The following is a 68,199-nucleotide window of genomic DNA, read 5'->3' as shown; positions in this document are numbered from 1 at the left end:
CTATGGCCTCCTGATTTGGACAGGTTGGTCGGAATTCTCCGAGGCAGTGGCACACGGCAAGCAGCAGCCTCTTGGTGCGTGCTAAAACCACGAGACGGTTGACGGTGGGGCAGTCAACAGTGGTCGCAGGCCTGAGCAGGCGTGGTGTGGCCTCTGAGACGTCAGTGCCTAGTGCAGCCCAGCGAAGCAGCTCTAGGTCATAAATTAGTTAGCTGTCAAAGTGTGATTAATTTGCATATCAGTTTGATATCGAGAATGGCGTAGAACTCAGTTTGCCCCATTACTGCCATCAACTGGCTACCCAGTAAATATGCTTACTCGTGCTTTCTTCGCCTTTCCACACTAAACATATCTAGAAGTATGTGGAGGTAACTGTTTCCACAATAATTTGCAAATGGCAGAAATGTAGAAAATATAAGGAATAACTAATCTGTGAAACTCGCATACAGTAAAAATGTAGATTGCCTACAGCATGGTAATTCTTTGGTACGTCACTTCAGGGGGGATATTGCATATCATCTACAGTGGCTTATTTGTGTGAGAATTACGGAACTGTGAAACTTATGATCATCGGTAATAATGTAACAACAATATTATTTACTAATATTTTGATAAGTGCTTTGCATTTGTGTATATGAAATGAAATGATCGCACTAAAATTATATATTTATTAATTTTAACACTAACCATAAATACATATTCTGTAAACTGACTCGATTCATATCATTTCAGTTAAAGAATCATTCAGATAATCTGTGGAACATGTAATTATGACGTTATTAGCTTGGTGACCCCTTGTAGGGTCGTTCAGCCACATGGTGTAAGTTTTTCTATTTGACGCCAATTCGATGCCTTGTGCATCGATGTAGATGAAATGAAATGATGAGGACACCCAGTCCCAAAGCGAAGAAAATCGACCCAGCGGAGAATCCAGCCAAGGCCCCGCGACCTATAGACAGCGGCGTTAACCAGTAGACCACGAGCTGTGGACAGTGATTATGTAAATTAGTAGTGAGCATACCATGGTGTCCTGATTATGTTCTTACGATAGTTCAGGGTCGGTTTGGTTACAAATGAGATTCGAAAGGAATATTTGAAATGAATTTGTTTTTATTTAGGGAAATTTGATCCATAAAATGTCGATAAGTACGGAAAATTGTTTATCAACAAGAGGACATGTGGTCTGCTCCCATCGTGTACATCTCGCGTAGGGACCATGGAAATAAGATAATATATATATAAGGCATAGAGGGATATGTGGTTAACCATTTTCTTCTCCCCCAATGCGTGAATGGAAAAGCATATAAAATCGCTGACATCAGTATGCAGTACTAGATTAGATTAGATTAGATTAGTACTTGTTCCATAGATCATGAATGCGACACTTCGTAATGATGTGGAACGTGTCAGGTTAATAAAAGGTGTCTATACAAGATATTACATTAGACAAAATATTACATGACACTCAATATATATTTTTTGTGGGTGTTGGGAAATTACCCGCTTACTATATCCAAAAATTCATCTAATGAGTAGAAGGAGTTGCCATCAAGAAATTATTTTAATTTCCTTTTAAATGCTATATGGCTATCTGTAAGACTTTTGTTGCTATTAGGTAAGTGACCTAAGACTTCTGTGGCAGCATAATTTACCCCCTTCTGAGCCAAAGTTAGATTTAACCTTGAGTAGTGAAGATCATCCTTTGTCCTAGTGTTGTAGCCATGTCCACTGCTATTACTTTTGAATTCGTTCGGATTGTTAATAACAAATTTCATAAGTGAATATATATACTTTGAGGCTACAGTGAAGATTTCTAGCTCTTTAAAGAAGTGTCTGCAGGACGATCTTGGATGAGCTCCAGCAATTATTCTGATTACACGCTTTTGTGCAATGAACACTCTTTTACTCAATGATGAGTTACCCCAGAATATGATGTCATACGAAAGCAGAGAATGAAAATAGGCGTGGTAAGCTAATTTACTCAGATGTATATCGCCAAAATTTGCAATGACCCTAATAGCATAAGTAGCTGAACTCAAACGTTTCAGCAGATCCTCACTGTGTTTTTTCCAGTTCAAATTTTGAACATTCTACCTTAGCTACCGATTTCTGATCGAAGTCTATATTTATTAATGGGATCATTCCATTTATTGTGTGGCACTGTATATACTGTGTTTTGTCAAAGTTTAATGAGAGTCCATTTGCAGAGAACCACTTAATGATTTTCTGAAAAACATCGTTTACAATTTCACTAGTTAATTCTTGTCTGTCGGGTGTGATAGCTATGCTTGTATCATCGGCAAAAAGTACCAGCTTTGCATCTTCGTGAATATAGAATGGCAAGTCACTAATATAAATGAAGAACAGCAGAGGACCCAAGACCGAACCTTGCGGCACCCTATTCTTGATTGTTCCCCAGTTTGAGAAATCACCAGTTTTTTGCATTCAGCTTTAGACTGCATTTAGCGGCTATACCAAGTTCTGTGCCAGAACAGGAAACGAGAGCACAATTGAGATGCCATTTTACACGAGTAAATTCGTTAATTAATTGTAAGTATAAGCGACTGCAGACTGAGGCCAATAATTTGTGAAGTTTACACTGACTCGGAACAGTGGCACCAGTCCTCAAAAGTCGTGTTCGAAGACATTCTGAGAGAATGTACATTGTCAAATTTTAAAGCTGCAAAACCCAGTGCATGGACGTTCGTGGTGCGGTCGCAGTGAGTGGTGAAGACAGGCTCGCTTAATGCGTGCGTGGGACTGACAAGTGGCCGGAAATGATGCAAGCCGCCAGCAGGGCAGCGAGCCGACCCATGGCCTCCCGCCACTGGCGGGGACAGCGGCTGCTCCGTCGGGGACCAAGCGAGGTTTTTCATACATAGACCACACACAGGAATAAATGAGCGACTCAAAATGACATAAAAGTAATCTTCTTTTTCACTCACTCGTAATTAACAATTGTTGCTGCTGTCAGTTTCTCAAAGACGTAGTTTATATAATGTCCTGTTGTTAATGCCGTAGCTGACAAGGAAACGTGATCCATACTAAATAATTTTTAGTAGGGTACCAACGCCTGTCAAATACTGCTGGCCAATTACAAGGTAATACATTTTCTTGTTTCATTATACTGCCCTCGATAATGGTAAGACAGAGATTTCAGAAATAGATTTTAAATTGTAAGACATTTCCAGTGGCAGATGTGGACTCTGATCACAATTTGTTGGTTATTAACTGTAGATTAAAACTGAAAAAATTGTAAAAAAGGTAGAAAATTAAGGAGATGGAAGCTTGGAACCTGGATAAGTTGAAAGAACTGGAGGTTGTTGAGAGTTTCAGATGGAGCATTAGGGAACGATTGACTAAAACAGGGGAAAGGAATACAGTGGAAGACTAATGAGTAACTTTAAGAGTTGAAATACTGGAGGCAGCTGAGAATCGAACAGGTAAAACGAGAAGGCCTAATAAAAATTCTTGAGTGACACAGGAGGTATCGAAATTGTTGAAAGGATGTAATACAAAAATACAGCAAATGTAGCGGGTGAAAGGGAATAAACACATGTAGAAAATGAGATCGACAGGACATCCAAATGGTGAAGCAGGTATGGCTGGAGGACAAATGTTATGATATATGTCACTAGGGACAAGATAGATACTGTCTACAACAAAATCAAAGTCTTTTGGAAAAAAGAAAAGCAGTGGTATGGATATAAAGAGTTCAGATGGAAAACCATTTCTAAGGAAAGAACGGAAAGCCGAAAGCAGAAGAAGTGTGTAGAGGGTCTATACAAGGGAGCCGTGACAAAACACTTCCATCTGCAGTGCAACATTTATGAGACAGGCGAATACCCTCAACTACAAGAAAAATTTAATAATTTTAATTCCCAAGAAAGCTGGCGCTGACAGGTGTGAATATTAACGACCTATCTGTTTAATAAGTCGTGGTTGCAACATAGTAACAGGGGGAAGAATGGAAAAACTGGTAGAAGCCGACCTCGGGGAAGATGAGTTTGAATTCCGGAGAAATGTAAGAACACGAGAGACAATACTGACCCTACGACTTATCTGAGAAGATAGGTTATGGAAAGGCGAACCTACGTATACAGCATTTAGAGACAGCTTTTGATAATATTGACTGGAATATTCTCTTTAAAATTCTGCAGGTAACAGGGGTAAAATAGAGGGACCGTAACGCTATTTACTATTTGTACAGAATCCAGGTGGCAGTATGAGAGTCGAGGAGCATGAAAAAGAAGGAATGATTGAAAATGGAGTGGGACAGGGTTTTAACCTTCTCCTATATTATTCTATCTGTACATTGAGCAAGCACCAAAGGAAACCAGAGAAAAATTTGGAGAAGGAATTAAAGTTACGGGACAAGCAATAAAAGCTTTTAGGTTTGCTGATGATATTGTAATTCTGTCAGAAACAGCAAAGGATTTGGAAAAGCTGTTGAACGGAATGGATAGTGTCTTGGAAGGAGGATGTAAGATGAACATCAACAAAAGCAAATCGACGATAATGGGATGTGGTCGAATTAAATCAGGTAATGGTGAGGGGTCCACAGCTCGTGGTCTTGCGGTAGCTTTCTCGCTTCCCGCGCACGGGGTCCCGGATTCGATTCCCGGCGGGATCAGGGATTTTCCCTGCCTCGAGATGACTGGGTGTTGTTGTGTCATCTTCATCATATCATTCATCCTCATTACGGTCGGATGGAGACAATGGCAAACCACCTCCACTAGGACCTTGCCTAGTACGGCTGGTTTCTCGCATCGTCCACTACGCTCCTCGGAGTATGGGACCTCATCATCATCATCATCATCATATCATCATCGATGGTGAGGGAATTAGATTAGGAAATAAGACAAATGGTAGATGAATCTTGCTATTTGGGCAGTACAATAACGGATTATGGCCAAAACAGAGAGGATATAAAATGCAGACTGGCAATTGCAAGAAAAGCGTTTCTGAAGATGAGAAATTTTTTAACATCGAATATAGATTTAAGTATTAGGAAGTCTTTCCTAAAGTACTTGTATGGAGTATAGCCATGTAAGGAAGTGAAACATGGACGACAAATAGTTTAGACAAGAAGAGAATAGAAGCTTTTGAAATGCGTTGCTACAGAAGAATGCCGAAGACTGGATGTGTAGATCACATAACTAATGAGGAGGCACTTAATAGAATTGGAGAGAAGAGGAATTTATGGCACAACTTGACTAGAAGAAGGGACCGGTTGGTAGGGCACGTTCTCAGGTATCAAGGGATTACCTTTTTAGTACTGGAGGGAAGCGTGGAGGGTAAAAATCGTAGCCGGACACCAAGTAACGAATACAGTAAGGAGATTCAGAAGGATGTAGTTCAGTAGTTACTCGGAGATGAAAGCACAGGAGAAAGTAGCACGAAGAGCTGCATCAAACCAGTCTTTGGACTGAAGACCACAGCAACAATAACAACAAGAACAATACCAACACAATGATGAAAGGAAAAAAGTTTATCGCTTACAATTTTCCGACTGTTCATGCAGGAAAAGTACCGCATGAGGCATAACGTCACACTTTATTACTTCTTTACTACTGACTGTATTCGCGACATATTTATCAGGCAGTATGCATATATTTCACTGAATGTAAGTGCAAAATTATATCACTGTATGACACATAATTCAGGAGATATGACGTCATGAACAATGAGATGCGAGAGAAACGTCCGTATGACGTTTAAAATTATTCCTTTTTTGGTATTAATTTTTTTCCCAATAAATTTCTGAGACAGTATCCAAGCAAACCGCTGAATGTGCATACAAAATTATATCACTGTACGAAACAAAGTTTAGGAGATATGATACATAAACTGAAAGCACAGCGCCAGACCCTACGTGGTACGGGCATGAACGCACAGCTATAAATAAGTACTTTGAGAGCGCCGGGTTTCTCCGCTAGTAATTTCAATTAAAGGTTATAGTACACAGAGCAAATAAAATAGCCAATCTTTACGGACAGTGATCAGTCTAAACTAATGATTGGTTTATTGACAAAGACCACGAGGAAGAAGGAAGAAGAGAATATTCGTCATCTTACGATCACTGATAAGAAGAATCAGTCGCGGTGTCCACACGGTGATTGCTCCGACTTTTACAGAAGACGAAGGACGTCAAACGCAACTACCATGATTAAATGGGTCATTAATGGGTTCTGGAATACCTAATCAAAGGTATCGAGAGCCTGGAATCTAACTGAGTCCAAACCGTTTGCTAACTAAATGATAGATAACTCTTATTCTCAGCCGTCTCTGCTGCACAGCCTCACCACTATTGAAACTGAGGTACGGAGTAGTGTGAATGGCTGTCGACAAAATGGGACGTGGATACGGCCTCTCCTTCTGAAGTAGCCCAGCCTCCAACCAGAGTCGCTGGCCGCTGTGGTCGAGCTGTTGTAGGCGCTTCAGTCTGGAACCGCGCGACCGCTACGGCCGCAGGTTCGAATCCTGCCTCGGACATGGATGTGTGTGATGTCTTTACGTTAGTTATGTTTAAGTAGTTCTCGGTTCTAGAGGACTGATGACCTCAGATGTTAAGTCCCATAGTGCTCAGAGCCAACCAGAGTCACAAAAGGAGCTGCAGAACAGTGGGCTCTCCCTGAGTTGTCGAATCAGAGCGCACTCGCACGGCTATCTCCTCCCTGCACTCCCGTAAGTTCACTTCGCCAATGGCACGACTCCGTTAAATTCTGGCCAACAAAAATGTTCGTAACAAAACTGCCAAATTCTCTTCCTAGGAAAAGTTTTGTCATCCAGCCAGTGGCTTGTGTTTCCTCGAATACAGTTCCTAAACGATTAATGCAAAATTTCTGCTCTTCAAAGGTATTTTTATTTTAGCTAATCCGCAGGTATCCCGCACCCTTAAGTCTTAGAAAGTGGCCCCCCACTGTCTGGTGTTTTTAGGGGCAGCCAATGGAGTTGTTTCTCGCGTTTTATATGACATAAGAAGCCGTTCACTCAGCTCCTCGCCTCCACCAAGGGAGAAAATAAATTCTAAAACAAATTCAGCGATTTCTCTTTCCACGAAAAAGTCAGAGATCTTCTGCGAGTCACGTCCCACTCTACAACCTTCCAAGAAGGCTACCAGCCACATCAAACAAAATTCTGTTTAGAGATACCTGACCGAATAGCTTTAGCTTCTAAAAACTGGCAGTATTCTGCAAAGGGTCAAGTTTTCATCACGGTTCATTATGGTGGCATTTTAAGGTGGAGTCGATGGGCTCTCATGCTGAACTTTCCACCGTATTCAGAGAGAATTGGTGGTCGGGTGCTTTGCCTAAATAAAACAGACGGCGCTTCTTGCGTTGCTTGCGCCCCACCGACCCTTGCTGGCACTTCTCTTAGAAACGAAAGCAGACCTCCGGGGACTAGCCTGGTGCCACGGAAAGTTGACTGTCTGCACCTCACCGCGATCTAACCATGCAGCTACATAAAAATTCAACACGCAATAGCTACCCAGTGTTGAACGAATTTTTAAACGCGAATTGATAGCTCAATCATTACAGTCACTGAGACTGTTCATAATCAACATTGATTTTGTTAATCGTTACAAGAATGTTTCAGAAGCGAAAACTGAGTTAAAGGAATGAAATAAAAATGAGACGAGTCAGTCCTGAATGGACTCACGCGTTTCAAACTATCTGGAACAAAATGAGCATCTCCACGACAATGTGTGAGGCTTCATCAGTTTGATGAGAACTTCAGACTAAATATTCTTATTGCCATTACCAAGGGTACCAAATTTATTCAGTATTTCTAACTGTTTTTATCGGTTCTGTTCCGCACCAGCTTCATCAGCAGAAAAACCTTTTGTATATGGAGTTTAATTAAATTTATTTTCGGCCTTAGGACTTCATGACAGGCAGAATGCAAAAGGTTTTCTTGTACAACTGTGCAGCATTGTCCACAGGTACCAGGAAGGAAAGAAGGCTACAATTAACGTCCCTTCAATGACTTGGCTGGGAGAGAAAACTCTAGAGTAGGATTGAATTGGGTTGGGAAAGAAAATCAGCCATGTCGCTATTTAAGGAACTATCCCGTAATTTGCCTTGAGTGATCCACGGGAACCGCGGAACAACGTAAATCTGACTGGAGGGTGATCTGACACCTGCGCCTTCCGAGTGTGGTAAGTTAACCACTGCGTGACTTCGTTCAGTCGCCACTGACACAGTATTAATTTCGGAATTCCTAAGAGAGTATTGGCTTCACGAAATCTGAACGTGGAGCAGCCTCTGACTACAGGGTTAACAACGCACTACTAGAATCCGTCAGGACAAATATAGTATGTATCCGGGAGTGACAATGCAAGGGAATTTGGATTTCAGTCTCACGTGGTCTCCGTTGTAGAGAAAGCAAACGACAGATCTTCGTTGACTCTGTGTAACGTTGAGGCAAGGAGATGTGGCGCTTGAACGTGGAAGAGGAATAGACTTCTGGGAGAGTTACTGAGATGTGAAGCTATTTCGGACTGAACTTAAATAAAGATCATTTGACCCCAGTACAAGTAATTCTGCTTCCTACATTACGCGACCGTGTCTTGCCAACTGTGGGAGATGCTTGCCCTGGCAAGATAACATACGGGAATGGTTCCTTCAGGTCACACCCGCTTGAGATGGTATCCCGAGCCAGAAGCCACTTAAAGAACAAATTGTAACGGCGAAGCTATAGAGCCTCAATGGCTCGTGGTCGAGAGGAAAAGATGCTCAGTTACCCTCAGCCTGCGTCAATTGTCACCACCGCTAGAGGTTCGTGCAGAGCAGAGCTGCGGCACATCTGAGCAGCTTTTCCACAGGTGGTGAAGCAGCCACATCGTGCTTTCCTTGCTACATGGCCGGTCATCTGGTTACTCATTGGAGAGATTAACTTCAGAAGAGTGATGTGTCTTTTTTGTGTTTGTGTTTTTCGTAAAATGTATGTGCGTGTTTGCTCCAGTGTATTGTTCCATTTAATTTTAAAGTATCCTCTTCCCACAACTAGATGCTAACTTGAATATTATGAACATTTTCTGGTAGGCCAGTTTCAGGTAAGTTGTCACTGCAAAAGGCACAAATATCCTTTGTTTTACAAATGTTACATATTGTTTGTTTATTCCCTGCGGTAGGAAAGAGATATCTGTCCCTTGCTGGTCAAGGTAAAAAGGGACTTCACTGTCACGCAATGTACAGAACACGAGCCCTTCCTGCAAGTATGGACTAAACACACAATAAGTAACTCTTGAAAAACAAAGCAACTAAAATCATATTTATGCCTTCAGCAGTGACAACAAAGCCGAAATTGGCCTAACGGAAAGTTTTCATAATATTTAAGTTAGCACCTAGTTGTGGAAAAAGGATGCCTTAGAATTAAATGGAACAATATACTGGAGCAGACATAAATAAATAAAATAAAAATATAAAAAAACAATATCGCTCTTCTAAGGCTAGTCTCTCCAAGGAGTAATTTAGCAAGGGAGTAACCAGAGGACCGACTGTGTAGCAAGGAAAGCACGATGGGATGGTTCACCAACTGTGGAAAAGTTGCTGAGAGGTGCCGTGGCTCTGCACGAACTTCTAGCGGTAGTGACGACTGACGCAGGCTGAGAGCAATCGAGAATCTTTTCTCTCGACCACAAGCTGTTAGGGCTCTATAGCTTCGCCGTTCAAATTTGTTCTTTAAGTGGCTCCTGGCTCAGAATACCAACTCAAGGCGGTGTGACCTGAAGGAACGTTTCCCGACTGTTTCCTTGCCATGGTAAGCACCTCCCACAGTTAGCAAGACGCGGTCGCGTAATGTAGAAAGCAGCGGACGTGTATTGTCTATCCTCCTCTTGGCGCTTTAACGAGAAACCTGATGTCCCTATGGTCAACGGCCATAGTGGAAGCTCTTTTTCTCTAATCAAGATTTCCGAAGCAGCTTTCCTGCACAAATTTTCAACATTCCACCAGGAAGATTACTTTTGACTTAAATAAATGTGCCATTGCAGTCGCACTTAATGACACGAAAGTAATAGTGGGGAATAATTTAGTGGGGTTACTAGCTGTACTGGAAATTTACAGTTATTACGAACTGGACGATTAAAGTTTGGTCCTCCAAGGATAAGCCATTTTAATTAATTATTTCACGTGAACCGATTCGTTATACGCCGCCTATTCGTTCCTCCAAGGGCGCTGAGTATATACATTAAAAACGTAACGCGAATGTTTTTGAGATTGCTTACCGATGAGAGAATATAATATAAATACTACATATTTGCAACTTGCAACAATTCGACTTCAGGTACAAAATTCTACTTGAAAGAAGTGGGGCTTTTCTACCCTACAACAGACATGAAGCTAAAATTAGATTGGTAAATGCTTGAACAGAGGCTTATAAGTGGTCATTCTTTCCGAGCTCCTTGAGCGAAACAGGAAAAACTGATAATAAGACATATCTTCAGTAAATAAACGCCCATATTTTTTCTCAGAACATATTTACTCTTAAAAATATTGGTCTCAATACCAGTCAACATTTCTTTTACAAATACTGTTTTTCTGCATAATCTTCATCAAGGTCGAAGGTCTGTATGCCCTGTTGCTAAAAACTCAAATCCTGTGTTCGCAGCCATGTTTTCACTGCACGAATTGTCCCACGTATGGAATCCTCAAGTTGCCAAACAGATGGGAGTCCAAAGGTGTAAATCACGAATCTGGGAGCAGCGGCTGTGACAGGACATTCCGAGCGTGGCGAATGATGCAGCTCAGTTTCTGCACATCTTCAGTTTTTAAACTCTCATTACCTATCACCAAATAGCTGGGTCATTATGACACAAACTTTTATTGGTGTTAATCAAGGATTCTTTTCAAATGGTTCAAATGGCTTTGAGTACTATGGGACTTAACTTCTATGGTCATCAGTCCCCTAGAACTTAGAACTACTTAAACCTAACTAACCTAAGGACAGCACACAACACCCAGCCATCACGAGGCAGAGAAAATCCCTGACCCCGGCGGGAATCGAACCCGGAACCCGGGCGTGGGAAGCGAGAACGCTACCGCACGACCACGAGATGCGGGCGATTCTTTTCCCGCAACCAAGAATTCAATTGCAACAGGTTGCTTGCGTTGACGCCATTTCCATGGTTCACTACGGCTCTGCCATTTATTGGAATTGTTTGAAATTTTGTACGTGCAAAAGAAACATCAAATTTGAAGCACGCAAAGGACATTTTTCAATAAACATTAACAGCTGTAAGGAACTTGGGTCGTTATTTCCTGAACAAGATCGAACCCTTCAAACTGCATAGTTATTTTGTATGTCAGTAAATACACTCCTGGAAATTGAAATAAGAACACCGTGAATTCATTGTCCAAGGAAGGGGAAACTTTATTGACACATTCCTGGGGTCAGATACATCACATGATCACACTGACAGAACCACAGGCACATAGACACAGGCAACAGAGCATGCACAATGTCGGCACTAGTACAGTGTATATCCACCTTTCGCAGCAATGCAGGCTGCTATTCTCCCATGGAGACGATCGTAGAGATGCTGGTTGTAGTCCTGTGGAACGGCTTGCCATGCTATTTCCACCTGGCGCCTCAGTTGGACCAGCGTTCGTGCTGGACGTGCAGACCGCGTGAGACGACGCTTCAGCCAGTCCCAAACATGCTCAATGGGGGACAGATCCGGAGATCTTGCTGGCCAGGGTAGTTGGGGTAGTTGACTTACACCTTCTAGAGCACGTTGGATGGCACGCGATACATGCGGACGTGCATTGTCCTATTGGAACAGCAAGTTCCCTTGCCGGTCTAGGAATGGTAGAACGATGGGTTCGATGACGGTTTGGATGTACCGTGCACTATACAGTGTCCCCTCGACGATCACCAGAGGTGTACGGCCAGTGTAGGAGATCGCTCCCCACACCATGATGCCGGGTGTTGGCCCTGTGTGCCTCGGTCGTATGCAGTCCTGATTGTGGCGCTCACCTGCACGGCGCCAAACACGCATACGACCATCATTGGCACCAAGGCAGAAGCGACTCTCATCGCTGAAGACGACACGTCTCCATTCGTCCCTCCATTCACTCCTGTCGCGACACCACTGGAGGCGGGCTGCACGATGTTGGGGCGTGAGTGGAAGACGGCCTAACGGTGTGCGGGACCGTAGCCCAGCTTCATGGAGACGGTTGCGAATGGTCCTCGCCGATACCCCAGGAGCAACAGTGTCCCTAATTTGCTGGGAAGTGGCGCTGCGGTCCCCTACGGCACTGTGTAGGATCCTACGGTCTTGGCGTACATCCGTGCGTCTCTGCGGTCCGGTCCCAGGTCGACGGGGTCCGGTCCCAGGTCGACGGGCACGTGCACCTTCCGCCGACCACTGGCGACAACATCGATGTACTGTGGAGACCTCACGCCCCACGTGTTGAGCAATTCGGCGGTACGTCCACACGGCCTCCCGCATGCCCACTATACGCCCTCGCTCAAAGTCCGTCAACTGCACATACGGTTCACGTCCACGCTGTCGCGGCATGCTACCAGTGTTAAGTACTGCGATGGAGCTCCGTATGCCACCGCAAACTGGCTGACACTGACGGCGGCGGTGCACAAATGCTGCGCAGCTAGCGCCATTCGACGGCCAACACCGCGGTTCCTGGTGTGTCCGCTGTGCCGTGCGTGTGATCATTGCTTGTACAGCCCTCTCGCAGTGTCCGGAGCAAGTATGCTGGGTCTGACACACCGGTATCAATGTGTTCTTTTTTCCATTTCCAGGAGTGTATATTTGTTCACTGAGAGGTTAAGAAAAACGTTAAACACGGAAAGGTGTCTTCCCGCACAGCTGCATTACGCGTTTGCATTCCTCTCCGATTGTTCTGAGATACTTTCAAGTGTATCAGTTTATGTTGCTCAAATGGCTCTAATGAAGAATGTGTCTTTGCCAATAAATAATACTTTATTTCCACAGTGCTGGAAGCAAAGGACTCACGTACTCTTGCGCTGCATATAGACATTAGGTAGGCCTAAGTGGATGGCATATCCTTATCGAGTAATTTTAGTTATTTTAACTTGGTAGCATTTCAGTAATAATTTCATGAAATCTCGTTATTTGTCTTTTGCTTGCTACCTCGCAAGGTACTGACACTAATAATTCATTATATGTGTAAACAGTGAGTCCCTACTAAGTGGTGCTCAAGTCCGATAAGCCACAAAGACTGGACGGTACATTGGTAAACGCTGAGTGCAGTAAACGTATGACAACCATAACAATTAGTACAAGTAGAGATACGGGGGCGAGCTGCTTCATAAAGGAAATTGCGAGTGAAACTGTTCATAGAAGAGAAGCAAGGTCGTTGCATTATAGAATGTCTCAATCGCATACAAGTCGAAATCCCTAAACGTGGGGAAGTAATCAAAAAAACACAACCATACCACTATTACTCGCAGCTGTAGGCTACGTAGGCGTACACATACTCGTGTTTTGTCCACCAAAGAGACTGCCCGCTACAAAAGTCCAGTCTTTTGACCTCTTCTGGCGTTGGCGTTATTGGCCAACACATTCGTTGCCCTCTACTGGCATATCACTGTCCAATAGCCGTTTGAGTATTTCTCTTTCTGGGTCGCTACTCGGGTAGACAAAATATTATGAACGGGATGCCTTGCTCACTATCCGCGGCGTATAAAGTCAACTTGTGATCTCATTGAGTATTCACTTACCCACCCGCTTTGCTCGCACCCCTCAGCTGTACTATCGTATCTTCTTCTAGTGTTTTCCAGGCTAAAGGATGTGCAAAGTGCTGTTTACGAGGAAATGGTCTGTGCATGAAAATTTGGGACGAAATTTCAAAGCAGGCCTTCTAGCAGCAGCTGTAAAAAGGCTGATGATGATAATTTAGTAACTCGTGTCGACACAGTTAAATCTTCAAATCCATCACTTGCAGTGCTACCTCTCATAAGTGTACCACTTAAACAAGTCAGCTGCTCTCGGAATCTTTAAATACCAACTCTCCCACCACCAGTAACTCTAATTATATTCAGTAGTTAGCCTCACTATAAAAGGTTCAGCACATGAGAAAAGGGGAATTATACTAAACAGAAATCACACAAAGATTCCGACGGACACTTGTAAGTAGGCTGTTTAAGTTTTTTATTGGTAACGCCGCCACCACGTAGCGCTCTGTGTGAAAATCCCTGGCTGTGCCGTGTGCAGTCTGTGGCTGGTTGGCATTGTTGTAATACTCGCCATTGTAGTGTTGGGCAGCGGCAGCTGGATGCTAACAGCGCGTAGCGTTGTGCAGTTGGAGGTGAGCCGCCAGCAGTGGTGGACGTGGGGAGAGAGATGGCGGAGTTTTGAAATTTGTAAGAATTGGTGTCATGAACTGTTATATATATTATGACTATTAAGGTAAATACATTGTCTGTTCTGTATTAAAATCTTTCATTTGCTAACTATACCTATCAGTAGTTAGTGCCTTCAGTAGTTTGAATCTTTTATTTAGCTGGCAGTAGTGGCGCTCGCTGTATTGCAGTAGCTTGAGTAACGAAGATTTTTGTGAGGTAAGTGATTTGTGAAACGTATAGGTTAATGTTAATCAGGGCCATTCTTTCGTAGGGATTTTTGGAAGTCAGATTGCGTTGCGCCAAAAATATTGTGTTTCAGTTTAAGCACAGTCTTGTATAATTGTTCTAAGGGGACGTTTCACACTGAAGAAGGAATGACGTCACGTAGGACATTTTACACTCACAGATGGAGGAACTAACTAAAGTGATATGGCAATGTAAATTAAGAGTGATAAGGGTTGCTAATCACATCCTTTAATATCCGTTTTCATCCTTTTAGATTTTGACAAGTCAGGTCTCCTCTAGCCTCTGGATTTACATGGTCTAGTAAACGCTCCTTCTTTACACTATGACGAATAAGATTTAAACTAGCCTCTATTACATCCTCAGAGTTACATTTCTTCCTGATAGTAAAACCCAAAAACTACCACTTCTCCAGTCTTCGGCCGATCAGAGTTGTTTGCTCCCACCCATAAATGGAACTAAAGAAAGTTTACCACGGCACTTTAACACTGACATTGAGCGCTGCGTCTTTCCGTTCTCCGCCAGTCCTTGCTGAACTGCCCTCTCGTTCTCCGGACTGCTTCCAACCACTCATACCGCTGTCACCACCGCACAATTTCACTACCAGCCCCGACTGTGGACCAACACTCACTGTCTTCACTACTCTTTTTACTCCTGTACTTCGCTGCACCACTCTGACCCTCTGCCCTCTTATGACTGATTGTCTAGTAAACAACCTCAGCGATGAGCTGCCATTGGACACACTGTTCCCTGCTATCCCCACTGTCTCTTTTGCTCCTTCTAGGTGAATTTCCTGATACATCGGTGGTCTGGGAACTACAGCTATTACTTTCCACAGGAAAGCAACACTTTGCAGCCGCCGACACAATTCCCTGCCGTGTTTGCAAAACAGCCGCGGAATTCCCAGAGCCGCCACAGTCCTACAGTGACTCGAGGTGTACTGACAAACATTCCCAGCGCCCCCGTCACCGAGCCAGCGGCCAGTTACTGTCTCCCACGTCGAAAACCATCATCCTACCAGCCACTCTCCTCGCAGCCAACGCAGCAAGCTTCCCACCCGCCCCATTTCATTAAAGCATGGCCAATATCGAGTGTAACCTTACCGTCAGATTGTAACCCCACTAAATGAGCTATCATTCATTTGAATAAAAACTGTCAAAATAATCATCTGTTGCAAATTTTTGAAACAATTAGCTGATATAGGTGTACCAGCAGACACAAACATAGACTCTAAAATTACTGAACCATCTTTCCCCTAGCGGATCGTTACGAGGTGTTTCTGCCAGAGAGTCCCTAGGACTTCGCCCAGTTATCTATACATAGTTTCATCTCCGCAGAAGTTATTCCACTAATTTCTGATACACGGAAAATGGAATCTATGTATGCTCTTTCTTCCCAAAACAGCGAATAGTAGTCGCCGAATTTTATGTTTAATAGACTAGCTCATAAGCGACATTTCTGAGATGCTGGCGGCGGGGTTGCTAGAAACGTCAAGTATGTCCATCGAAACGAGCGAGGTAGTACAGTGGTAAAACAGTACGCTAGTACAAACCCCTGCTCAGTCATCCACATCTACGTTTTTACTTAAGCAAAATACTGTGATGGTTCCTTAAAAGGACAGGGGCAATTCCCTAAAACATAATTGTCGTTTTCTTTAAAATCGATCTGAATCTCTTAAAACCGCACTGTAATAGTTCTTGCGAAGAGTGACTTCTGAACACTAGCACTACAGTGAAACGTGGGTGCTGCAACAACATCTGACCACTATCACGCGCAGTGCGCTTTATCAGTGAAATTAAACTGCGTACAAGGCGATAACTAGGTCCAGTGCTACCCTGACGTTTGCTGTTTAAAATAACGTTGCGAGCAGTGGGCGTTGGCAACTTAATCCTGCTGTAAAGTCACTGACGGAATATCAACTTCCGGACACCTACAACCACGTCACATTGAAACTGACGTAGCTGCTTCCATTAGTCATTATGGACAAACGCACATGGGTTGTAGACGTGTTGTGCCTGTATTACCCGTTCATTTTACAATTGTAGTTTTAGCTGGACGCATTCTCGACTATTGACGCACGAAGGATATAACGGCGCTCAATGAAAACTTAAAACGGTTCGTATGAATTGCACTTGATATACGTGCAGCAAGTAAAACAAATAGAGGTTCTGTTAGCTCATTCTTCTACAGAAAGACAATTGAAATGAAAAATAATAACATAAAACTGTTATTTTACCGTCAAGCAATGGATCTGCGTGTGCGTTTAGGAGACAACGGCACGTTTTGCTTGTAATATATTCTTCTAAAGGAAAACGAAAGAAATGAAAAACAACTGTTGCTTTACGGTCAAATAACTGAAGCGAACGCATAATACGTCTGCTATTAACTTATTCTTCTACAGGCAATCTTGCGAAATCAAAATAAAACTATTGCTTTTGAATATAATAACTTGAGTGTCCAGCAGGTAAAAATACATTCGATGTTAATACATTATTCTACAGGAAAGCGTAAGAAATGAAAATGGAATAGAAATTTCGGTGTGTGACCTAATATCTACTGGGGCAAATTGACTTTTGAAACCTTATATACGGTGGTGTGTGTAGGTTAGGGTCCCAGGTGTCACCTCATGGAGCGATTCGCCCTAGTGGACCCTCGTTTGCAAGTAATGGACGAAAAAAAAGTTTCGGAATTCCGCACGATAATTTGTACCATTAAAGTAGAGAGTATGTACTGTCAGCTGAAGTAATGCAGTGGACAACGCGTCTGCTTACTGTGCAAGAGGTTGTGTTTTCAAATTTTGTCAGGCGAAGTAATATTTCTTTTAATTTTCAAATCTCTGTCAAAATGGTTTTGATCACTCTATTATTAAATTTTGTAGCGAGAAATACATTTTTGACCGCGTTGCAGAATCAATAGAAACAGATCATTCTACTTTTCTTCTTTAATCAATACATCATCATGGATAAATAAAAGTAATCGATAAATAAAAGTAATTAAAATCACCTGCACAAGGATTCCAAATGAGAAAAGGAAGACAGGGACGAAAAATGTGACATAGTGAAAAAAGTTAATACAGTGTTCTCATGAACCTTTTATCCATATGTAAGGTTGAACACCTAGCTCTCCTGTAAACAGTTCTGCCTCATCTGCTGACTCAGTACAGTTGTTGCAGATGTCCGAAGCAGCTGTCTCCATTGTGTCTGAATCTGCCTCATACAATATATCCTCAGAACCACGTAACAAAATATAACTGTCACTGTTTGATTGAAGGTGAATAATTACGCTCTCAATAGCTTCGACCATCAGTGCGTCTCTGTGCCAATATTCGTCCTTAATAGTTCTCACTTTGTCATACACATTCCTCAAATCGCCTTTCATAATGCTTTGCATTGGAGCCGTACGGATAGTCATTCGTTTAGTTGGTAAATGGTAACGCTGGTGACATTGTTCGTGAAACTTTCCGTTTCATTAAATTTCAGATAAGTTCGATAGGGTTCAGATCACAATTGTAGGGTAGAAGGAGTAACACTGTAAGTCCTTTCCCAGATTCTTTTAGTACCCTATCCACTGTATATTGTGGCTCAGATTTGTAACCCTTCACAGCTTCCAAGAGTTCGCTGCGTGTTAACGCCGCACCGAAAGGAATTTTATGCTCAGTCGGCTATGAGAGTATATCCGCTTTAGGAGAAGATGTGTTAGTCGCTTTATTTTCATGAACACAGTGGTAGGGTGCATTATCTAATACCGCAATACTTCCATCTGGAATATTTGTTATTAAGGCGCTCTTGCAACCATTTTATATAATTTTCACTGTTTATTTCATTATGATAATCTTCCGATGTTGATCTCGAATCAGAGATGAGCTCTGTCTGCAACCACAGTGAATCCCCTTTCTCTTCCCGCATGAACCACTATTGCTCTTTGTCCAGAACTTTTCACTTTTTTACACCTGATACGTCACTATGTTGCCGGTATTTACTGACAGTATAGTGTGTATGCATCATGTTTCACCACTATACCTGACGGTTTTCTCCGCACCTTTCTCGTTTCTCTCAAAGCTCTAAGAAAGCAAGTCCACCATGCTACAATGTCCTTCCTCTCAATCAGAAATATTCGTCTAGTTTTAAGTTTTTAAAATGAAACCGCATATCCTTCGAAGTTTTCCAGAAAGAGGTTCGTTTCCCCGTGAAATAAATGTCTGCATCCTTTTCCACCCAACTGTACGGCTTTAGAAGAGTGGGTATTTCCCTTTTAACGTCGTAATATTTCAAGAATTTTCTTTTCAGTAAAAACTTATTAAAAGGCGTCGAGAAGTTTTGTTCTCTTCCTCAGTCTCTTCTTCCTTGGCGTCAGAATTTTCTGATCACTCCGTCTGGGTTCCTCATCATCGTTCACAATATTACGCACTGTCCTTACACTCTTTCCTACAACTGCTGTCGCTCTCTACGGAGCTCTTCCTAACGGCATTAGCGAGTCCTCCAGGTAACTCCACAACCAGAAATAATATGGAGTGAGATCAGGTGATCGTGCTGGCCAAGGATTTGGAAACGATCGGCTGATAATTTGATCGTTTCCAAATGTGTTTCAGAGAAGCTAGTGAACACGAGCGATGTGCGGTGGGCCCCATATTGCACGAAAACTATTGAGTTCAGTGCGTTCTCTCCTGTAGGGCGAGTATGACATGCTGGCAAAGCATATCACATATACGCTGGCCAATTACATTGCACGTCTTTGGTCCTCGGCCGCCAATCTGTTAAAAAAAGAATGGGTCAATGACGAACGCAGCTGTGAAGCCAGACCATACGGTGACACGTTCATCATACAGAGGAACTTCATGCACAGTGACTAGAGGTGAAGATCCACACACTCGAAAATTATGTGTGTTCACCTCACCCGCCAGAAAAAAATGAGCTCCGTTTGTTCATAGGATGGCCCACGGCCAGCCCTTGTCAACTCCAATCCTTGCGAGAAAGTGGAGAGCGAAGTCAATACGTCGTTGTGTGTCCTGTGGTGCAAGCTGCTGTGCAATATGGATCTCGTGCAGATACCATTTGAGAATGGTTCAAAGCACCTTCTGTAGAGTGGATCACGGGGTGTTCAACTGACGTCACACAGCACGTGCACTGCCTGACGATGGGGAATTGCTCGCAGTGTTGTCTGCCATAGCACTAGCGATTTCATCAACCACGTGGGTGCAAGCGGTCGTCGGCCTCCTCCCAGAGCGACGCCCAGTTCTCCAGTTGATTCGAACTTCTTCATCATGCTCTGCACAGCAGGTGGAGAAAGAGGACACTTCCGTAATCCTTCTGCCACCGATATTCTCGAAGTGCAGCTGCAGCATTACTGTTGTTTCGATGATAACAGAGCTTCATCAACAATTCCCTGCTCATTTCGTCCAACCTCATGTTCACACGTCAACAGGTGCACTGCGACTGGTCAGGTGTGTGTGTCAGTATGACTGATCACGGCACCTGGTGGCCATAGTTGGAACTGGAGGGTGGCGCTGTGACATATGGAAATCATGCACCCCATACTCTGGAAATTAATGCTACCAAGTTTGATACTCGTCCGGTAATTAGTTTCCGTGTGATAACGTGTTAAATAGGAAAAGTTTAAATACAACCACCTGGTATATTATGTTCCAGCATATGAATTACCTCTAGAAGAACGGACTATTGACACACAGTGAACAAGGATTTGGAAAACATCGTTCCTGTGAAACACAACAAACTCTTTACACACGAAGTGTCAAGTGCTTTTGACCAGGGATTTCAGATTGATTCCGTATTTCTAGATTTCCGGAAGGATTTTGACACTGTACCGCACAAGCGGCTTGTAATGAAATTGCGTGCTCATGGAATATCTTCTGAGTTACGTGTCTGGATTCGTGATTTCCTGTCAGAGACGTCATATTTCATATTAATTGACGGAAAATCATCGAGTAAAACAGAAGAGATTTCTGGCGTTCCCCAAGGTAGCGTCACAAGCCCTCTGTTGTTCCTTGTCCATATAAACGATTTAGGAGACAATTTGAGCAGCCGTCTTTGTCTGCAGATGATGCTGTCATGTATCGTCTAGTAAACTCACCACAAAATCAAAACAAATTGCAAAATGATTTAGAAAAGATATCTGAATGGTGCGAAAATTGGCAACTGATCCTAAATAATGAAAATTGTGAGGTCATCCATATGAGCGCTGAAAGGAATCCGTTAAACTTCGGTTACACGATAAATCATTCTAATCTAAAGGCCGCAAATTCAACGAAATACCTGGGAACTACAATTACGAACAATTTAAAAGGCAAAGAACACATAGAAAACGTTGTGGGGAAGGTGAACCAAAGACTGCGTATTATTCGCAGAACACTTGGAGGATGCACGAGATCTACGAGTACACTACGCTTGTTATGGAGTACTGCTCCGAGGTGCGGGATCCTTGCCAGATAGGATAAACGGAGTACATCGAGCAGATTCAAAGGAGAGCAGCACGTTTTATATTATCGCGAAATATGGGAGAGAGTGTCACGGACGTGATATAGGATTTGGGATGGACACTATTAAAAGAAAGACATCTATCTTTGCGGCGAAATCATCTCACGAAATTTCAGTCACCAACTTTGTCCTCCGAATGCGAAAATATTTTGTTGACGCCAACGTACATAGGGAGAAATGATTATCATAATAAAATAAGGGAAATCGGATCTCGCACGGAAAGGTACAGGTGTTCGTTTTTTCCGCGAGCTGTTGGAGAGGGGGATAACAGAAAGTTATTGTGAAGGTGGTCCGACGAACCCTCTGCAAAGCACTTAAGTGTGATTTGCAGAGTATCCGTGAAGATACTTTACTTACTTCATACCTGATCTCATTATGAAATGATTTCTTCTTCCTAGTGCGTACTTTCCAAAATTCGGTACCGGTATTAACTGCACTAGCAACAACTTCAGATTTAAGGAGAATAGTGCCCCAATTTCGCAAAGATATTTTAAGTGTTTTGATGAGCTCTCAAGGTGTCTTACCTCAACATCAGTGGTAGTATTTTGAGCTTTTAGTAATTATTTGATTCATTAGTCAACTTGTAACAACAACTTTAGCCAAAGTGATACCCTGTTTAAACATTTGAAAGATCTCCCATAATCCTTAAAAACTCGCACCACAGAACATGTTTCAGTTGACAATTTAACTTACTGAGAGCCTGAACAACAATGGCAATCTTATCCAAGTGAGCAGCAATTGGTATTACAGCATCAACCCCAGCACTCCGACGAGAATATAAAAACTTCCAGTACACTGTTTCAAAATTTACCATCGTTATGGTCTGCAACTGACCAGGTTGTAAAGAAGTTGAATCAGCTCAAATAAAGTATCTATTTTATGACACCACAGCTGCGTGTGCTACACATACGGCTATGAGAAGAATGTAGAGAAAATTTTGCAAGCGGATTCCATTGCAGGAAATGTGTCTGGCCCTCTCATATTACTTCCGTTACCATAATCTTGTCCGCGGCATTCACTGATTGTTTCACAAGTAGTGATCGAATTGAATGTACAATAGCAACTCCTGTTTTATGATTACAGTCTATGAATTCCAAAGCCGTTCGTTTATTTGTTGTTTATCAATATCCTTATTGAAGAAAATATAATGCAGGATGAATGCTGCCTGATCAACGTGATTTTAATCGAGAGTTGCATCAACAAGAATTGAACAGTTCTTCTCATTTTCTCTCTGTTCCAAGACGGCACTCCTAACGTGATAAGCACAACTAGAAATACATTAATTCTGTGTGTCAGTCGACAGACAATGCACTTGTGAACGTTTTCCAGCTTCTTGTCCGCCAGTGACCTTGCATATGTGTTCTACAAGAACTGGATCCTAGTAACTTGAGAGCTCTAACCGTCCGAGGAAATTTCCACTATTTGGATCTCCAATTTTCTGAGATTAACCTCCGAAGGCTAAGCTTCTTTGGTCAAGAAATAATATTACGTCAAGTAACATGAGAGTTCCCAAGTACATTGGCTAATCTACGAACGAACAAAAGAAGAACATTACCTGAATACTTTTGGCTATTAGCACTGTCAATGCACTTGTTTCATGTAATTTCACTTCTTCACTTTCACAATGTTTCCAGAACAACTATAAACACATAGACATACTTCATTTTCTGTTTATTCTTGAATGCAAAATATTTTCTGTCTGTTTGGCGTAAAATTACCTTGAGATTGAATCAGAAGTGCTTATCCTTGAATGTTGTTGACAATCCTACCAAATAATAACGACGTTTCACAGCTGTTGCAGTGTACGTTTGTAGGGGAAATGTTTTGGTAGGTTTTCCAAGAACATTTAAAGAAAGCGCTGTTTAGCGTCCATCACAATGTGTTTTCTAGTGTACGATATATAATAAATAATTATGCATTCAAGATTAAACTTGAAAGAGAACTGTATGTAGTTGGTCTACAAGAATCATACAAGTTAAGAACTGAAAAGGAAAGTGAGAGGTAGATTGGCTTTGCTGGCGCTGGTGTAATGTTATTTTATTTATAATATGATAGAAAATTTATTTTACAATAACAGTCTGATATTTGCCTGCTGAGCATATAGGAGGATCCGAACTCTTGAGGAACATGGGCACCCATGAGGCTTGGGCACTGGGGATTTTGACCCCGTCCCCCCTCCCCCTCTCGTCGGGTCTGAGTGGTCGAAGATTGGGACAAACCAGTGGATGTAATGTGCTGTGAGTACCTCTTCAGAGGAGGAAAACTGCCACCGCCAGAGTCAACTGCCGTGAACAACGTGTTGATGCCAGGGGTTGTCGTCGATTATTACGGATTGCAACAACGTGTAGATGAGCCACAGCGCGGTAAGTCACTCTCCAGTTCAGTGTTGGATGACAACAACCAGCGAGCAGCCATACCATCCGGAATCAATTACTCGTTATGAGATATCTAAGACATCGCTCGCCTCGTTTCACCTGCTCATTGTACATCACTGGTCACATAGGCATGCAGCGTGGAATAAGGAACACCAACATTTGACGCTCGAAGCATGGAGGAAGGTCGTCTGGAGCGATGAGTCACGTTACATGAAGGAACATGCTTACTGAATGAAGTGTGAAACGATGCATCCAAGTCGCCAACAGAGCAACGTAGAGGCAGATGGTGGATGTATTTTCGTGTAGTATATTGGGCTGTGCACGACAGTGCGCGGTACCAAAAAGCCGCTCGCTAAAATACGATTTTTCAGGGAGTCTTATTTCAGATTCTATTGATAACAATCATAAGGGGTAAAGTGTTCTGTTAGTCCTTGGCCTAGCGAACATTTGTATCCCTATCGGAAGAACAGGCAACGTGTACCTATCCTACAGTACAGGGTCAAAATTTAAACATTGCACACTTCGTCCAGCCTAGGCAAATTGAAAAAATCTGTTGGTTATGTTGAACTAGGTGTGATCTAGGATGGACCTTAGGCGGCTTATAAAAGTATCATTTGTTCATGGGCGGTTCCTGATAGAACCCCAATAAACCATGATTTCTGGGTTCCGAAAGTATCAATTGTGTGGATACCTACTTCTGTAATTTCTATTCCGGGTAGACCGTCGAAATTTTTATCACAGGTTCTTAAGATGATATTATGGGTGAAAGTAGAAACCTTTTTCGATATCGTTAGCCGTTACCGAGATCCAGAGGTTGAAAGTCGCCGTGCTTGCGCAAGAAGCAGCAGAAACTTGTTTTAGCCGTTTTTGCACCGTGGGCCCCAGTTACCTAAATAACCAACTACAGCAAAGGCTCAAATTTTAACTATACATTCTTCAGACACTCTCCTAGAAACCCAATTTTCCCGTTTTCGAAAATCCGTGTCCGTTATCAAGATGCACCCGAAAAATGGTGATTTTTGGTTATCGAAAGTAACAATTGTGGGGATGACCATTACTATAAGTCCTGTTCATGGTAGATCGTTGAAATTTTATCGTATGCTCTTTGATGATAGTGCCTGAGGACGTTGATACCTGTTATAGTATCATTATCCGTTGCCCAGATCGAGATATTAAAATAAAAAAAATATTAAAAAACATGTGTGAATTCCTACTAAGGGACGAAACTGCTGAGGTCATCGGTCCCTAGACTTACACATTACTTAAACAAACTTATGCTAAGAACAACACACACACCCACGCCCGAGGGAGGACTCGAACCTCCGCGGGAGGGGCCGCGCAGTCCGTGACATGGTGCCTCAAACTGCGCGGCTATTCCACGGGGCACCAGAAGTTCAAAGTTGTTGTACATCCGGTCAGAGGCGTAAGTGTAGTTTCAACTGACGTAGTTAACAAGTGGCAAGGATTCTAGGGTCATCTCAATGGTTTTGAGGTCATTAAACTATGTTTCTAGTCAGCATTTTTTCATCTACAAAGTTTTATGACACGCTATCTCTGTACAATCGGCTCTACATGCCTATACAAATATGCCCAAAGTGGTACTGCAGTGACAAAAATGAGTTAAAAAGTTTATTACCATTAATGAAAATAACTTAAAATTACTGCTAAAAACTGTGTAAAATTGGAAAGACAGCAAATTCAGCAAAATATTTCCAGTAACATTTTTATCCGTTTGAGATACAAATCATAAGCAAGGCGTTTCCAGTGAATTGCGACGTAAAGTAGATCAATTTGTGTTAACGTTATATTAAGCGTACTTATTCGTTGTTTCTATGAGTCAAAGTATGTACGTCTGTCGAGGTATAGAAATAAACTATCAAACCCTTATCGCCTATAGAATTTGCTTTATAGAAGCAGTACACTCTGTAGCAGGGAAAAGAAGGAGACCAGTGGAAAAATGCTCCCATCGGGACATAAAAAAGGTGTATACCTTCCTCTTTAAAAGAATCTGACAGAAAAGTGGAGAACCAGGTTCCTCAATCTTCGTTCCGCCTTCCACCGCGAATTTTGGCATCCAAACATATTCGCGCTTTTTTTGTGCTGAGGTTCGAAGTCGCCGTGCCTATGCAGGAAACAGCAGAAACATGTTTTAGCCGTTTTTGCACCGTGGGCCCTAATTATCTAAATAACCTACTATAGCAAAGGCTAAAATTTTAACTATACATTCTTTAGACACTCTTCTAGAAACACCATTTTCCCGTTTTCGAAAATCTGTGGCCGTTATTAAGATGCACCAGAAAAATCGTGATTTGTGTGGATGACCATTACTATTCTTAGAGACAGTGACGGAGGAAGAGAGAGGCGATAGTGCCAGTGGGAGAGAAAGAGACAGGACACAGCGATGGTGGGAGAGAGAAAGTGGCAATAAAAGAGAAAGAGAGACGGATGAAGACCGGTATGGTAGGAGCTATTAAGAAGTGGTAAGGTGCCGGGCTAACATGAATTCAGTCGTCCTTTAAAACAAATTTATCAACAAACAATTCTCACCGAACAGTTATTAGAAAACATTGTCCCACCCCTTCATTCTTTTAAAAGTGTACACATTACAAGGCTTACTATCAATTAATATTTTTTGCTCTGAACCAACATCAAGGATAGAGAGACCTGTGATACAGTAATGCCAAATTTCAGCCCAAAGCAATGATAAAACCAATTAAAAGTTTCAACTAAAGTGAAAAAAATTTAAAACGCCCAAGACTATCTTAATAGTGCATCTAGTAATCTTTTTTAAAAAATACATAATAACGAACTAATAGCAATTCAAACCTAGAAACAGTATTCAGATAAATCCAAGTTAACAAAAGCACTTGAAATATACAAAAAATTACAGCGGGACCCAGTTATCAAAAGTTTTGTACCACTAACGATTTCAGAACAAGTTTAGGTGCAAAACTCCTTCAGATGAACGCCAAAGTAAGAGAGGTAACTGTTCATCTACAAAAAGTAATTACTTAACACAAGAACACATCTACAGCATTAGAATTCATCCGCTGCTACATCAGTAGGTTTACAGAGCCTTAATCTTGCAATGTTATTTTATTCCACATGTCAGTCTTGCGCACTCTTCCTGGCAGCACGTTACACACATCAACAAATTGGCGTGATAAGACCTGAAATACAAATCAGTTACCACTGATCCCGCACATTCATACAAATAATGGGCCCCAGTGGGGCAAACCCAATGACAACCTTGTAACATAAACAGTTAAAACAAACAAATGACCAGTCACGAAATAGTGGAACCAATGTCACCCCACCAGGGCAGACTCAATTACAATTTTGCAATTTGAACAACTAAAACACACAGATGGGCAAGTACTCAGTAATAAAGTTTCTCAGCTTCACGCGGAATTACCCAGTACTCGAGTGTAAGTGCAACCGGGGCGCAGGGACAGTGTAGTGACGGCTGTACAGCTCTCCAACCGTTGCTTTAACCACCGATCTTCTTTGAGCAACGCCAGTCTTGTGCAACCGAAGAGGTCTTGCATGCAAAAGGGGAGCTCCTTTCTAAACTACAGATTCCCAAACAAAAGCTCTCGCGCACAACTAGGCCGCGCTATCACTTCAAGTGAGGCAAAGTCGTTTTCTGGTACATTTGTGCACTACTCCCAGCACAGAGCACCGCTCACCACCTTCCTCGTGCCGCTGCTAACTCAAAACTCCTGTCGCTGATCGTCACGCGCCGCCTCACGGACCACATTCGCAACACAAGCCTCTCTGGAAAAAAGATTCTACACAACCAGCAATTTCACGAGAGAGGCAAAAAGTCGAAAAATACCAGACTTTGAGGAAGGTTTCGACGCTCAGCACAAAGACGATAGCACTGGGAGCCAAAGAGAGAGGAAATATTAAAAGTGAGTGAGAGACAGTAACAGTAAAAGAGAGAGAGAGGTGGATGGAGACAGAAGCAATGGGTACAAAGGATCCTCCCAGATCGGCGAACTTTAACAAGTAGGTACATGGGACGTCACAGTATGGACTGAAATTTTAAACACGTAGGTATTTTAAACACGTGGGTATAGAGGAAAAAAAGAACAGTTGGACCCCCTGAATTGTTAAGTAGGTGATGTATGGCGGAGGCAGTGTCAGTGGAAAAGAAACACAAAAGGAGACAGTAAAAACGAGAGCGGAACTTCCTGGCAGATTAAAACTGTGCGCCCGACCGAGACTCGAACTCGGGACCTTTGCCTTTCGCGGGCAAGTGCTCTACCAACTGAGCTACCGAAGCACGACTCACGTCCGGTACTCACAGCTTTACTTCTGCCAGTATCCGTCTCCTACCTTCCAAACTTTACAGAAGCTCTTCTGCGAACCTTGCAGAACTAGCACTCCTGAAAGAAAGGATACTGCGGAGACATGGCTTAGCCACAGCCTGAGGGATGTTTGCAGAATGAGATTTTCACTCTGCAGCGGAGTGTGCGCTGATATGAAACTTCCTGGCAGATTAAAACTGTGCGCCCGACCGAGACTCGAACTCGGGACTTTTGCCTTTCGCGGGCAAGTGCTCTACCAACTGAGCTACCGAAACACGACTCACGTCCGGTACTCACAGCTTTACTTCTGCCAGTATCCGTCTCCTACCTTCCAAACTTTACAGAAGCTCTTCTGCGAACCTTGCAGAACTAGCACTCCTGAAAGAAAGGATACTGCGGAGACATGGCTTAGCCACAGCCTGAGGGATGTTTCCAGAATGAGATTTTCACTCTGCAGCGGAGTGTGCGCTGATATGAAACTTCCTGGCAGATTAAAACTGTGCGCCCGACCGAGACTCGAACTCGGGACCTTTGCCTTTCGCGGGCAAGTGCTCTACCAACTGAGCTACCGAAGCACGACTCACGTCCGGTACTCACAGCTTTACTTCTGCCAGTATCCGTCTCCTACCTTCCAAACTTTACAGAAGCTCTTCTGCGAACCTTGCAGAACTAGCACTCCTGAAAGAAAGGATACTGCGGAGACATGGCTTAGCCACAGCCTGAGGGATGTTTCCAGAATGAGATTTTCACTCTGCAGCGGAGTGTGCGCTGATATGAAACTTCCTGGCAGATTAAAACTGTGCGCCCGACCGAGACTCGAACTCGGGACCTTTGCCTTTCGCGGGCAAGTGCTCTACCAACTGAGCTACCGAAGCACGACTCACGTCCGGTACTCACAGCTTTACTTCTGCCAGTATCCGTCTCCTACCTTCCAAACTTTACAGAAGCTCTTCTGCGAACCTTGCAGAACTAGCACTCCTGAAAGAAAGGATACTGCGGAGACATGGCTTAGCCACAGCCTGAGGGATGTTTCCAGAATGAGATTTTCACTCTGCAGCGGAGTGTGTGCTGATATGAAACTTCCTGGCAGATTAAAACTGTGCGCCCGACCGAGACTCGAACTCGGGACCTTTGCCTTTCGCGGGCAAGTGCTCTACCAACTGAGCTACCGAAGCACGACTCACGTCCGGTACTCACAGCTTTACTTCTGCCAGTATCCGTCTCCTACCTTCCAAACTTTACAGAAGCTCTTCTGCGAACCTTGCAGAACTAGCACTCCTGAAAGAAAGGATACAGCGGAGACTTGGCTTAGCCACAGCCTGAGGGATGTTTCCAGAATGAGATTTTCACTCTGCAGCGGAGTGTGCGCTGATATGAAACTTCCTGGCAGATTAAAACTGTGCGCCCGACCGAGACTCGAACTCGGGACCTTTGCCTTTCGCGGGCAAGTGCTCTACCAACTGAGCTACCGAAGCACGACTCACGTCCGGTACTCACAGCTTTACTTCTGCCAGTATCCGTCTCCTACCTTCCAAACTTTACAGAAGCTCTTCTGCGAACCTTGCAGAACTAGCACTCCTGAAAGAAAGGATACTGCGGAGACATGGCTTAGCCACAGCCTGAGGGATGTTTCCAGAATGAGATTTTCACTCTGCAGCGGAGTGTGCGCTGATATGAAACTTCCTGGCAGATTAAAACTGTGCGCCCGACCGAGACTCGAACTCGGGACCTTTGCCTTTCGCGGGCAAGTGCTCTACCAACTGAGCTACCGAAGCACGACTCACGTCCGGTACTCACAGCTTTACTTCTGCCAGTATCCGTCTCCTATCTTCCAAACTTTACAGAAGCTCTTCTGCGAACCTTGCAGAACTAGCACTCCTGAAAGAAAGGATACTGCGGAGACATAACTTAGCCACAGCCTGAGGAATGTTTCCAGAATGAGATTTTCACTCTGCAGCGGAGTGTGCGCTGATATGAAACTTCCTGGCAGATTAAAACTGTGCGCCCGACCGAGACTCGAACTCGGGACCTTTGCCTTTCGCGGGCAAGTGCTCTACCAACTGAGCTACCGAAGCACGACTCACGTCCGGTACTCACAGCTTTACTTCTGCCAGTATCCGTCTCCTACCTTCCAAACTTTACAGAAGCTCTTCTGCGAACCTTGCAGAACTAGCACTCCTGAAAGAAAGGATACTGCAGAGACATGGCTTAGCCACAGCCTGAGGGATGTTTCCAGAATGAGATTTTCACTCTGCAGCGGAGTGTGCGCTGATATGAAACTTCCTGGCAGATTAAAACTGTGCGCCCGACCGAGACTCGAACTCGGGACCTTTGCCTTTCGCGGGCAAGTGCTCTACCAACTGAGCTACCGAAGCACAACTCACGTCCGGTACTCACAGCTTTACTACATCCCTCAGGCTGTGGCTAAGCCATGTCTCCGCAGTATCCATTCTTTCAGGAGTGCTAGTTCTGCAAGGTTCGCAGAAGAGCTTCTGTAAAGTTTGGAAGGTAGGAGACGGATACTGGCAGAAGTAAAGCTGTGAGTACCGGACGTGAGTCGTGCTTCGGTAGCTCAGTTGGTAGAGCACTTGCCCGCGAAAGGCAAAGGTCCCGAGTTCGAGTCTCGGTCGGGCGCACAGTTTTAATCTGCCAGGAAGTTTCATATCAGCGCACACTCCGCTGCAGAGTGAAAATCTCATTCTGGAAACATCCCTCAGGCTGTGGCTAAGCCATGTCTCCGCAGTATCCTTTCTTTCAGGAGTGCTAGTTCTGCAAGGTTCGCAGAAGAGCTTCTGTAAAGTTTGGAAGGTAGGAGACGGATACTGGCAGAAGTAAAGCTGTGAGTACCGGACGTGAGTCGTGCTTCGGTAGCTCAGTTGGTAGAGCACTTGCCCGCGAAAGGCAAAGGTCCCGAGTTCGAGTCTCGGTCGGGCGCACAGTTTTAATCTGCCAGGAAGTTTCATATCAGCGCACACTCCGCTGCAGAGTGAAAATCTCATTCTGGAAACATCCCTCAGGCTGTGGCTAAGCCATGTCTCCGCAGTATCCTTCCTTTCAGGAGTGCTAGTTCTGCAAGGTTCGCAGAAGAGCTTCTGTAAAGTTTGGAAGGTAGGAGACGGATACTGGCAGAAGTAAAGCTGTGAGTACCGAACGTGAGTCGTGCTTCGGTAGCTCAGTTGGTAGAGCACTTGCCGCGAAAGGCAAAGGTCCCGAGTTCGAGTCTCGGTCGGGCACACAGTTTTAATCTGCCAGGAAGTTTCATATCAGCACACACTCCGCTGCAGAGTGAAAATCTCATTCTGGAAACATCCCTCAGGCTGTGGCTAAGCCATGTCTCCGCAGTATCCTTTCTTTCAGGAGTGCTAGTTCTGCAAGGTTCGCAGAAGAGCTTCTGTAAAGTTTGGAAGGTAGGAGACGGATACTGGCAGAAGTAAAGCTGTGAGTACCGGACGTGAGTCGTGCTTCGGTAGCTCAGTTGGTAGAGCACTTGCCCGCGAAAGGCAAAGGTCCCGATTTCGAGTCTCGGTCGGGCGCACAGTTTTAATCTGCCAGGAAGTTTCATATCAGCGCACACTCCGCTGCAGAGTGAAAATCTCATTCTGGAAACATCCCTCAGGCTGTGGCTAAGTCATGTCTCCGCAGTATCCTTTCTTTCAGGAGTGCTAGTTCTGCAAGGTTCGCAGAAGAGCTTCTGTAAAGTTTGGAAGGTAGGAGACGGATACTGGCAGAAGTAAAGCTGTGAGTACCGGACGTGAGTCGTGCTTCGGTAGCTCAGTTGGTAGAGCACTTGCCCGCGAAAGGCAAAGGTCCCGAGTTCGAGTCTCGGACGGGCGCACAGTTTTAATCTGCCAGGAAGTTTCATATCAGCGCACACTCTGCTGCAGAGTGAAAATCTCATTCTGGAAACATCCCTCAGGCTGTGGCTAAGCCATGTCTGCGCAGTATCCTTTCTTTCAGGAGTGCTAGTTCTGCAAGGTTCGCAGAAGAGCTTCTGTAAAGTTTGGAAGGTAGGAGACGGATACTGGCAGAAGTAAAGCTGTGAGTACCGGACGTGAGTCGTGCTTCGGTAGCTCAGTTGGTAGAGCACTTGCCCGCGAAAGGCAAAGGTCCCGAGTTCGAGTCTCGGTTGGGCGCACAGTTTTAATCTGCCAGGAAGTTTCATATCAGCGCACACTCCGCTGCAGAGTGAAAATCTCATTCTGGAAACATCCCTCAGGCTGTGGCTAAGCCATGTCTCCGCAGTATCCTTCCTTTCAGGAGTGCTAGTTCTGCAAGGTTCGCAGAAGAGCTTCTGTAAAGTTTGGAAGGTAGGAGACGGATACTGGCAGAAGTACAGCTGTGAGTACCGGACGTGAGTCGTGCTTCGGTAGCTCAGTTGGTAGAGCACTTGCCCGCGAAAGGCAAAGGTCCCGAGTTCGAGTCTCGGTCGGGCGCACAGTTTTAATCTGCCAGGAAGTTTCATATCAGCGCACACTCCGCTGCAGAGTGAAAATCTCATTCTGGAAACATCCCTCAGGCTGTGGCTAAGCCATGTCTCCGCAGTATCCTTCCTTTCAGGAGTGCTAGTTCTGCAAGGTTCGCAGAAGAGCTTCTGTAAAGTTTGGAAGGTAGGAGACGGATACTGGCAGAAGTAAAGCTGTGAGTACCGGACGTGAGTCGTGCTTCGGTAGCTCAGTTGGTAGAGCACTTGCCCGCGAAAGGCAAAGGTCCCGAGTTCGAGTCTCGGTCGGGCGCACAGTTTTAATCTGCCAGGAAGTTTCATATCAGCGCACACTCCGCTGCAGAGTGAAAATCTCATTCTGGAAACATCCCTCAGGCTGTGGCTAAGCCATGTCTGCGCAGTATCCTTTCTTTCAGGAGTGCTAGTTCTGCAAGGTTCGCAGAAGAGCTTCTGTAAAGTTTGGAAGGTAGGAGACGGATACTGGCAGAAGTAAAGCTGTGAGTACCGGACGTGAGTCGTGCTTCGGTAGCTCAGTTGGTAGAGCACTTGCCCGCGAAAGGCAAAGGTCCCGAGTTCGAGTCTCGGTCGGGCGCACAGTTTTAATCTGCCAAGAAGTTTCATATCAGCGCACACTCCGCTGCAGAGTGAAAATCTCATTCTGCAAACATCCCTCAGGCTGTGGCTAAGCCATGTCTCCGCAGTATCCTTCCTTTCAGGAGTGCTAGTTCTGCAAGGTTCGCAGAAGAGCTTCTGTAAAGTTTGGAAGGTAGGAGACGGATACTGGCAGAAGTAAAGCTGTGAGTACCGGACGTGAGTCGTGCTTCGGTAGCTCAGTTGGTAGAGCACTTGCCCGCGAAAGGCAAAGGTCCCGAGTTCGAGTCTCGGTCGGGCGCACAGTTTTAATCTGCCAGGAAGTTTCATATCAGCGCACACTCCGCTGCAGAGTGAAAATCTCATTCTGGAAACATCCCTCAGGCTGTGGCTAAGCCATGTCTCCGCAGTATCCTTCCTTTCAGGTGTGCTAGTTCTGCAAGGTTCGCAGAAGAGCTTCTGTAAAGTTTGGAAGGTAGGAGACGGATACTGGCAGAAGTAAAGCTGTGAGTACCGGACGTGAGTCGTGCTTCGGTAGCTCAGTTGGTAGAGCACTTGCCCGCGAAAGGCAAAGGTCCCGAGTTCGAGTCTCGGTCGGGCGCACAGTTTTAATCTGCCAAGAAGTTTCATATCAGCGCACACTCCGCTGCAGAGTGAAAATCTCATTCTGCAAACATCCCTCAGGCTGTGGCTAAGCCATGTCTCCGCAGTATCCTTTCTTTCAGGAGTGCTAGTTCTGCAAGGTTCGCAGAAGAGCTTCTGTAAAGTTTGGAAGGTAGGAGACGGATACTGGCAGAAGTAAAGCTGTGAGTACCGGACGTGAGTCGTGCTTCGGTAGCTCAGTTGGTAGAGCACTTGCCCGCGAAAGGCAAAGGTCCCGATTTCGAGTCTCGGTCGGGCGCACAGTTTTAATCTGCCAGGAAGTTTCATATCAGCGCACACTCCGCTGCAGAGTGAAAATCTCATTCTGGAAACATCCCTCAGGCTGTGGCTAAGCCATGTCTCCGCAGTATCCTTTCTTTCAGGAGTGCTAGTTCTGCAAGGTTCGCAGAAGAACTTCTGTAAAGTTTGGAAGGTAGGAGACGGATACTGGCAGAAGTAAAGCTGTGAGTACCGGACGTGAGTCGTGCTTCGGTAGCTCAGTTGGTAGAGCACTTGCCCGCGAAAGGCAAAGGTCCCGAGTTCGAGTCTCGGTCGGGCGCACAGTTTTAATCTGCCAGGAAGTTTCATATCAGCGCACACTCCGCTGCAGAGTGAAAATCTCATTCTGGAAACATCCCTCAGGCTGTGGCTAAGCCATGTCTCCGCAGTATCCTTTCTTTCAGGAGTGCTAGTTCTGCAAGGTTCGCAGAAGAACTTCTGTAAAGTTTGGAAGGTAGGAGACGGATACTGGCAGAAGTAAAGCTGTGAGTACCGGACGTGAGTCGTGCTTCGGTAGCTCAGTTGGTAGAGCACTTGCCCGCGGAAGGCAAAGGTCCCGAGTTCGAGTCACGGTCGGGCGCACAGTTTAATCTGCCAGGAAGTTTCATATTAGCGCACACTCCGCTGCAGAGTGAAAATCTCATTCTGGAAACATCCCTCAGGCTGTGGCTAAGCCATGTCTCCGCAGTATCCTTTCTTTCAGGAGTGCTAGTTCTGCAAGGTTCGCAGAAGAGCTTCTGTAAAGTTTGGAAGGTAGGAGACGGATACTGGCAGAAGTAAAGCTGTGAGTACCGGACGTGAGTCGTGCTTCGGTAGCTCAGTTGGTAGAGCACTTGCCCGCGAAAGGCAAAGGTCCCGATTTCGAGTCTCGGTCGGGCGCAGAGTTTTAATCTGCCAGGAAGTTTCATATCAGCGCACACTCCGCTGCAGAGTGAAAATCTCATTCTGGAAACATCCCTCAGGCTGTGGCTAAGCCATGTCTCCGCAGTATCCTTTCTTTCAGGAGTGCTAGTTCTGCAAGGTTCGCAGAAGAACTTCTGTAAAGTTTGGAAGGTAGGAGACGGATACTGGCAGAAGTAAAGCTGTGAGTACCGGACGTGAGTCGTGCTTCGGTAGCTCAGTTGGTAGAGCACTTGCCCGCGAAAGGCAAAGGTCCCGATTTCGAGTCTCGGTCGGGCGCACAGTTTTAATCTGCCAGGAAGTTTCATATCAGCGCACACTCCGCTGCAGAGTGAAAATCTCATTCTGGAAACATCCCTCAGGCTGTGGCTAAGCCATGTCTCCGCAGTATCCTTTCTTTCAGGAGTGCTAGTTCTGCAAGGTTCGCAGAAGAACTTCTGTAAAGTTTGGAAGGTAGGAGACGGATACTGGCAGAAGTAAAGCTGTGAGTACCGGACGTGAGTCGTGCTTCGGTAGCTCAGTTGGTAGAGCACTTGCCCGCGAAAGGCAAAGGTCCCGAGTTCGAGTCTCGGTCGGGCGCACAGTTTTAATCTGCCAGGAAGTTTCATATCAGCGCACACTCCGCTGCAGAGTGAAAATCTCATTCTGGAAACATCCCTCAGGCTGTGGCTAAGCCATGTCTCCGCAGTATCCTTCCTTTCAGGTGTGCTAGTTCTGCAAGGTTCGCAGAAGAGCTTCTGTAAAGTTTGGAAGGTAGGAGACGGATACTGGCAGAAGTAAAGCTGTGAGTACCGGACGTGAGTCGTGCTTCGGTAGCTCAGATGGTAGAGCACTTGCCCGCGAAAGGCAAAGGTCCCGAGTTCGAGTCTCGGTCGGGCGCACAGTTTTAATCTGCCAAGAAGTTTCATATCAGCGCACACTCCGCTGCAGAGTGAAAATCTCATTCTGCAAACATCCCTCAGGCTGTGGCTAAGCCATGTCTCCGCAGTATCCTTTCTTTCAGGAGTGCTAGTTCTGCAAGGTTCGCAGAAGAGCTTCTGTAAAGTTTGGAAGGTAGGAGACGGATACTGGCAGAAGTAAAGCTGTGAGTACCGGACGTGAGTCGTGCTTCGGTAGCTCAGTTGGTAGAGCACTTGCCCGCGAAAGGCAAAGGTCCCGAGTTCGAGTCTCGGTCGGGCGCACAGTTTTAATCTGCCAGGAAGTTTCATATCAGCGCACACTCCGCTGCAGAGTGAAAATCTCATTCTGGAAACATCCCTCAGGCTGTGGCTAAGCCATGTCTCCGCAGTATCCTTTCTTTCAGGAGTGCTAGTTCTGCAAGGTTCGCAGAAGAACTTCTGTAAAGTTTGGAAGGTAGGAGACGGATACTGGCAGAAGTAAAGCTGTGAGTACCGGACGTGAGTCGTGCTTCGGTAGCTCAGTTGGTAGAGCACTTGCCCGCGAAAGGCAAAGGTCCCGAGTTCGAGTCTCGGTCGGGCGCACAGTTTTAATCTGCCAGGAAGTTTCATATCAGCGCACACTCCGCTGCAGAGTGAAAATCTCATTCTGGAAACATCCCTCAGGCTGTGGCTAAGCCATGTCTGCGCAGTATCCTTTCTTTCAGGAGTGCTAGTTCTGCAAGGTTCGCAGAAGGGCTTCTGTAAAGTTTGGAAGGTAGGAGACGGATACTGGCAGAAGTAAAGCTGTGAGTACCGGACGTGAGTCGTGCTTCGGTAGCTCAGTTGGTAGAGCACTTGCCCGCGAAAGGCAAAGGTCCCGAGTTCGAGTCACGGTCGGGCGCACAGTTTAATCTGCCAGGAAGTTTCATATTAGCGCACACTCCGCTGCAGAGTGAAAATCTCATTCTGGAAACATCCCTCAGGCTGTGGCTAAGCCATGTCTCCGCAGTATCCTTTCTTTCAGGAGTGCTAGTTCTGCAAGGTTCGCAGAAGAGCTTCTGTAAAGTTTGGAAGGTAGGAGACGGATACTGGCAGAAGTAAAGCTGTGAGTACCGGACGTGAGTCGTGCTTCGGTAGCTCAGTTGGTAGAGCACTTGCCCGCGAAAGGCAAAGGTCCCGAGTTCGAGTCTCGGTCGGGCGCACAGTTTTAATCTGCCAGGAAGTTTCATATCAGCGCACACTCCGCTGCAGAGTGAAAATCTCATTCTGGAAACATCCCTCAGGCTGTGGCTAAGCCATGTCTCCGCAGTATCCTTTCTTTCAGGAGTGCTAGTTCTGCAAGGTTCGCAGAAGAGCTTCTGTAAAGTTTGGAAGGTAGGAGACGGATACTGGCAGAAGTAAAGCTGTGAGTACCGGACGTGAGTCGTGCTTCGGTAGCTCAGTTGGTAGAGCACTTGCCCGCGAAAGGCAAAGGTCCCGAGTTCGAGTCTCGGTCGGGCGCACAGTTTTAATCTGCCAGGAAGTTTCATATCAGCGCACACTCCGCTGCAGAGTGAAAATCTCATTCTGGAAACATCCCTCAGGCTGTGGCTAAGCCATGTCTCCGCAGTATCCTTTCTTTCAGGAGTGCTAGTTCTGCAAGGTTCGCAGAAGAGCTTCTGTAAAGTTTGGAAGGTAGGAGACGGATACTGGCAGAAGTAAAGCTGTGAGTACCGGACGTGAGTCGTGCTTCGGTAGCTCAGTTGGTAGAGCACTTGCCCGCGAAAGGCAAAGGTCCCGATTTCGAGTCTCGGTCGGGCGCACAGTTTTAATCTGCCAGGAAGTTTCATATCAGCGCACACTCCGCTGCAGAGTGAAAATCTCATTCTGGAAACATCCCTCAGGCTGTGGCTAAGCCATGTCTCCGCAGTATCCTTTCTTTCAGGAGTGCTAGTTCTGCAAGGTTCGCAGAAGAACTTCTGTAAAGTTTGGAAGGTAGGAGACGGATACTGGCAGAAGTAAAGCTGTGAGTACCGGACGTGAGTCGTGCTTCGGTAGCTCAGTTGGTAGAGCACTTGCCCGCGAAAGGCAAAGGTCCCGAGTTCGAGTCTCGGTCGGGCGCACAGTTTTAATCTGCCAGGAAGTTTCATATCAGCGCACACTCCGCTGCAGAGTGAAAATCTCATTCTGGAAACATCCCTCAGGCTGTGGCTAAGCCATGTCTCCGCAGTATCCTTTCTTTCAGGAGTGCTAGTTCTGCAAGGTTCGCAGAAGAACTTCTGTAAAGTTTGGAAGGTAGGAGACGGATACTGGCAGAAGTAAAGCTGTGAGTACCGGACGTGAGTCGTGCTTCGGTAGCTCAGTTGGTAGAGCACTTGCCCGCGAAAGGCAAAGGTCCCGAGTTCGAGTCTCGGTCGGGCGCACAGTTTTAATCTGCCAGGAAGTTTCATATCAGCGCACACTCCGCTGCAGAGTGAAAATCTCATTCTGGAAACATCCCTCAGGCTGTGGCTAAGCCATGTCTCCGCAGTATCCTTTCTTTCAGGAGTGCTAGTTCTGCAAGGTTCGCAGAAGAGCTTCTGTAAAGTTTGGAAGGTAGGAGACGGATACTGGCAGAAGTAAAGCTGTGAGTACCGGACGTGAGTCGTGCTTCGGTAGCTCAGTTGGTAGAGCACTTGCCCGCGAAAGGCAAAGGTCCCGAGTTCGAGTCACGGTCGGGCGCACAGTTTAATCTGCCAGGAAGTTTCATATTAGCGCACACTCCGCTGCAGAGTGAAAATCTCATTCTGGAAACATCCCTCAGGCTGTGGCTAAGCCATGTCTCCGCAGTATCCTTTCTTTCAGGAGTGCTAGTTCTGCAAGGTTCGCAGAAGAGCTTCTGTAAAGTTTGGAAGGTAGGAGACGGATACTGGCAGAAGTAAAGCTGTGAGTACCGGACGTGAGTCGTGCTTCGGTAGCTCAGTTGGTAGAGCACTTGCCCGCGAAAGGCAAAGGTCCCGAGTTCGAGTCTCGGTCGGGCGCACAGTTTTAATCTGCCAGGAAGTTTCATATCAGCGCACACTCCGCTGCAGAGTGAAAATCTCATTCTGGAAACATCCCTCAGGCTGTGGCTAAGCCATGTCTCCGCAGTATCCTTTCTTTCAGGAGTGCTAGTTCTGCAAGGTTCGCAGAAGAGCTTCTGTAAAGTTTGGAAGGTAGGAGACGGATACTGGCAGAAGTAAAGCTGTGAGTACCGGACGTGAGTCGTGCTTCGGTAGCTCAGTTGGTAGAGCACTTGCCCGCGAAAGGCAAAGGTCCCGAGTTCGAGTCTCGGTCGGGCGCACAGTTTTAATCTGCCAGGAAGTTTCATATCAGCGCACACTCCGCTGCAGAGTGAAAATCTCATTCTGGAAACATCCCTCAGGCTGTGGCTAAGCCATGTCTCCGCAGTATCCTTTCTTTCAGGAGTGCTAGTTCTGCAAGGTTCGCAGAAGAGCTTCTGTAAAGTTTGGAAGGTAGGAGACGGATACTGGCAGAAGTAAAGCTGTGAGTACCGGACGTGAGTCGTGCTTCGGTAGCTCAGTTGGTAGAGCACTTGCCCGCGAAAGGCAAAGGTCCCGATTTCGAGTCTCGGTCGGGCGCACAGTTTTAATCTGCCAGGAAGTTTCATATCAGCGCACACTCTGCTGCAGAGTGAAAATCTCATTCTGGAAACATCCCTCAGGCTGTGGCTAAGCCATGTCTCCGCAGTATCCTTTCTTTCAGGAGTGCTAGTTCTGCAAGGTTCGCAGAAGAGCTTCTGTAAAGTTTGGAAGGTAGGAGACGGATACTGGCAGAAGTAAAGCTGTGAGTACCGGACGTGAGTCGTGCTTCGGTAGCTCAGTTGGTAGAGCACTTGCCCGCGAAAGGCAAAGGTCCCGAGTTCGAGTCTCGGTCGGGCGCACAGTTTTAATCTGCCAGGAAGTTTCATATCAGCGCACACTCCGCTGCAGAGTGAAAATCTCATTCTGCAAACATCCCTCAGGCTGTGGCTAAGCCATGTCTCCGCAGTATCCTTTCTTTCAGGAGTGCTAGTTCTGCAAGGTTCGCAGAAGAGCTTCTGTAAAGTTTGGAAGGTAGGAGACGGATACTGGCAGAAGTAAAGCTGTGAGTACCGGACGTGAGTCGTGCTTCGGTAGCTCAGTTGGTAGAGCACTTGCCCGCGAAAGGCAAAGGTCCCGAGTTCGAGTCTCGGTCGGGCGCACAGTTTTAATCTGCCAGGAAGTTTCATATCAGCGCACACTCCGCTGCAGAGTGAAAATCTCATTCTGGAAACATCCCTCAGGCTGTGGCTAAGCCATGTCTCCGCAGTATCCTTTCTTTCAGGAGTGCTAGTTCTGCAAGGTTCGCAGAAGAGCTTCTGTAAAGTTTGGAAGGTAGGAGACGGATACTGGCAGAAGTAAAGCTGTGAGTACCGGACGTGAGTCGTGCTTCGGTAGCTCAGTTGGTAGAGCACTTGCCCGCGAAAGGCAAAGGTCCCGAGTTCGAGTCTCGGTCGGGCGCACAGTTTTAATCTGCCAGGAAGTTTCATATCAGCGCACACTCCGCTGCAGAGTGAAAATCTCATTCTGGAAACATCCCTCAGGCTGTGGCTAAGCCATGTCTCCGCAGTATCCTTTCTTTCAGGAGTGCTAGTTCTGCAAGGTTCGCAGAAGAGCTTCTGTAAAGTTTGGAAGGTAGGAGACGGATACTGGCAGAAGTAAAGCTGTGAGTACCGGACGTGAGTCGTGCTTCGGTAGCTCAGTTGGTAGAGCACTTGCCCGCGAAAGGCAAAGGTCCCGATTTCGAGTCTCGGTCGGGCGCACAGTTTTAATCTGCCAGGAAGTTTCATATCAGCGCACACTCTGCTGCAGAGTGAAAATCTCATTCTGGAAACATCCCTCAGGCTGTGGCTAAGCCATGTCTCCGCAGTATCCTTTCTTTCAGGAGTGCTAGTTCTGCAAGGTTCGCAGAAGAGCTTCTGTAAAGTTTGGAAGGTAGGAGACGGATACTGGCAGAAGTAAAGCTGTGAGTACCGGACGTGAGTCGTGCTTCGGTAGCTCAGTTGGTAGAGCACTTGCCCGCGAAAGGCAAAGGTCCCGAGTTCGAGTCTCGGTCGGGCGCACAGTTTTAATCTGCCAGGAAGTTTCATATCAGCGCACACTCCGCTGCAGAGTGAAAATCTCATTCTGCAAACATCCCTCAGGCTGTGGCTAAGCCATGTCTCCGCAGTATCCTTTCTTTCAGGAGTGCTAGTTCTGCAAGGTTCGCAGAAGAGCTTCTGTAAAGTTTGGAAGGTAGGAGACGGATACTGGCAGAAGTAAAGCTGTGAGTACCGGACGTGAGTCGTGCTTCGGTAGCTCAGTTGGTAGAGCACTTGCCCGCGAAAGGCAAAGGTCCCGAGTTCGAGTCTCGGTCGGGCGCACAGTTTTAATCTGCCAGGAAGTTTCATATCAGCGCACACTCCGCTGCAGAGTGAAAATCTCATTCTGGAAACATCCCTCAGGCTGTGGCTAAGCCATGTCTCCGCAGTATCCTTTCTTTCAGGAGTGCTAGTTCTGCAAGGTTCGCAGAAGAGCTTCTGTAAAGTTTGGAAGGTAGGAGACGGATACTGGCAGAAGTAAAGCTGTGAGTACCGGACGTGAGTCGTGCTTCGGTAGCTCAGTTGGTAGAGCACTTGCCCGCGAAAGGCAAAGGTCCCGATTTCGAGTCTCGGTCGGGCGCACAGTTTTAATCTGCCAGGAAGTTTCATATCAGCGCACACTCTGCTGCAGAGTGAAAATCTCATTCTGGAAACATCCCTCAGGCTGTGGCTAAGCCATGTCTCCGCAGTATCCTTTCTTTCAGGAGTGCTAGTTCTGCAAGGTTCGCAGAAGAGCTTCTGTAAAGTTTGGAAGGTAGGAGACGGATACTGGCAGAAGTAAAGCTGTGAGTACCGGACGTGAGTCGTGCTTCGGTAGCTCAGTTGGTAGAGCACTTGCCCGCGAAAGGCAAAGGTCCCGAGTTCGAGTCTCGGTCGGGCGCACAGTTTTAATCTGCCAGGAAGTTTCATATCAGCGCACACTCCGCTGCAGAGTGAAAATCTCATTCTGCAAACATCCCTCAGGCTGTGGCTAAGCCATGTCTCCGCAGTATCCTTTCTTTCAGGAGTGCTAGTTCTGCAAGGTTCGCAGAAGAGCTTCTGTAAAGTTTGGAAGGTAGGAGACGGATACTGGCAGAAGTAAAGCTGTGAGTACCGGACGTGAGTCGTGCTTCGGTAGCTCAGTTGGTAGAGCACTTGCCCGCGAAAGGCAAAGGTCCCGAGTTCGAGTCTCGGTCGGGCGCACAGTTTTAATCTGCCAGGAAGTTTCATATCAGCGCACACTCCGCTGCAGAGTGAAAATCTCATTCTGGAAACATCCCTCAGGCTGTGGCTAAGCCATGTCTCCGCAGTATCCTTTCTTTCAGGAGTGCTAGTTCTGCAAGGTTCGCAGAAGAGCTTCTGTAAAGTTTGGAAGGTAGGAGACGGATACTGGCAGAAGTAAAGCTGTGAGTACCGGACGTGAGTTGTGCTTCGGTAGCTCAGTTGGTAGAGCACTTGCCCGCGAAAGGCAAAGGTCCCGAGTTCGAGTCTCGGTCGGGTGCACAGTTTTAATCTGCCAGGAAGTTTCATATCAGCGCACACTCCGCTGCAGAGTGAAAATCTCATTCTGGAAACATCCCTCAGGCTGTGGCTAAGCCATGTCTGCGCAGTATCCTTTCTTTCAGGAGTGCTAGTTCTGCAAGGTTCGCAGAAGAGCTTCTGTAAAGTTTGGAAGGTAGGAGACGGATACTGGCAGAAGTAAAGCTGTGAGTACCGGCCGTGAGTCGTGCTTCGGTAGCTCAGTTGGTAGAGCACTTGCCCGCGAAAGGCAAAGGTCCCGAGTTCGAGTCTCGGTCGGGCGCACAGTTTTAATCTGCCAGGAAGTTTCATATCAGCGCACACTCCGCTGCAGAGTGAAAATCTCATTCTGGAAACATCCCTCAGGCTGTGGCTAAGCCATGTCTCCGCAGTATCCTTTCTTTCAGGAGTGCTAGTTCTGCAAGGTTCGCAGAAGAGCTTCTGTAAAGTTTGGAAGGTAGGAGACGGATACTGGCAGAAGTAAAGCTGTGAGTACCGGACGTGAGTCGTGCTTCGGTAGCTCAGTTGGTAGAGCACTTGCCCGCGAAAGGCAAAGGTCCCGAGTTCGAGTCTCGGTCGGGTGCACAGTTTTAATCTGCCAGGAAGTTTCATATCAGCGCACACTCCGCTGCAGAGTGAAAATCTCATTCTGGAAACATCCCTCAGGCTGTGGCTAAGCCATGTCTCCGCAGTATCCTTTCTTTCAGGAGTGCTAGTTCTGCAAGGTTCGCAGAAGAGCTTCTGTAAAGTTTGGAAGGTAGGAGACGGATACTGGCAGAAGTAAAGCTGTGAGTACCAGACGTGAGTCGTGCTTCGGTAGCTCAGTTGGTAGAGCACTTGCCCGCGAAAGGCAAAGGTCCCGAGTTCGAGTCTCGGTCGGGCGCACAGTTTTAATCTGCCAGGAAGTTTCATATCAGCGCACACTCCGCTGCAGAGTGAAAATCTCATTCTGGAAATATCCCTCAGGCTGAGGCTAAGCCATGTCTCCGCAGTATCCTTTCTTTCAGGAGTGCTAGTTCTGCAAGGTTCGCAGAAGAGCTTCTGTAAAGTTTGGAAGGTAGGAGACGGATACTGGCAGAAGTAAAGCTGTGAGTACCGGACGTGATTCGTGCTTCGGTAGCTCAGTTGGTAGAGCACTTGCCAGCGAAAGGCAAAGGTCCCGAGTTCGAGTCTCGGTCGGGCGCACAGTTTTAATCTGCCAGGAAGTTTCATATCAGCGCACACTCCGCTGCAGAGTGAAAATCTCATTCTGGAAACATCCCTCAGGCTGTGGCTAAGCCATGTCTCCGCAGTATCCTTCCTTTCAGGAGTGCTAGTTCTGCAAGGTTCGCAGAAGAGCTTCTGTAAAGTTTGGAAGGTAGGAGACGGATACTGGCAGAAGTAAAGCTGTGAGTACCGGACGTGAGTCGTGCTTCGGTAGCTCAGTTGGTAGAGCACTTGCCCGCGAAAGGCAAAGGTCCCGAGTTCGAGTCTCTGTCGGGCGCACAGTTTTAATCTGCCAGGAAGTTTCATATCAGCGCACACTCCGCTGCAGAGTGAAAATCTCATTCTGGAAACGAGAGCGGATCCAGTCACAGTGAGATATAGCGAAAATCAATGGGAGAAAAAGGAGATGGTGGGGGAGAGAGAGAGAGACATATATAAACACTGGCAGTGACCGAGAGATTCTGAGAATGAGGGCTTAGCTACGAAGAGAGACTGGGTGAAAGGATTTACAATCTTCTGTGTGAAAAGGGCGTAAATATTCGCATGCCAAATTTTTGGTGAGGAAGGCGAAATGAGGACTGAGGCAGTTGGTTCCCCACTTTTGTTTCAAAGTCTTTTAAAGAGGAAGATATTCACCATTGTTGTGCTCCGCTGGTGTTTACAATGAGTGAAATGGGGCTCGCGAAATGTTTGCCGTCGTCTCTCGTCCATGATCGATAAAGGGGCCATCTGTCCGATCATGTGCATTCATTTGTTCGCTGACAGCAGCCATTCTCAAACTTTCCTGCTGTCTTGAAATAAGGACTACTGGCCCTGACCCCATCGCTGTCACCACCTTGAGCCTTCCTTATTTAAAGACAGTCAGAATTAACGTTGTATGAGCAAAGTACTGCCTTAGTCACAGCGGGAACAATGGGAATCTCTCTATGTACAATAACTTAATATTAAATTACATTAAATTTTTATGTCTAAAACTGTAATTGGCGATCAAAAAGTTTCCGTTCGAATACCATACAGTCCATAATAGATACACCAATCAGGTAAAATAGCCGTGAGCGTTAAGGCAATCATCCCACCGACGCACCAGCTTGAAGATACCTACTTGGTAAAACAGCGTGTCCTGTTGCGTTAAGAAGTCCCTAACTGCTGCTGCACATCCTCGTCCGACTGGAACCGTCGACTCTTCAAAGCCTCCGTTAAGGAACGGAAGGAGTGATAATCGCGTGGGCATAAATCAGGACTACATGGAGGGCGCTCGAGTCTCTCCACCTTGACTTGGAATGGATGAGGCTGGCCTCCCAGATCGATCGACATCTTGTGCCGAATCGCAGTCAGCATGGAACTTGGTGGCACCATTCCACAACGGTGGTTTTAGACACACTAGCTGCCTCGTACACATTCTTCAATCTCCGAAGATTGTCTACCGGTCTACTGGTGTTTGTTCTTCGGCAGCCAAGAAAAGAGTAACAGTAAGTTGGACATGTTAGGACGCATTTGGTAATATCGTCCCCATAGTTCACATTTCCACATTTACCACACACACTTCAGAAAGCCACAAGTGCCACAATAATCCCTTGCCTACAGGTCCGTATTTATATATCCTCATCAGAGTTCGCTCTGCGTTGCATATGCGCAACGCCCTCGTACGGAAACTCTTTGAGCGCCCCTTATGTTTTTTTGAATAGTTTAAATGAAATTTTTCAGTGTTCAGTTTTTCGAAAGATAGTCATAGATTTTATCAACTAAAGGAAATACACAAACAAGGCTCGGTGATAATTGTGCATTTGTAAGTGAGAGAAAAAAAATCCATATTTCAAGTAATAATTCGAATATTGGTGGCTCTTACTTTTCTCTTCCACTGTATGAAAAATAGTCCTACAAATAGAAGGAAGGGTCCAAAGCTCAACCAATTAGATATACTAGAAATTAAAAAAAAGTGTGTATTCTCACGTTTACAAATGAATGAGAAAACTCAGTTCCATTAGTCACCCCTTCTTGACAATGTTGCAAATTCTACGTTACCTTGGTGCCGTAATTCATAAGTAAATAGACATAAATATCCATTGATGTGCACATAGCTCTGCTTCATTTAGTGTTTATTAGAGAATTTTGTAAATGCTGCTCTAATTAATGTTTTACAATACAAATTTGACTGTCAGATTATCAGCAGAGATATCTTTTAGAGTTTAAGTCAAGAAGTGATAAATTAAGAAACTGACACGTGTTCATCTTTGTTTAGAACCAGTTGTGTATGGAAAATGAGTTTTATGTGGTACAAAAATAAGAATGTTTTATAAATCAATGCAAAAAAGCGTTTCCTTTAGCTGACACAATAGACAATGTTTCATCAAGAGCCCACAGTCGAATCAATCAGAACGATATCATAAATTTTATAACACTAAACATCTTTTTGTAAAATTTGACGTTTTTGAGAGTTGAACATTCACTGTGAACATAATTGAGGTATTTTAAGATTCTTGATAATTAAAATAGGCAAGTTATAACTGCAATAATAACTTACTTCTGAAGGGAAAGACATTTTTTTGAAATAATGAATATGTCAAACTTTAATTACTATTTAATGGAAATTTGGTTTAAGCACTTCGTCAAAATGCAGTCGTCCAAGGTGATCACTGACTCTGGATGGCTTGAGAGCTTCATTAGAAAACATCTTTTAACAAACACGGCTCGGTAATAATTGTTCACTTGTAAGCGAGGGAAAAAGTCCATACTTCCATTAATCTTTCGAATACTGGAGACATAATACTTTTTGCTTCCACTATATGAAAAACGAGCTTCCAAAACGCACTTGCTTTGTAAGTGACTAGATGCAACAGACTATAACTGTGCTCTACCGAATGTAGGTGCAACGTAACACAGCATATTCGCAACTTCAGCCCTATCAATACGGCGCTTCACTGCAGCTATGTGGATGGTTCGGTGAATTCTCTCGTCGGAGCCTCGCTGGAGTCTGAGCTCATCCACTTCATGAACATGTACTGCCTCTACGACGGAACACCTGTCATTACAACCGCTTGTGTATTTAAACATTAATTCTTACAATTCTTTCGTATTTACATAGGAGTCTTTTTTAAGTTTTATGATGTCATTTTAATCGAAATTGTTAACGAAACATCATTTTAATCCATCATTTTGGATTCAGGCAGCATGTGTTATCTTATCAATATTTAGGAAATCAATGTCTCGCACAGTTTTATCAGTTAGTTCCTAAAACACAATCATCACAGTAGATACAGTCGTCGTTAGCCCTTTCTCGTCACAACACCCCCAATCGCTCCATCATTCGATCGTCCCCTCGAAAACTGAAATCTCCTCCCCCCACCCTACTCTCCATCTCCCCAGGGGGCGATAACATCCGGGTTCAGAACCACTGGCCTGCAGCGCCCTTCAGGCAGCAGCATAGGCAAGGTAAGGCAATGCCTCTCCCGTGACTCTCAAATTGTTACCGAATGTTTGATGAGCATTCCATTGAGGTGAGGGCTTGTATGGTCAGCCAGGTGACCTCAGTTCTTTTGATCATAACTGGGAAATCATCAGACGAGCTGCGCTCTTCTTGGAAAAAGCTACAACCAACTACCACGTGTTGTGGGAGGCGGTGCAGTGATTATGTATTAGCGTGACTCCCCGGTGACTTATTTCGGGATCTCACGAGGTCCACATCACGATGTCTAGCGGTCGTCACGAGGGTGAAAGGGAAAGTTATACATTATTAGGCAAGTGTTTGGGTTTCAACTGGTTATGGTCGTCTATCCTATTCAACTGGTTATATTCGTATATCCTGTCTCCCACAAGATAGGGTGCAGAAACCCTCTGTTTGTTCAGGTGAAGTGCTTTTCTCTATTTCTCTAATAGCTGCCGTCTCGTAGGTGGTGCTACTGTGACTTATTCGTGTTAATCATACTTCAAGGCAACTTCCCCTTGAGTTTAACTTCTGCGACTCGTATACGCTAGGGGGCATTCTGTATTTCTCTTTCCTCGCTGGAAAACTTGACCGTTGACTAAGCTCTCGACTACACCCTGCATGACTGCTATCACCGTTTCCCACGGATTAGTTGTTTCAAGTTGACTAAAATAAACTGAACTCACTGGGCGAGTATTTTTCCATTCAGCTATGGAGCACTTAATATTATGGTACTGTAAATTAACAGCACTTTCCTACTGGTTGTATTAAATAGTAACGATGTGCGTAAGGGATGTATCTCATTGCGAAATTAAAAAAAAAAAAAACACACACAATAAAGTTTGGTAGCAGTTACCTTTCAGTACCTACTTGTATGGCAGTTCTGAGACTGATAATGCTAGTGTGCGCAGCTTTAAGATTCTTGGTGAGTCTGTGATGGACTCTAAGTGGACGCTCAATTGCGTTGTAATGAGATCAGCTTCTGTCAGCAGGCGAGTCGTCGGGCGCGCCGTATTTCAGAGACTGTAGCTGACGGTGCTAAGCTTGCACGGTTTCCGAGCGGTGGGCAATTTATTCGAGTTTCGATGGAATGAAGGTGTCAATAGTTTTCTAAGGGGAGACTTCCCCTAGTCTGAGTGCAGGAGCAAAAGCTGATAAGCAATCAGAGGAATACTAGCGGAACAAAGCATCGACGAGATGGAGTTTACTTAGCCTAGGAGGGAGTTTCGTTGAAGGTATATCTTTATTCTTCAATGAGCGAGGTGGCCTAGTGTTTGTGAGACCGGAGTCATTTCGGGAGCAAGATCATTTTGACTTAGTTTTCACGTTTTCGTCGTTGGCGAGACATTAAACTTAATTTTCCTTCCTTCTGATTTAGTTTTCCTAAATTGCTGCGACGAGTTCTGGGATGCTTCCTTAAGAAGGCAGTCGTGGGTAATGGTGTACCGATGTGAATAAAGACATGTCACACCCTGAAATCTATCGACTATACGGGAGCTTGTCAGGAGATCGGTGGAAAAGTAGATGATCATTGTGAACACCTACACCCTCCTGGCTGTAAAAGTTTGATCTTAGATTGATCATAATGTTCTTGAATTTTGTTATCATCAACTATGTAAGCTGGATTTAGAAGTATAGGATTGGGGCTGAATTAACTTTCAACGACTCATGACGAATTAAATTTTCAATAACAGAGTATTTCCATGAAACAAGATCGTAAGCTGCTGATATTGATGACTTAAATGTGGACAGATAATATTTATAAATTCGGTGTTCCCTAGAAGGAAGTTCGTAATATTCCCAAACTATTGGTCCACAACGGGACTTTCCAATCCTCACAACTTTGCTTCGTACACACAAATCCAGACAATACTTCTGCATTTCATAATTTGGTTTCGACTTGTTGATCCAAGAACTGAATATATAATGTTTCTTGCCCAGATAATTTGCAATCTATTTCTCGTCACATCTGTTAAGAAAGTGTGTTCTCACCTTACCATAACAACCTTATAGTCTCTGGTTCTCAAGACTTCGTTAAATGGCTCGAAGAAATGAGTCTGCTAGCTACTGGGGGATCCAAAACTCTGCTTTCATGAGTCACTTCACTTTCAAAACGCCCAAGATAAATTTCAGAAATTAACATTCAGAATTATTTCTATAACTTGTCCCTGTCCATATACGTACTTTATTTATGTTGCTACCCCAGTTTGTACCTGGCAATTTGAAATCTTCTCCTATTACTACAGAATGACCGAGAAATTTATGCGCAATAGTTTCCAAGTTCGCTCTGAAGTTTTCTGCAACTAAATCTCACACTGCTTACTTCTGATTTTAACCAGCTTCATGTTTCTAGAACACATTATTATTATATCAAGTGAGTCTGATTTTGGGATCTTACTACGGGCGCTCCTGCAGTTAACGTATAGCACATTAATATTTTCTCGTTTTGCGAGGATGAATTTTATCCTCTGTGGATGACATCGGTGAGGAGCTCGTTTCTCCAATTACGTTACACAATTTATCATCGAGCCTATGGAAGAGTTCCTTTAAACTGAAAGAATAATGTGAACACTAAACATTCTCTCTTACCCAAGCAGCTGCTTCTTGTGTGGAATGCAAGCCTGACGTGTTGAGGGAGATCGGATAGAGGAAGATGTTTTTTATCTCTGCAATAACCTTAGAGTCATTGGAAACCATGGTTTACACTCTTCACTAATGCATAGGGTAAATATCTCTGGAGTGAGCATTCACATGCGCAGAACAGATTTTGTGTTGTTAACATACATTGCCGATCTGGCCACGTGTTCTCGGGACGTCGTGTGTTTGTCCGTATAGCGCCCTGTATATTTGGAATGTCACTACATCCCTAGTACAGACGGATTCTTTTCGTACTTGTCGTGGATTATTTATAAATGTTGTGCAGACATTTTAAGAATATCCATTTGAAACCGGGAACAAACCAGCTACGTAACTTTTAAGGGCAAGTGATATTACATCCTGCTTCCTTGCGATAGGTATTACAGTTCAGATGCACTCGATTTTTGGTAGTTTTCGGTATGATACGGCACTTTATAGTATTACAGAGCCTGACGTACATTTTTGCAGTGATTGTCTTCAAAACGACTTGAGAGTACGCTAGTACTTTTGCAAGTGTCCGAAAAACACCGAATTTGCCACACATTAGCGATTATATCCCTGCTAATTTGTCCTTTTATTCTGCTATTTCTGCGTATTTATTTTCTTGTTTTTGTGACCTAAAGAATAATTTTTCTCACTGGTGACACTTTATTTAACACATTTTACCTACTTGCTCCCAGTTTATTAAATAAATAGTAGACTGAGTAATCTATATACATAATCGACAAATCACTGATAAATGCATGGAGGATAGTATTTGCTGAAACAACTAACCATTCCCTTTCCTGTTCCACTAGCAAATTTACGAGAGGAAGCGATTGTTTGTAAGCTTCTGTACGAGCCGTTATATCTATTATATAGACATAAAATCGTAGGAAAATAGGTCTACAGCACGCACAGCGAAGTCCCGAAAACATCTGACAATCCTGGTTCAATGTTGACAACATGCGCAGAACGCAATGCTCACTCCAGAGATATTTACTCTATGCACAAACCATATGATGTTGGAAATTGCGAACCGCGCCCCTACCCAGGTTGCGAGGTCAACTGTCTGATGCAGTTCATCAATGCGTCTCAAGGAACCGAGGCTGGCCTCTGAACCCAGACGGGAGTCGTCGTTCATGACCTACGATTCGCAGCCTGCTGCACCCAGCGCTTTCTGTACCCGTTCACAGAGCCTCTTCCACAACTCAGACGAGGCCTCCAGCAACATGACCGAATGGACAACGGTCGTACTTCCCGACTTGCCAGCAATTTCCCTGAGCAGATCCTTTACCTGTCTGACATTGGAGTTCCTAGTGACCAACAAAACAAACGAGGTATCCCATGCTCGTTCAAAATGTTTTCCATCTAAAAATTTCGTTAGAGACGTGAATAGGTGGAAGTTAGTGAAACCAAATCATCCGAATAGGGTGTATATTCTGTGTATTAGTGCTTCAGGTTTACTGTTATTTCATTGACAGACTATCATAGTGCTCCTGGAAGGCGGCCTTTTTTTCCACACTCAAGTTTTCGACTTTGCAGATTAAGGAATAAAAGAACTGCTTCTGCATTGCGGAAAATACTGACCATTCATTCCGGCATACGAAATCAGCCTCGCGTTTTTCGCCACAGTTCCACTGGCTTCGGCCCACTGTGTCCCAACGCCCGACTAAAGTAGCAAGACAGCAGCAAATAGTGTACTTCATCATCGACGGCTCCATCCGTGGTTGTAGTTTTAGCATATCCTACACGTGGATCATCTTCGAAAGAAGTGTGGCAATATTTGATCTACGCCACTCATTTATCAAATAATAAACTGTACAGCACGATCAAACCAGTTTCAAAATGAAGCTACCGATTTCGATCGTCACATGCCATCCTACACACCATGGTTCAATTACTACCACAACGGAAGCCTCATTGCGAAATGTGTCACTTATAGCTGTTGAAAATAGTGGAACCGATTCTTTATACTCCATTATCAACTTAGGACAGATTTTTAGCTTCTGAAGAAAAGAAAGTGATCATTCCTTTGTGAAGGAAATACACTTTTAGTCGAATAGATCTGAGAAAATTGGACGTTCCCTTTATAGTCGTGAGTTTAGATTTATTTCTTGACTTAAAGTGTTACCTATCTCTGCACCTGAAATACGGTATACTTAATGTAACGACGATGACGGTGCAGGATTATCGGACATTGTAGTTAATGTAGCAGATTTGCTTGAAGCTGCAATTGAAATACTTCAAGATACAGTATAAGGAATTCATATAAATAAACAAGAAGAGTTTTTCTGTAACAATATCCATTCCATACAATACAATAACTGAAACGTCCCCTTAGAAAAATTTATTCAAGACTGTGCTTAAACTGACACACAATAGTTTTTAGCGCAACGCAATCTGACTTCCAAAAGTCCCTACGAAAGAATGGCCCTGACTAGCATTAAGCTATACATTTCACAAATCACTTACCTCACAAAAATCTTCGTTACTCAAGCTACTGCAATACAGCGAGCGCCACTACTGCCAGCTAAATAAAAGATTCAAACTACTGAAGGCACTAACTACTGATAGGCATAATTAGCAAATGAAAGATTTTAATAGAGAACAAACAATGTATTTACCTCACTAGTCATAATATATACAGCAGTTCATGACACCAATTCTTACAAATTTCAAAACTCCGCCATCTCTCTCCCCACGTCCACCACTGCTGGCGGCTCACCTCCAACTGCGCAACGCTACGCGCTGTTAGCATCCAGCTGCCGCTGCCCAACACTACAATGGCAGACAACAATGCAGACTAAACACAGACTGCACACGGCACAGCCAGTGATTTTTTCATACCGAGAGCTATGTGGCGTTACCAATAAGAAAACCTAAACAGCCTACTTACATAACTTATACGAAACACGACTTTACAAACAGAAAACATCACATAATAATATATTTGACAGCTCTTAACGTGAATGGAATATGCAGTACGGTTCTTCTATTTCTGCACGGATCTCTCATAGTATTATTACGCTGCAGGAATTTACTCCGGGCTTGTAGTGTTAGGGTAACACTCATTTCACAAGACTTTCTGCACACATGACGTAATTTTGACGTCACGCCAATATCGACAACTCCATGAACTGCTACGGAGTTTGTAACAAAAAAGAATATGAATGTTATTGCTCCTCGTTTCACTCGCATCAATTTAAACTGTTGTTCTCTACCTAGCCGCACACTCGGAAATCACTACTTATTCGAAAATAAAGAGCCAAATTTTTGTGAGAAGGCAGAATATGAATTTTCTTACTGCTAGTTTCAGTCGCAAATTTAAACTGTCCTCTTAGGTTCCTGCCTAAAGACACACTCGGAAATGGCCAAATATTTATTTCATTTTTCGTTCCCCAATCAGGCGGAAATGTAAATAGCATCGAATATTGCAGAACATACTTGTACCGGTATTACATTCATAAGAAAGCCCCAGAATGTGTTTTCAGCAATAACAAGAAAAAAAATAGTTGCATGTTGTGATTCTACATCTTTGACTCCAGAAACTACGACGTAATCCATTACACTAGCACTTATGCTAACCATGTGATTATTGTCTCCTGTCTTGGTTATCATAGTACTATATCTCTTAAAGGCTTATATCGCTGATGCGCTGTTAATTAACATTTGATGATAATGGTGACGTGTTTCTGATAAATTTCCGATGCTCCGTTATTTTGAAACGGGATACTGCAAATTATAACACAAGCGTGTTTCACGCTTAATATGTAAATTATTGACGATAACAACTCACCCCCTCGTATTGACAGCCGACGAATCAGTATGTGACGTTTAATTATAACAATAATTACAAGTAAATTATTCCAAGAACGACTTCAAAATGGCGTCACGTTTGTAGAAAGTCTTGTGAAACGTGTGTTACACTAGTGAATTAAGTCATCAGTCATCATCAGAATGGGAAGAAATTACATTTGGTGTCCCACAAGGACCCATCTTAGGGCCATTGCTTTTTCTGGTGTACATTAATGATATCTCATCAGTTCCACTGCCAGAAGCAGAGTTCGTTTTGTTTGCAGATGACACAAGTATTGCAATAAATAGTATGTCGAGTGTAGCTCTAGAAAGATCTGCTAATGATATTGTCATGGATATTAATAAATGGTTCAAAGCCAACTCACTGACATTAAACTTCGAAAAGACTCACTATATGCAATTCAGAACCTGTAAGAGGTTTCCACCCAGCATATGCATAAAGTAGGAAGAAGAGCAGATAGAAGAGGTTGACAGTCTTAAATTCCTGGGATTACAACTTGATAATAAAGTCAGTTGGGAGAAGCACACCATCGAACTGCAGAAACTCCTTAACAAATCTGTATTTGCAATTCGAGTGTTAGCAGACATAGGCGACATAAAAGTGAAAAAGATTGCATACTTTGCCTACTTTCATTCCGTAATGTCATATGGTGTAATATTTTGGGGTAACTCTTCAAGTCAAACAAAAGTTTTCAGAGTCCAAAAGCGAGTAATACGTATTATTTGTGGAGTAAACTCACAGACGTCTTGTAGAAACCTCTTCAAAAAACTGGGTATACTAACTATTGCCTCTCAGTATATTTACTCCTTAATGAAATTTGTCCTAAATAACATATTTCTTTTTCCAACAAACAGCTCAGTTCATACATACAATACCAGGAGCAAAAATTATCTGCACAAGGACTTAAAAGCTTTTACTTTAGTCCAAAAAGGGGTCCACTACTCAGGAACACTCATCTTCAATAATTTGCCAGCAAACATAAAAAATTTAGTTACAAATAAAGATCAGTTTAAAAGGAGCCTGAAAGACTTACTAGTGGCCAACTCCTTCTACTCCATTGACGAATTTTTTAATAGAAACAAATGATGTGTTGTTATATACTCATACTATTAGTATTGTTCTTTCAGCTAAAAAAGAAAGTGAGATGTTCCACATCCACGAGGAGTTCCTCAACACGGATCTATGGAACGAAAAACTAATCTAATCTGTTACTCGCCGCGTTACTCCAGTTACGACGATGCGTGGAGCGTGCACGAGAGCCCTTGCACTATGATAGTCGCCGAATCTTGAAGAATCACGACATGCCTCTGTACAATCCCTACATGCAAGAAAACATAACAAAATTTCCAAACAGTTTCAATCATGTAACACATAAATGACGATACCGCTTAAAGATTGCTCTCATCATTCGTCGGCTAGGTAGACATAGGCTTTCACATTACTCTACAAGAGTGATACATCAAACCACACACTTGTGTCTCTCCGAAACGTATGCTCTCATACCGAAACAATATTTCGCTGACATTATGTTCCCCTGTGACAGCCTAAGAAACCTTCTTATTGTTGTGGTATATTATACATTTTTGCTGCAGTATTTTAGGCATTGGTATTTTAACATACTATCGCCACCAGCAAAATCCTCCCATACAGTAAAGTACTTTAAAATCAAAGTCATTTCCTGCAATGTAAAAAACGAAAATCGCAGTGTGATACTTTGGCAAATCCGAGTTTAATAGTTTCCACAATATACCAAATACACAACTGCTTCGTTTTCCCTGTATTATTAGTGTATGAAGACTTGATAGTGCTATTTTGGTACAAGAAATTACTCACAGAAACTTTACGCATAGCAGGAGTGACCAGTCAGGCATATAAGTGTTTGCTTTGATAGCTATCATTGTACTGACTAAAATTTATCTAAGGAAAATGTGTGGGTGACTATATCATCATTTTCTGTAAACTTAAGGATTAAGGGGGAATATTATATTCGGTGGATGAAATTAGTAAGCTGGAACAGGCAGCTGACTCACCTCTTTGTAGTGCAGAATGAGAAGATATCATTTCGGGTGAATCATCTCCAAGTTTTCAGTTGAGCATGTTGCCCCAGCCCCACATATTAACCAGGGCGAGGTGGTCTTGGATTGACAGTTGCCTGGGTGGGACGTAATGTTCGCTGTGGAGTGATTTCTCGCATTAAAATAAGACTGTTGATCCTTCAACAGTTTTATGCACCTTAATTTCATCCTTGTATAGGTGTTTAGTGGTATAAAGTAACAGCATGCATACAAAAAGACATAGGTCGATTGTTGTGATAGACATGTATGCTTGTAGAGCTATGATTGTATATCACCATTGAAAACGTTGCAAACAGACAGTGTATTGCGGCATGTATAGCTTTACTGAGCAGTGATGTAATTTAACTGTCACTTTGGTACATACATACAACTAGATTTATTGCCATAGTAAGGTTCTTTGGCGTGGAAAATAACGGTACGAGTATGTTTACAAAAAGACAGGTATGCAGCTTACATTTACGTTGGTAGAGTGTAGCCGATGGCAGAGGATGGATGATTAGTACAAGGACTAGGAAAGTTGATAAAGTATGTAAATATATGTGACAATGTCCAACATCAAGACAGTTTATTTGTAAGTGAAATTAACGTATTCATTTCTTACTGTTTTGTCGACTTATTCTGGAGATCAGTTAGTTTCCTTCAAAAAAGTTTTGTGGAAGTAAACAGGGAATAACCGCGTTAGGGACAGTATGTTAGGGTGTTGGCTTGTTAATAACAATGTATCATTCCCAATGCCCTGACTTTCGGTTTATGTACAGGAGTAGGCCTTATGTCGAGCCCAGTGCGGTGTTATTTTTAGGCACCAGTCGGCGAAAGCGCTGCTGGCTGCCTTACAGCATTCGTAGCCAAAACACTGCTGTGGAGGCGTCCTTATATTTTTGATTAGATATTGTATGCAAACGCGACAGTTATACACTGATGTTTCTTAACCATCTGGAAGGCTATCTACGTATATCAAATACTGACAAGCACTGCCTAAATGTATTTTCGTTTTCTTGATTTTTGCGAAAACTGCGGTTAATTTACTTAACATCAGCAGTTATGTTTCTGTAACTGTTACATTCCAATTTTGGCAATCGTTCGACAGGCCGGATAGTCCTTAGAATAGATTTTCTGTCGATAATATTACGAGATTTTGCTTAAAGAGGACAGTTACATTCTCTTTAAGTGTGTATCATGTTATTCGTCTTAGTAAAATGTGGCGGTGTATTGAACAGACTTGGTCAGACCGCTATTAAAGAAATTAATTTGAGCTTACTGCAACAGACAGAAGGAGATATCCTCCTCCTCCCTGATTCCAGTATTGGAGTCTTTGTCTCTCAAACAGTGTATGGGAAAAATATGAAACATGTACTAAATTTTTACATAATTCGCTGTTCTGCATGTACAGTATTATTGTCAAGTTATACAAAACATAAAAATCTCAGAGAGAAACACATTCGGTGGTCACTGGAGACGGCCAAGTACATCACCCGTTTCTGCAGCCTCGTTTAACCACTGTGCTGTGGGGTAAAGTGACACTTTCTCAACAGAACTGCAGCAGTCACACAATACTTAGATTAGGACAGCTAGGCTGTCTAGAGGGCTGCCAACGTGAGGTTGTGGCAGTCCTGTGGTTTTAATGTTTAAACATTTTCGTGGGATAACAAATACACTATTGCTATAAAGGAGACTGGTATAGAAATATGCCTTCCAGACGATCATGACCTAGGGAACGTTATAAACTTAGTTCTGTAAGTCAATTGTTATAATTGTGTGAATGTGAACTATGTGCATCATAGTTGTAACTGTCCTGCATTTCTGTGGCATAAAAAGCACCGCTCTTTTATTAATACATTCTGATAAGAGTATCGGACCGACAAAGTATAGTCGTATTAAAAGAGGGGTCTAATAGATGTAAGGTGGCCCATTTCTTTCGTGGATGATGAAGTGCGCTCCCTCAAGACTCCTGCAAATGAATCTTAACCTAGAATATGTTTTAGCTCGCTCCGGATGCTTACTTCTAGTATTTTACAGTGGTTAATGCTAGCCCACTCACGCTAGCTGAATGGTCAGCGTGACTGATTGTCAGTCCTCTGGGCCCGGGTTCGATTCCCGGCTGGGTCGGGGAATTTTCTCCGCCCAGGGACTGGGTGTTGTGCTGTCATCATCATCATCCTATCATCCTCATCGACTGCAGGTTGCCGAAGTGGCGTTAAATTGAAAGACAGGCACCCGGCGAATGGACTGCCCGACGGGGGGCTCTAACCATACGATTAAATAAAGAAAGTGGTTGATGCTTCCAACTACAGTGCAGAACATCATTTTCAAAGTAGAATAGCTCCACTGCCTCCTCACACAATGGAGGTTGAAACAAGATTGACGAGGCTCCAATAATAACAGGAGGCAAAGAATGATGGAGGTGGTGGGGAGCTTGATTGTTATTTGCCTAGAGAGAAAAGGGGGGAGGTTAACCTCTATCAGTGTTTCAGAACTCTCACAATGTTGCGGGGGTGTCGCGACCTGCAGCCTCCCATAACATTCGGAGCCTGGTGGGAGGCTGCTGGAGTGGGCGGGAGGCGCTTGTCTGTATCCCGGTGGCTTCATCATAGTTTATTTGGCTGGTATGAGATGCACACGGCGACAGCTGCACTGCTATGGTCACGTATGGCGGGCTGTAACGTGTCATTGCGGAAGGTTGCGGCCCGGTGTCGGCAGCTGCACCGGAGGTATTGTGGCCTCCTCCATCCAGAGTGTGCAGTGTGTGTGTGTGTGGGGGGGGGGGGGGGGGGGGATAGTCTATGAGACGCAAGGGCATTTTCTGGCCACTGTGAATGTTTTTAATAATTACAGCGTTATTATTTCTGTCGTGATCTCGTGACGTCGCTCGTTGTTCAATGAATATTTGGTCACTCCAACGATGGATAATGTCTCTGCGACTACTTTCTTGTACGAACAATGCGATCTTTTGCCGTTAAAAACAAATAATGCACAGAGAACCCAACAAATGCGTATTTGGTGCATTTCTGGAAATTGTTAAATTCGGATTTATTAAGGTATCACACTGAATTTCTTGTTTATTTGCGTTTCTGTAAATTATTTCGATTTTCAGGTACTTAGTGTGTGGGAGGACTTTGCTGGCGGCAGTACTATGTTATTAACATTTCATTTTTCTGGGATTTTAGAAATGGAAGGAGATACCATTGCCAAATGTATATTACTCTTTTATCAGACTGCAGACATCTACTCACCAACAGATGTTAATCCCTAGACAAATGCACTGTGGTACATTGTGTCTTACCTCGGTAACTGTGGTAATATTTACCTCTTCTTTCTAATTGGGATAGCTTTGCTGCTGATTTTGTATTTCTCTCTACGGTGTATAGACCTCGAAAGATAAGGCTCTAATAATAAAAAGAGGAGGAGGGGAGGGGGCTGAGAAACATTATTGTTAATAATATACTTGACACTAAATTATTATTATTATTGTTTATAAGAATTACCGTCAAACAAACATGCTCCTTTCACTATGGCGAAAAGAACACAAATGACCGTTGAATTTATATTAAGTTTTGGGAAGGGAAGGGAAATTGATTCCTCTTGGCACAGGTAAAGGGAGGGGTGGGTGTCTTATCTAGGTCCCAGTCATCTTATGCCTGCCATTTGGTTCGATGTCCTCGCCATACGTGAGCGGATGGAGGGTAAGGGTGTTCTTCCCTCATCTATCAAGGTCGAGATCACCTCGTACCAACCCAATGCTGCTACTTACACTTACTGGTAGTCTGTCATGGAGCACACCTTATCATTGGTCTAGTATATGCACATCACGAGAAGTCATCACCTCATCATACCCTGAAGCGCCAAAGAAACTGGTATAGGTATGCATACTGAAATACAGAGCTGTGTAAACAGGCAGAATACGGCGTTGTGGTTGGCAATGCCTATATAAGACAAGTGTCTGACGCACTTGTTAGACCGGTTACTGCTGCTACAATGGCAGGTTATCAAGATTTAAGTGAGTTTGAATGTTGTGTCGTAGTTAGCATATGAGCGATGGGACGCAAGATCTCCGAGGCATCGATGAAGTGGGGATTTTCCCGTACGATCACTTCACGAGTGTACGGTGAATATCAGGGAACTCGTAAAACATCAAATCTCCGACATCGCTGGTGCCGGAAAAGATCCTGGAAGAACGGGACAGAAGTGCAACCCTTTTACAAACTGCTGCAGATTTCAATGCTGGGTCATCAACAAGTGTCACCATGCAAACCATTCAACGAAACGTCATCGATATGGACTTTCAGAACCGTAGGCACGACACGAAGCTTTACACCTAACCTGGGAACGTCAACATCGACACTGGACTGTTGATGACTGGAAACATGTGCCTGGTCGGACGAGTCTCGTTTCAGATTGTATCTAGCGGATTGACGTGTACCAATTTTGAGATAACTCATGAATCCATGGACCCTGCATCTCAGGAGGGCACTGTTCAAGCTGGTTGAGGCTCTCTAATGGTTTGTGGTGTGTGAAATTGGCGTGGTATGGGAAGTATGATGCGTCTATGTACGACTCTGAGAGGTGACACATACGTAAGCATCCTGTCTGATCACCTGCATTCATTCATGCCCACTGAGCATCCCGAAAGACCTGGGCAATTCCAACAGGACAACGTGACACACCACACGTCCAGCATTGCTACAGAATGGCTCCAGGAACACTTCCTTCGTTTAAACACTTCGCTAGCCACCAAATTCCTCAGACATGAACATTATTGAGCATGTCTGGGATGCCTTGCAACGTGCTGTTCACAAGAAGTCCCGTCGTACTCCTGCGGATTTATGCCCTGCATGATTCATGGTATCAGTTCCCTCCACCGCTATTTCAAACATTAGTCGAGTCCATGCCACGTCGTGTTGTGTTACTTCTGCGTGCTCGGGGGCCCTACACGATATTAGGTGGGTGTACCAGTTTCTTTGGATCTTCAGTGTAGTTGGACTATCTGCGCGCCAGGAGAAGCCACAAAAGACAGTGGGCACTTCAGCTGAAGTCAACGCTATACAGCCTGTACTACCAACAATGGCCCACTTACCGCACTAACAATGAGACAGTTGATGTTTGTCGCTAGATCTTGGCAACATGTGAGAAAAGGGAATGTGGAGTTGTTTCCTAAGATTCTACAACAGATGGATGTCAAAGATACTGAACGATAGTTTTCTGGTTCATTTTTGCTGTCCTTCTTGTAGATGGACCTGAGAAACTGAGACTCGACATAGCAGTGATGCAACTGTTGTTTTGACCACAGACGATAGATTCAGGAGTATCTGGTTCCATCACGACTGAATGTAGACTCATAAATGGAGTAAATCTACTACTGAGATTTACTGAACGATGGGAATACTAAGATGGATCTTTCTTTTTGCTAATAAAATGTAATTCGTTTGTAAATCATATGACATATAGCATTACAGTGAGTCATCAGATTCGTAAGACGTGAGCATGAAAATACCTAACTAACTAAACACGTAATCCTACTTTTTATCAAGTGCATGTGAGTGGGAACTCTGCCAGTCATCTACAAATGTGATTCTTGTCTAAAAAGATGGCATTTGTTTGTTTAATGTGGTCCCAACACAAACCAAGCAGTGAGTTTCGGCTTATGTGGAGTCGCAATCAACAGACTGTTGCGTTTGGCACTGGGCTCTGCTCCACATACTCGGTATTCACTGGCACTGTTCCCAAGGACGGTGGCGCAGTGCTTTTTCTCTGTTGCTTTAGCCCTTAGCCAGAATTGCCAGTTACAGCTACTGTCCTGCTATAGCTTAATCTTCGGAAGGAACAGTTAAATTTGTGAATTCCGTCAGAGACATTTCAAACGTAGCACAACGAAACAAAACGGAACAGAGCGTATTAGTGGCTACTACTGCGTTGCAGAGCTACTTAATCAACCTGAAGTCTTAGCTTAGGACTTAACCTCGCGTCGATGATGAGATAGCTGGAGATGGAGGATGGAGGGCATGTTCCGATGGAGAAGAATGGGGAAGAAACTGATTTAACGCTACCAGAGAAACACATCTGTAGTGTGACTGGAAGGAGACTGAACCCTTCTCTTCCCGAAAGCGATTGCACTAAGCTAAAGCTTTCCTCACTTTGTCTGTGATTGCATCCGTTATTCTGTGTTGAATTTGTAATGTTTTGGTGGCTCTACTGTAAAAGGAAAGGAGAGGCTGAAATCTACTGTAGAATTTGGCCTAATTCTGTCTTGCCTCCCTCTACACTTCACTCTCCTCTCTCCATCCTCCCTCTCCCTTTTGAAACATGTCTCATTGGTTCTACAGCAGAATTATCGTAGCACGTTACGTATCCTCATTCTGTGAAATAAAGCGGGGAAATTATGGAATCAACATAGCACATAGGGAGCTAGTGCACATTCTGGTGGTGAGGAAATGTTCACCATTTTCTTTCCTCCAGTTAGCTAAACAGTGCCGAAAGATCTTTATGATTCGAAGCAGCTATTTCCTGGCAATCACTAATACACTACCGTTTATTAGCGAAGTTGGCAATGCAGCCCGGACGCATCATTAATGCCACATAAGAGCTGGTTTTTCTCCCAGTAGTTGAATCTGAATACTAAGAAATATGATGCCCAAATTGCTGAATTGCAGAAAATGCCATGGTAGAATACTGCACAATCTGTAGATTTCGGTGACCCTGTGGCGAGAGATCGATACAGTAAAAGAGCTGGGACTTTTTCTCATAACGGAACAGTTACGACTATGAAGACCAGAGAGGATTGGAAGACAGGTGTCACCAGACTGCACAACAACTATTATAAATTGTTATTAGTCTTATTAATTTCGGTTTGTTTTAGTGAGGAGTGGTTAGGTGGACATCAAAGTACCATGTAAGCCAATCTGCTTTAGTAACATGCAAATATGTGCGTGCGACAGAGCACCCTTGCACTTTGTGTGCACCATGTGACGAACCAATAACTGCACCCCAGTGAGTGGACGGGACTGTTAACTGCCGTTCATTAGTGCATAAGCTGCGTGACCAAGAGCATTATCGTCTTAGGGAATGTACCCTCGTGTTGGAAAACAAAGAAAAAAATACCTGTTTCATTGTATGATCAGGGTCACCTAAATTGTTTTGCAGATTATCAGCTAGCTCTTTGAAAGATGTTACAAGGTTACTGCCTCATGAGAGGAACACACAACGCTACAGGATGTCTGCTATGCCTTCTGAGTTCCGTGAATCGGTAGCAAGGACGACGTGAAGTACTAGCCGATGGTCTCTCGCACAATGATGCTAAGGATAACTAGAGTGTCTCATTAAAAAATTGATGGACTTTGTCCTTTAGTGTCCTCTAGTTCAGTTTGGTGTCAGTCTAGACTTCAAGCAGTCATCTGACTGAGCCGGCTAGACCATTTCGAATGGTTCAAATGGCTCTGAGCACTATGGGGCTTAACATCTAAGGTCATCAGTCCCCTAGAACTTAGAACTTCTTAAACCTAACTAAACTAAGGACATCACAAACATCCATGCCCGAGGCAGGAATCGAACCTGCGACCGTAGCGGTCGCGCGGTTCCAGACCGAAGCGCCTAGAACCGCTCGGTCACAACGTAGACCATTTCGGCTCATACATTTACGAACTGCTTTATAGAACACGGTTAAACAGTGATTTCAGCTGGCATCCCAAACCTGTAGTGTTCTTCCCAAATGAAGATCCTCATTTCGTATTTGTTTCCATCAGATGTGATAAGAACATTGAAAAAGCAGCGATATCGGTTTTATAAGTAAGCATGGATTACCGTAAGAGCGTTCCTATTTCAGTGTGCAGTTATTGACAGAAAACCTCAAGCACCAAGAGTCGTCCAGGTTCTGGTCGATCAAATCCGATCGAACCAAGGGAGGATAGCCCTACGGTGCACCAAACATATCGTAACCTCTTCACATCTGCACCTGTCATCTAGGCACAAGTAATGGACTCATTTCGCATCACTGGTTGGAAACTAGAAGAAATGGGGCTACTGAGCAGGATCCGTCCAATTAGAGAGTCATGTTGATAACACAGCATAGACAGCTGCCTGAAGAGTAGAGGGCTGTACTTGGAAAGTATGGGCTGCTAACGGGTAGTGCAGTATCATTTACGGCGATGAAATTTCGGTTCTGCCGTACCTAGGATGACCTTCATGTACGAGTTTGATGGCATCGATGAAAGAGGACATATTCCACCAATATTTTAATGAGATACTCTAGTGCTATCCTTAACGTCATTGTGCGAGGGGCCATTGGCTATGATTTCACCTCGCCTCTGCTACTGATTCACGGGACTCAGAAGGCATGACATACATCCTATGTCGTTATGTACTCCTCTCATTAGGCAGTAACGTGGTACAATCTTTTCACACTCTAGCTGATAAAAATTATGAAGCTACTACTTAGGTGACTCTGATCATAAAACGAGACAGATGTTTTTCCAGCACGATATAACATTGTCTAAGACGATAGTGCCCTTGGGCACACAGCTGACGATGTATTTCTTTGCTGTCATCAGCATGTGTATCAAGTAACACGTCTCGTTACATCTCTACAGCTGCACAATTTCAGTGTTATCTAGCCATTTTAGGGTGTATTGAAGAAACAAATAAGGATCCATTATCTTCCTCTGGCGTCTTTGAAGGAGTATCTATGTTTTCATAGTGAGATATTGTAGGAAATACCGTTGATCATGATTTAAGTTTTATGTGCATCAGTTCCCAATCAGATTCAGTCTGTTTTGATTGTCACTCTCCGTGTTTGGTGAATGTTCATATAAATTTGTCCAGATACAGTATGATAATGCTGAAGCGTTTGCATTGTTCCGTTCATCCTTCACACAACAGGAAGAGGCAGACAGCGAGGAGAGCGCCTTCAACCGTCGGATGGACTTCCTAGCGGTCTACCTGTCTTTCAGCAAAGAGCAGCGCGCACTCATGGGGGACAGCTTCCAGCAGCTCGTCATCTCATGCCAGTTTAGTGGAACGTCCTGTCTCAGCGAGAGCCAGTGAGTGTTGCGATCGTTACAGCTTACAGACATAGTACAAGATAAGAAACTGGTGACCCTTAACATTTCAGTAGGATGATTGCTGTAAGCACCAAATGTCATGTTATATAAGGCGTATTACATAGCTGTACATACGAAATATCAGAATTTCAACACCAACGCACAAAATAGGTACGACTAAACCCACTTACATTCTCTATGTAATGAAAGATTGTCCAGATGGTATCTAATTCAGAAATCGTGTTCGAATGTTGGATATTTGTATGAAGATCTTGTTACGTCTCATGTAAGAAGAGACTGCGATTTTTCGTTCTGTTACATTGCTGCACGACTGTCATGCAGATATGAAATAGATAGATACAGGAGAACATTACTGAGCTCCATGCAGATTCTCAATGTCCCCATGCGAATAGCGCCTGAGAGAAGAGATGCACTATCCATTCGGCAGTGTAAGATATACAACGACATCGCGTAACTTCAATCAGGAAATGGACTTGTTCACAGCAAGACAAGTATCCAGATGGACAGTGTGACGTGTCGGGAGACCATCGGCTGTCAGTACAAAGACTGTTGTTGTGACTTTCTTTGTCGTGACATTAACGAGAGAGACGCTGACAATGGTGTGTCCAACAAAACAACGAACACAGGAAAGGCTCCACTTCGTCTTTTCGGAAGAAACCAGGTTCTGATAAGAGCATTACGAGGGACCTATCCGTATGTGGAGACTCCGAGGAGAACGAACATTACCATATTGCTTTCTCCATCGTTATCATACAGGCCCACCAACTAGGACGTTAGTGTGGGATGGCTCTGGGTTCACAAAACGATCTCCTCTGTAACGCAGTCGATAATTCGGACAGCAGCGTTACATTTCTCACGCTTTAAGCCAGTGGCAGTTAGTAACAAGGAAGTTAATATTGTTTACATTTATAGAATATTCCAACGTCATTGGGAGGAACATAGACAAGTAAAAACTGTAATACATAGCAGTAATGTTGCACAGCAAAAATTATTATTTCCAAAGGTATGCGATCATTTTACGACTTTTACAACCATGAATCTACACGAGAACCACAAATCTGTTATCTTCAATTTTAAACGGATACAAAACAAGAAATAATCTGGAATGATATACTGAATGTTGTGGACTCTGGAAATGTGAGTATAAATTTCTAAACCCACCAAGTGACTATTAATCACATCATCAGTAATTTTGTCCATATAAGATAGTCGTCTGTGCCAGTACTCTTGGTGTACTGTTTTGCAATGTATATTTTTGTACTTTGAATGTAATGTAAGTTTCGTTCGCTCATACCTGTTTGTGCCTACTTCAATACGCTTATCAATCTGCTTAACGATAGTTTTCAGTTTGTGTATGTATGTGACACCTTAACCATTATCTGCGTAACTTGTTTAGTATAATTTGTTTATATCAGTCAGTCAGTCAGTCAGTGATTTTAGCGATTTATAATCAAATATTTAAGGTCCAAAACATTCAGCACATCACTGGAGAATATTTCTCGTTTTTTACTCATAAAAAATTGAAGCATTGAAAGTTTGTTTTTTCAATGTGTTATCATTATTTTTATTGGTTCTTTATTGGTTTTCGGCCTTTTCACTATACATCAGTGTTCAACATACACATTTACACTAAATACACACTAATACTATCATGATTAATTAAGATGCTGGACAGGTCATACAGTAGCAATGTGTGTGTCTATTGAAGTTTTACAACAGTAACAGAACAATTATTACTCGCATGTCATAAGCCTTACAATCTAAATTTTTCATTAATTCGTATTATATTTGTTCTAAAATTACTTATTTAGGTATTTTATCACTAGATTTTAAATGGCAACTATTAGTTATCGGAAGAGATTTTTTCCTGTAACAGATTCTTCGTTACTTCTTCTTGCTGAGTTCTTATCAGAGAGCAAGTAAAAAGGAAGCGATTCACGTGATTAATTACTTCTTTTTGCACACTCTCAACAAGGTGTCCCATGATGAGCAAAATGGTACAGATGACTTGGAAAATCCCCATGGCTTAGCCTCCTCCATATTAAACTGTAGATGCTTCCGCAGCTGTAGTTGGTTTTATGGAATCAAAGTTTTAATGGGACATTGTCTTGAACTGCTAGATAGTGACTGTCTTTTAACTAACTGTCTTCTTGCCAAAGGAAATTAATATTGCATATGAGAATGTTCTAAAATTCTGTCTGTGGTAAGTTTATATTGAAATCTATCTTTGTTATTATTTTTGCTGTTTTTGGGAGCACATCCACTTTTTCCGTATATGTATATCTGACTTGGCAGTGTACTCTCACCCACATCATCTGTATGAGTTTACCTTTTCTGTTATATTGAATACACTGTTCTATTATGTTGATGGCATAATTATTCGAAGAAGCTTTCCAGTCTCTTTCTGTCATTGTCTTTAAAGCAGTCACAGAATCTGAAACATCCCCTTAGAAAAATTTATACACGACTGTGCTTAAACTGACACACAATATTTTTGGCGCAACGCAATCTGACTTTCAATAATCCCTACAAAAGAATTGCCCTGACTAACATTAACCTATACGTTTCACAAATCACTTACCTCACAAAAATCTTCGTTACTCAAGCTACTGCAATACAGCCAGCGCCACTACTGCCAGCTAAATAAAAGATTCAAACTACGGAAAGGCACTAACTACTGATAGGCATAGTTAGCAAATGAAAGATTTTAATACAGAACAAACAATGTATTTACCTTTATAGTCATAATATATATATCAGTTCATGACACCAATTCTTACAAATTTCAAAACTGCGCCATCTCTCTCCCCACGTCCACCACTGCTGGCGGCTCACCTCCAACTGCGCAACGCTACGCGCTGTTAGCATCCAGCTGCCGCTGCCCAACACTACAATGGCGAGTATTACAACAATGCCAACCAGCCACCGACTGCACACGGTACAGCCAGTGATTTTCATACAGAGCGCTACGTGGCGGCGGCGTTACCAATAAAAAAACTTAAACAGCCTACTTACATAGCCCCCTTGCTCCCCACAAAAAAATTTACAAATTGTTTTGGGCAGTGGCCAATACAGATTTGAAAAATTTTTTCATAATTACAATAACAAAGAAATGAAATGCACACACTTATCGATACAATGTTGGTCAAAAGCTAAAATTTTCTCACAGTCCATAAAGACAGTCCTGATCATTCATCAAAGTAAAATTGCAGTGTTTTTCTCAAAGTCTGAGTAGCAAAAGAAAATGCACACTGAAGTAGTGGATTTCCATGCAGTCTTGAAGAAGTAGTGTTGTCCTTCCAACGGAAAGACAGTGCTGACTCTTGACATGCAGACAGGTAATGGGCCACAACAGAGCAAACCCACAGCAGAGTCAGTCAAAGTTTTGAAGATTATTGGTAGGTAGGTCATCACAGAGTAGACCCCTGAGATGCAGACCCACTGTAGACCTTGTAGAAATAATGGTATTGGTGGATCATCAAAGGTGTAGACCCACTGTAGTCCTTGTAGAGATGGCCGGCAGCCATCTGTTTGACTGTGCAGGCGCACAATCACCATTGAAGAGTCTTGCGGATAATATAGCAAGTCCATAACCACCACTTGTCCACTCACAAAGTTTTTGGAATTGTCCTTAGAACCAGCAATGCTGTTAACCAGGCCCTTGCTGAATTATCAATACACGTGCAAACACTATCAGTCCCTACTTCTCACATATTGTCCATATACTATGACCAACAGAAATGTGTGCAGTGAAATGTAACTTACAAGTTACTTAACTTGATGAACAGGTGTCAATTACAATTTTATAACTTGAGAATACAATAACAAAGGTACAAAAACATCATTGAAGAACATAATAATACAGATAACATTAGCAGTAGTACAGGCTTTACAAAAGAATCGAAATAGCAAAT

The 68,199-nt window shown here is 44.0% G+C and overlaps 37 non-coding genes across 37 annotated transcripts; 29 read left to right on the top strand and 8 right to left on the bottom strand.

The window, feature by feature from the left end:
- Window positions 1-27,653: 27,653 nt before the first annotated feature.
- On the bottom strand, window positions 27,654-27,728 carry Trnas-cga (transfer RNA serine (anticodon CGA)). The gene has a single exon. It is a non-coding gene; the product is annotated as a tRNA-Ser (tRNA).
- A 525-nt stretch (window positions 27,729-28,253) lies between these two features.
- Trnas-cga (transfer RNA serine (anticodon CGA)) lies at window positions 28,254-28,328 on the bottom strand. Its single transcript has one exon. It is a non-coding gene; the product is annotated as a tRNA-Ser (tRNA).
- Window positions 28,329-28,553: 225 nt separating this feature from the next.
- Window positions 28,554-28,628, bottom strand: Trnas-cga (transfer RNA serine (anticodon CGA)). The gene has a single exon. It is a non-coding gene; the product is annotated as a tRNA-Ser (tRNA).
- Window positions 28,629-28,853: 225 nt separating this feature from the next.
- On the bottom strand, window positions 28,854-28,928 carry Trnas-cga (transfer RNA serine (anticodon CGA)). The gene has a single exon. It is a non-coding gene; the product is annotated as a tRNA-Ser (tRNA).
- Window positions 28,929-29,153: 225 nt separating this feature from the next.
- On the bottom strand, window positions 29,154-29,228 carry Trnas-cga (transfer RNA serine (anticodon CGA)). The gene has a single exon. It is a non-coding gene; the product is annotated as a tRNA-Ser (tRNA).
- Window positions 29,229-29,453: 225 nt separating this feature from the next.
- Trnas-cga (transfer RNA serine (anticodon CGA)) lies at window positions 29,454-29,528 on the bottom strand. The gene has a single exon. It is a non-coding gene; the product is annotated as a tRNA-Ser (tRNA).
- A 225-nt stretch (window positions 29,529-29,753) lies between these two features.
- On the bottom strand, window positions 29,754-29,828 carry Trnas-cga (transfer RNA serine (anticodon CGA)). Its single transcript has one exon. It is a non-coding gene; the product is annotated as a tRNA-Ser (tRNA).
- Window positions 29,829-30,053: 225 nt separating this feature from the next.
- On the bottom strand, window positions 30,054-30,128 carry Trnas-cga (transfer RNA serine (anticodon CGA)). The gene has a single exon. It is a non-coding gene; the product is annotated as a tRNA-Ser (tRNA).
- A 186-nt stretch (window positions 30,129-30,314) lies between these two features.
- Window positions 30,315-30,389, top strand: Trnas-cga (transfer RNA serine (anticodon CGA)). The gene has a single exon. It is a non-coding gene; the product is annotated as a tRNA-Ser (tRNA).
- Window positions 30,390-30,614: 225 nt separating this feature from the next.
- Trnas-cga (transfer RNA serine (anticodon CGA)) lies at window positions 30,615-30,689 on the top strand. The gene has a single exon. It is a non-coding gene; the product is annotated as a tRNA-Ser (tRNA).
- Window positions 30,690-31,813: 1,124 nt separating this feature from the next.
- On the top strand, window positions 31,814-31,888 carry Trnas-cga (transfer RNA serine (anticodon CGA)). The gene has a single exon. It is a non-coding gene; the product is annotated as a tRNA-Ser (tRNA).
- A 225-nt stretch (window positions 31,889-32,113) lies between these two features.
- On the top strand, window positions 32,114-32,188 carry Trnas-cga (transfer RNA serine (anticodon CGA)). Its single transcript has one exon. It is a non-coding gene; the product is annotated as a tRNA-Ser (tRNA).
- A 225-nt stretch (window positions 32,189-32,413) lies between these two features.
- Trnas-cga (transfer RNA serine (anticodon CGA)) lies at window positions 32,414-32,488 on the top strand. The gene has a single exon. It is a non-coding gene; the product is annotated as a tRNA-Ser (tRNA).
- A 225-nt stretch (window positions 32,489-32,713) lies between these two features.
- Trnas-cga (transfer RNA serine (anticodon CGA)) lies at window positions 32,714-32,788 on the top strand. The gene has a single exon. It is a non-coding gene; the product is annotated as a tRNA-Ser (tRNA).
- Window positions 32,789-33,013: 225 nt separating this feature from the next.
- Window positions 33,014-33,088, top strand: Trnas-cga (transfer RNA serine (anticodon CGA)). Its single transcript has one exon. It is a non-coding gene; the product is annotated as a tRNA-Ser (tRNA).
- A 225-nt stretch (window positions 33,089-33,313) lies between these two features.
- On the top strand, window positions 33,314-33,388 carry Trnas-cga (transfer RNA serine (anticodon CGA)). The gene has a single exon. It is a non-coding gene; the product is annotated as a tRNA-Ser (tRNA).
- A 525-nt stretch (window positions 33,389-33,913) lies between these two features.
- Window positions 33,914-33,988, top strand: Trnas-cga (transfer RNA serine (anticodon CGA)). Its single transcript has one exon. It is a non-coding gene; the product is annotated as a tRNA-Ser (tRNA).
- A 1,124-nt stretch (window positions 33,989-35,112) lies between these two features.
- Window positions 35,113-35,187, top strand: Trnas-cga (transfer RNA serine (anticodon CGA)). The gene has a single exon. It is a non-coding gene; the product is annotated as a tRNA-Ser (tRNA).
- Window positions 35,188-35,712: 525 nt separating this feature from the next.
- Window positions 35,713-35,787, top strand: Trnas-cga (transfer RNA serine (anticodon CGA)). Its single transcript has one exon. It is a non-coding gene; the product is annotated as a tRNA-Ser (tRNA).
- Window positions 35,788-36,012: 225 nt separating this feature from the next.
- Window positions 36,013-36,087, top strand: Trnas-cga (transfer RNA serine (anticodon CGA)). The gene has a single exon. It is a non-coding gene; the product is annotated as a tRNA-Ser (tRNA).
- A 524-nt stretch (window positions 36,088-36,611) lies between these two features.
- Window positions 36,612-36,686, top strand: Trnas-cga (transfer RNA serine (anticodon CGA)). Its single transcript has one exon. It is a non-coding gene; the product is annotated as a tRNA-Ser (tRNA).
- A 225-nt stretch (window positions 36,687-36,911) lies between these two features.
- Trnas-cga (transfer RNA serine (anticodon CGA)) lies at window positions 36,912-36,986 on the top strand. The gene has a single exon. It is a non-coding gene; the product is annotated as a tRNA-Ser (tRNA).
- Window positions 36,987-37,511: 525 nt separating this feature from the next.
- On the top strand, window positions 37,512-37,586 carry Trnas-cga (transfer RNA serine (anticodon CGA)). Its single transcript has one exon. It is a non-coding gene; the product is annotated as a tRNA-Ser (tRNA).
- A 225-nt stretch (window positions 37,587-37,811) lies between these two features.
- Window positions 37,812-37,886, top strand: Trnas-cga (transfer RNA serine (anticodon CGA)). The gene has a single exon. It is a non-coding gene; the product is annotated as a tRNA-Ser (tRNA).
- A 524-nt stretch (window positions 37,887-38,410) lies between these two features.
- Window positions 38,411-38,485, top strand: Trnas-cga (transfer RNA serine (anticodon CGA)). The gene has a single exon. It is a non-coding gene; the product is annotated as a tRNA-Ser (tRNA).
- A 225-nt stretch (window positions 38,486-38,710) lies between these two features.
- On the top strand, window positions 38,711-38,785 carry Trnas-cga (transfer RNA serine (anticodon CGA)). The gene has a single exon. It is a non-coding gene; the product is annotated as a tRNA-Ser (tRNA).
- Window positions 38,786-39,310: 525 nt separating this feature from the next.
- Trnas-cga (transfer RNA serine (anticodon CGA)) lies at window positions 39,311-39,385 on the top strand. Its single transcript has one exon. It is a non-coding gene; the product is annotated as a tRNA-Ser (tRNA).
- Window positions 39,386-39,610: 225 nt separating this feature from the next.
- On the top strand, window positions 39,611-39,685 carry Trnas-cga (transfer RNA serine (anticodon CGA)). Its single transcript has one exon. It is a non-coding gene; the product is annotated as a tRNA-Ser (tRNA).
- Window positions 39,686-39,910: 225 nt separating this feature from the next.
- Window positions 39,911-39,985, top strand: Trnas-cga (transfer RNA serine (anticodon CGA)). Its single transcript has one exon. It is a non-coding gene; the product is annotated as a tRNA-Ser (tRNA).
- Window positions 39,986-40,510: 525 nt separating this feature from the next.
- Trnas-cga (transfer RNA serine (anticodon CGA)) lies at window positions 40,511-40,585 on the top strand. Its single transcript has one exon. It is a non-coding gene; the product is annotated as a tRNA-Ser (tRNA).
- Window positions 40,586-40,810: 225 nt separating this feature from the next.
- On the top strand, window positions 40,811-40,885 carry Trnas-cga (transfer RNA serine (anticodon CGA)). Its single transcript has one exon. It is a non-coding gene; the product is annotated as a tRNA-Ser (tRNA).
- A 525-nt stretch (window positions 40,886-41,410) lies between these two features.
- On the top strand, window positions 41,411-41,485 carry Trnas-cga (transfer RNA serine (anticodon CGA)). The gene has a single exon. It is a non-coding gene; the product is annotated as a tRNA-Ser (tRNA).
- Window positions 41,486-41,710: 225 nt separating this feature from the next.
- Window positions 41,711-41,785, top strand: Trnas-cga (transfer RNA serine (anticodon CGA)). The gene has a single exon. It is a non-coding gene; the product is annotated as a tRNA-Ser (tRNA).
- A 225-nt stretch (window positions 41,786-42,010) lies between these two features.
- Trnas-cga (transfer RNA serine (anticodon CGA)) lies at window positions 42,011-42,085 on the top strand. Its single transcript has one exon. It is a non-coding gene; the product is annotated as a tRNA-Ser (tRNA).
- Window positions 42,086-42,310: 225 nt separating this feature from the next.
- Trnas-cga (transfer RNA serine (anticodon CGA)) lies at window positions 42,311-42,385 on the top strand. Its single transcript has one exon. It is a non-coding gene; the product is annotated as a tRNA-Ser (tRNA).
- A 225-nt stretch (window positions 42,386-42,610) lies between these two features.
- On the top strand, window positions 42,611-42,685 carry Trnas-cga (transfer RNA serine (anticodon CGA)). Its single transcript has one exon. It is a non-coding gene; the product is annotated as a tRNA-Ser (tRNA).
- Window positions 42,686-42,910: 225 nt separating this feature from the next.
- Window positions 42,911-42,985, top strand: Trnas-cga (transfer RNA serine (anticodon CGA)). Its single transcript has one exon. It is a non-coding gene; the product is annotated as a tRNA-Ser (tRNA).
- The last annotated feature ends 25,214 nt before the right edge of the window (window positions 42,986-68,199 follow it).

The sequence above is a fragment of the Schistocerca gregaria genome, chromosome 4 (genome assembly GCF_023897955.1).
Source record: "Schistocerca gregaria isolate iqSchGreg1 chromosome 4, iqSchGreg1.2, whole genome shotgun sequence".
Taxonomy (NCBI): Eukaryota; Metazoa; Arthropoda; class Insecta; order Orthoptera; family Acrididae; genus Schistocerca; species Schistocerca gregaria.
Note: the sequence above shows the minus strand (reverse complement) of the source record. Positions and strands in the feature narration are given on the sequence as shown.